Below are 60,948 nucleotides of genomic sequence, written 5' to 3'. Positions count from 1 at the left end.
AACCCGGAGAACCCTGCTCAGATACAGTAAGAACACGTGAAACCCCACACAACCAGTGACCTTGCACCATAATTGCACCAGTTCTGTAAAGATACTGATATGTTAAATAAAGTTGTTATGAACAATTAATAAGTTATGATTCATTACCGAGTGTTCCCCGAAGTCAGTTACATGGTAAGAATGATCTGAATCCACTCTGTTGTCTGAATCCACGGTCTGTTCTTAATTTCTTGAGTGGGCAGTTCAGGAACTGAACTGACTCATCAATAATGAACACAAAACATAAAAAAAAAAAAGTCACTGATCATCCAGGTAACAACATAGTATTAAGAATCAAGTGTACGTAAACTTTTGAACTGGTTCATTTGTGTAAATTCAGTACTAAATAAAAAAATAAAATGTCATTTAGATGATAACTCTTTTTTTTAATTATTAAAATTTTGCAGATTCTGCAAGGCGTATGTCATCTTGTGACCTCAACCGTGCATGCACACTACCTCAGTGATAAGCTACAGAACTTTTTTTTGAGGGTCGGTTTTTCGGTGATTTCATGAACCTCTTTGATTTTTGAGACATTCATAGTCATATAACGATCTGTCAACCCTGCTGAAAAATCCAGCTATTATTCTGACTAGCTATGAGCTGCCTCGACTTGGTCAGATTGGTAGAGCATCTTTGCCAGCTGGTAGATGGAAACAGTTTCTGAATTACTCCTACTAATACTACATGTAGACCCTGCGGTCACCAACCCTGTTTCTGGAGATCTACCTTCCTGAAAACTTTAGCTCCAACCATAATCGTGCCCACCTGACCATCTAATCACTGCTTTAAGACTTTGGGGGTTGGGGGTTCAAATCCTGCCTCCACCCTGCATGAATGGAGCTTTCATGTCCCCACCCCCAATCCCTACCCGTGCCTTGGGTGCGCTCTCTGGGTTTCCTCCTCCAGTCCAAAGGCACATAATGTGTGATGTAGGTTGATTGGCATTTCCAAATTGTCTATGGTGTGTGAATGTGTTTGCCCTGAAATGGATGGTACCCTGTCCAGGGTGCCCCGAGTTCCTTGAGATAGGCCCCAGGCTCCCTGCGACCCTGTGTAGGATAAGCTGTAAATATATCCATCCATCCATTTTCCATACTTATCCCTGTCATCCTACACAGGTTCACAGGGAGCCTGGAGCCTAACCCCGGGAACTCAGAGCACAGAGCGGGGGACACCCTGGATGGGGTGCCAACCCATCACAGGGCACAATCGCACACCCGTTTACACACTTACAGACAATACAGAGATGCCGATCAACCTACAGCACGTGATTGGACTGGAGGACGTAACACCTAGAGGAAACCCCTGAAGCACAGGGAGAACATACAAATTCCTCGCATACAGCGCAGAAGCGCGAATCGAACCCCCAACCCCGAAGGCGTGAGGCAAACATCCTAGCCACCAAGCCCTCTGGATAGATATATATATATTGTTGTATTTTAGTGTGCTGAGATAAGCAAAAATCAAACTGCTGCAGAACGCCTTATCGGTTTCGATCAAAGAAGGTGATACGCATACTTCGTTTTTGCATTTCTGATTTTCAGCTTTCAGACTTTGCTCTTTTTTTTTCGGCAAATCAAGAAATCCCATTTCAGTTCACAGAGCAGTTCGAGATGATTCAAAACCGTTCCATCTCAGATTTCTATTCACAGTTCTCACGGCACACGTTACACAAACTACCAGTTTGACCATCAAGAGGCCTGTGTTTTGGGAGCTGGACAAACTGGATTGTTCAGCAGGGTCTGCTAGAAAAACAGCATGTAGTATCTGTCTACACGCTCTGTATGACTGATCTATCCCTAACCAAATCAGATATGGAAAGATTACATTAATGCAGGTTCAGCTGAGATTCCTCCCCTCCCTTTGCTGCTTTGAATCCGCCCATATTATTTGGGTGTCAGCCTTGTTCTGGTTGGAGGGAGGGGGACTGGTCATAGAGGTCCGATGCGTCACGTTTATTCGGGCCTTGTGGAGCCCCGCCGGCTGCGCGTCGTCCGACTGTGTTTGTTTTGGTTTTGGGTGTTTGTTGTTTTTTTTTTTTTTTTTTTTTCCAGAACCGGAACCTCTTTTGTTTTATTCTCTCGTGCATTGTGGATCCAGCCGGAAAATAAACAAGGTATCGAATCGGTGCGCGAGGACAACGACGTGTATATACGGCAGCATGCCTGGTGTCGGTTTTCCCCTTAGCCGAGTAGCAGCCGCGGTGTAGCCACCGTACTGAAGTGCACTGAGCTAGGGATGGGTCTGAGCATTATGCTGCTTGGATGCCATTGTGCAGAGTGGTTTTTTTCCCCCTCCCTCCCTTCCTTCGAGCTTCGAGTTTCCTCTAAGCTTTTTTTTTTTTCTTCTCCTCCGCTTCACGCATTCCTGATTTCGTGCTTTTTTTTCTCTTTTTTTTTTTTTTTTTTTTTTTTGTGTGTGTGTGCATGCATTAATACATGCATGCATGCATGCACTGTTTACTGTTCTGTTTGTTAGCCGTGCCAGACGGTTAGAGCAAGGACATTAGCCAAGTTGGTTTATAAAAACGAGCTGCTTCTGCTGCTCCTGGTGTCTAATGCTATCAGGAGCTAGCTAAAGTTGCTATATATATATATATAAATATATATATATATAAATATCCTAAAACGCTTCTTTGCATGGAATGCAATATGAACTGTACATGTGACTGTTGCTTGCATGGCTTTTCCTTTTGTGCAGGAGATGTAGATGTGAAACACATTTCGGTTTCTTCTTGCATTATAGCCAGGCTAGCTTAAAATGATATGCCATTCAGGGCAACGTTTGACCCTGCTTTGACTGAAATTTATAGTGTTTATTTGATTTGGGATGTTTTTTTTTGGACGTGCATTTTGGAAAGAAAAAAAAGAGCAGATTCAGGATGGTGTGATTGATGTTTTCATTTTTTTTTTTTAATACAAATGTAAATCTTGGCATCTGCTGGAGAAATGTTAGATAAAGGGACTTTATCTCGAAATGCCTCCTTAAAGCACTTTCAAGTAAGCTGATGTTGTCTCTGTCTTGCAGGTACACTGCTTGGTGAAGGTTTTTTTTTTGTGCATATAATGTAACAAGAACTTGCGTTCGTCAACGACCCGACGTATTGGGACATTTTGAAATTAACCGAGGTCCTGTGAGAGCTGAAGTCATACATGTACAGCGGAAGGATGACCGAGGCATGGCAGCAGCAGCATGCAGTCGCCCCTCCTCCTGTTGCTCATCCTCTTCTTCAAGGGGCCGAAAATCCTCTCGGTAGCGCCGTGTATGGGATCGTCCTTCCGGCAGACCCTGCTTTACAGCAATCGCAGCACGGTCAGCACAGCCAGCAGCACCCCGTGCCTGCTCAACAGCCATCCCTGCAAGTTGGGAGCGAGGGCGGGCACAAATGTGGAGCGTGCGGCCATGATATATCTCACCTGGCGAACCCACATGAGCACCAGTGCATGGTGAGCCAGGACCGCTCTTTTCAGTGCACCCAGTGCATGAAGATCTTCAGTCAGGCCACTGATTTGCTGGAGCATCAGTGTGTCCAGGTAGAGCAGAAACCGTTTGTCTGCGGCGTGTGCAAAATGGGATTCTCCCTTCTCACTTCTTTGGCGCAACATCACAACGAGCATTCGAATGGCAACAACCCTATGAAATGCTCCATTTGTGAGAAAACCTACAGGCCAGATTCCTCCTCCTCAAACCCTCAGCAGCCGTCAACAGGCGAGACCTCCAGCAGTGGAGCAGCAATGGGCTCCTCTTCGTCCACTGATTTTCAAAACTCCGACAGGCCCTACAAGTGTTCGGTGTGCTCGAAGGCTTTCCGACACCTATCTGAGCTCTCTCGGCATGAGCGAGTGCACACGGGCGAGAAGCCTTACAAATGCAACACCTGTGAGAAGAGCTTCAGCCAGGCGTCTCACCTGGCGCACCACCAGCGTACCCATAGTGCTGACCGGCCTTACAAATGTGCAGTCTGTGATAAGACCTTCAAGCACCGGCAGCACCTCGTGCGCCACATGTACGCCCACTCCGGCGAGCACCTGTTCAAGTGCAACTTGTGTGAACTGCACTTCAAGGAGTCGTCTGAGCTGCTGCATCACCAGTGCCAACCCGCAGGCGAACGACCCTTCCGTTGCACGACGTGCGGGAAGACCTTCAAACGGCCGTCGGACCTCCGGCAACACGAGCGCACCCACTCCGAAGAAAGACCATTCCAATGTGAAGAGTGCCAGATGAGTTTCAAGCAGCAGTACGCCCTTGTGCGCCATCGCCGCACTCACAAAAACCCTGCCGAACGTCCTTTCAAGTGCAACCAGTGTGACAAGGGCTTCCTCCAACCATCCCACCTTCTGTACCACCAGCATGTCCATGGAATTGAGAACCTGTTCAAGTGCGCCGCTTGCCAGAGGGGCTTCAGACAGTCTGGGGAGCTGCTTAGGCACAAGTGTGGAGAATCCGGCTCAGGCGCCAACGCACCCGAGAAACCGTACAAGTGCGACGTGTGCGGCAAGGGCTACAAAAAGTCGTCCACCCTTCAGCGACACCAGAACTCCCATTGCACCGAGAAGCCGCTCAAATGCTCCTTGTGTGGTCGGCGCTTTCAGTCATCGTCCGATTTCGTCCAGCATCACTGTGATCCTGCCCGCGAGAAACCAATGAAGTGCTCGGACTGCGAGAGGCGCTTTAAATACTCCTCGGAGCTCCAGAGACATCGCCGCGTCCATACGGGGGAGAAACCTTTCAAGTGCCCAACCTGTGACAAGGGATTCAAGCAGCGAGAGCACCTGGCCAAACATGGCATTGTTCATTCACGGGAAGCTCAGTTTAAGTGCGTGTGGTGTGGGGAGTGCTTTGGGGAGCTAGGGGCTCTTCAGGAGCACACAGTCCAACACACTGCAGAAGGAGGGGGCTATCCAGTGGCCCCGTGCATACAGTAGTGGTGCTCCAGCAACCTTAGCCTCCCATCTTGTTTAACGAAGCCACGAATATATAGTGCTTATATGAGAAACTTGCAGGTATTCTAAATGTGCTATAATTTATTGAGGTTCATTTCAAGACTCACAGCCTGTGATGTAGTTTTCAAACTCTCAGTACCAGTATTTTCCAGCCAGGCCTTAAAAATAAAAAAAATTAAAAAAATTTTAAAAAAAAATTTAAAAAAAAAGCTTAGGTGCAAAATACAGTAAAATGTCCAAAACGTATTTAAAAGTTTATAGGATATACATTCAAGGACGACTATTCTAGATTTTTTTTTAGCACTTCTTTCTCAAATATTTGAAATCTGAAATTCAAATACAGTGCTGTTGTAAGTGCTTGTGACCGATTGCATTTTCACTGTTTTAATACTAACAGACTTAGTTCAGTTGTTTTGCTAGGAGCGGTTCCTAACATGAGAAATTGGATTTCACTGGCTGGAATTATTAATGAGGCATGTGACGGACAGTGTTACTTTTTTCCCATCTTGTACAGTATATGTACAACCTCATGCTTTTTACCTGCCATAGTACTTGTGTATATATATATATATATTAAGGCAAACTGCTCCGTATAGTAACTACCGTATAAACTCCAATGCCCAACCCATTATGTAATAGGGTATGTGTATGCATGAATAATCTAAAATCGCTATGTTAGTATTTTATGTTGTAAACTGTAACTGGTGCTTATTTGTATGTTGTCTTATAGGCAAAAGAACCACGTTAGTTACTTTGAAGTGATGCAGTTGTATGTGACGAGTGTAAGTGGTTAATTCATCCCTGCAGTTGTCATGGCTATTTATACATTTATCAGTAACATTAATACATTTATACAGTTTAAAGTTTGGACTTATATTTCAGCTGCCCAGTAACAGCACGTCTGTAACAGCAATATAAAACACACACACACACACAAAAAACACGCACACACAAGCAGGTGTTACTACGATGCTCTATCATCTTCAGTACTATTCAGAAATTGATGTTTTGTAATGATTTTAGTACAATAATACAATTTAGTGTCTGTATCTCCACCATACTGTAAACTATATGTCCATGATCATTCCTCTCTAAGGACAGGTATTACTTTCTTAAAGTGGATGTAGTAGGATTATTTTACCTTTGAGACATTTTGTTTTATGTTTTTTGTTTTTTTAAAAAAATCCCATTTATACATGCCTCTGAAAAGTGTTGGTGATGTCCCTTAAACATTAGGTTTGTATCCTAATATTAAAAAAAAAAGTCTAGGAATCAAAAGCACCTTGGTTGTATTAAGCAATGCTACAAAGTTTGTTAGTTCTAGTTAGACAGAACTACACCTTAATCAACCTTAATCAGCATATCAATCACTGCTGATCATGATTATTTGGATGATGCCATGACAGTCATGACAGGCAAGCATCCTGTAGAGGCGTAATAGGAAATAATATATTAAACGTTTGCTAATTCTAACAAAGTAGTCATTTGTACTTTTCAGGAGCAACCCTATTAAAAAAAAAATTCTTCACAATGTCCATTTGTCGTTACATTTAGAATAGGTAACTAACTGAGGTAATTAATAAGATATAGGGATGTAGCCTGCTCTCCTCAAGTCTAGTACCTATAAACCATTCTCTAGTTTTTTGCTCACTTTAACCTTTTAACATTTTTAAGTGTTTTTAAAGATTGTGGGGCGACCGAAATATGTATATATCTCTATATGTAATAATTTGTCCTATCTTTGCACTTGTATGTATTGTGACCTTAGGCTACATGGCATTAACCAATAAATGTTTGCAATTATATTTCTGTCAGTTTTCTGTCAGTCATGTAATAATTGGTGTCGCCACAAGAGTGTAGACATTTTTGCACACCTTCAGAGATTTCAAATCGTTTAATCAGGCTTTTTTTTATTTTTAAATAAATAAATAAATAGCTAGATAAATAAATAAATAAATAAAAATACACCGTCGCCTGGAAGCTTATTGAGCGCTTCCGGTTCTCCAGTCAAAACAGCAGCAGCTTTGGTTAAATACCCAATGGCGCACTATTTCCTACAGAAGTGCACTAAATATGGTGAAGAAGCTGGGATTGTGCGCCCTACGCAGTGCACTATATATCCGATTGGAAGTGGTTTGGGATACGGTGTTTGATTCTGCGGTTTGAAACAGAAGGGGTGTGAGTGAGTGAGTGAGCGAGCGAGTAAGTGAGCTAGCTAAGCAGTGCAGGGGATCTCTCCACCCCCTCGGCGGAACATTTGGAAAAATATCAAGATTGTATTCTTCTTATTATTATTTGGGAAAATGTCCTAATAGTCGTGTATTCAGTGCGTAGCTGGCAACCGGTGTCCAAAAATTGGGCATTTTGGATATAACCGGTTTGGACTGACTTTCGAAGAGTCGCGAGACGTCGCTGACGAACCGAGCTAGCTTGTTAGCTAGCTATCCGTGTATATACATATATGTGTGTTAGTGAATTCTCAAACGTTAGCTTAGCTTGTGACCGTTACCATGATTATAATAATGTGGATTAAAAATATATATCTACGCGCTGTTATTTAAAGCAATATCCGACCAAACTGGTCTCTGTAGTACATTATTTATGTTTTGTTTTTGTTTTAATTAATTGATTAATTCGTCCTAGCTAGCAATAATAGCTAATAAAGTGGTAGCCAGAATTAACGTTAATGTTCGTAACTCTAACAAGTCGCATTCATTTTCAGTTGATTCAGCATCATAGCTGGATGAGATATATAAGCTATAACCCTTTGGTTGTAATGGTTTGCAGGCAAGACTAGCTAGTAATTACATGCGTAGCAGGCTGTGCGCTAAACTGACTAGCACGCTTGACAGGTGAGATGTTCATGCATATGCGTGTCGCTTAGCGATCCAGCTATTAATCACACGCCAGTAAATCGCAGATCTACGCAGCCAGCTATGCGGTCTTGGTGAAATTTCTCCTAACCAGCGTTATTAAGCTGGCGCTGTGTCAGAAAGCGTGCAGGCTGCTTTCCGGCACATTCGGACACTCCTTATCGGGTTTGAACAGGAGGTCATGGTCCCAGCTGCATTGCGGGCCTGTTTCACCGGAGAGATCAGTCGCACATTGCTACAGTGAACCAGGCTGTTACCAGAGGTGCGAGAAGACAAGGCCGGCTTTGCGGTGTCGTGTTGGGAGTGCTGTGGTCGGTGGGGAAAAGGCAGATCCATCCTCGCCCATGCCCGCCATGCCTGGTCCGGCGACCAGCAAAGCGCGGGTGTACGCTGATGTGAACACTCTGAAGAGCAAAGATTACTGGGACTATGAAGCACACGTGCCTAGCTGGAGGTACAAACCTTCCCGTTGTATTTATTTGCTATAAAGGTTCCCCTCTGTGGTCATTTAAACCAACCCCCCCCCCCCCCCCCCCCGCAAATATTAATGTGTTCCCTGCTCCCAATACACCTGATTCAGCAAATCAGCTCATTGACAGCCCTTCCTGAGCCGAAGGGAAAATGTACATGACACAGGGTTCTCCAAGCGGGGTCCGGGATTCCCTAGGGATCTGTCAAGTAGTGATGGGAAGTTCGGGTCATTTTAATCTTGAATCGTATCTTTTGAATCTCGTTCGGCAAACTGAACGGATCTCTTTTTTTTTTTTCCAAGTCATTTCAGCAGAATATAATTAAAATGTTAGATGTCGAATTCCCCGACACGTCTTAAGACGTACGCAAACGTTGATCACATTTGGAATGAAAAATAAACTATGGGTTAATGCAGCCAAGGCGGAGTTATGCGAAACGGAAATGATTGATTAATCTCTTAGCTGGGTCTTCAGGCTACGCGGTGTGTTCGTTCACCTCGCCTCGTCTCACCTCCCGATCCGAGTCGTTTTTTCTTTTGTCACGTCTGTTCCCCGGAAACAGAGATGATTAGTTCGGCTCTCGAGTTGTCGGGTTCGAGTCGTTCGTTCATCCCGTGACCGCCTCGTGGGGTGAATGCAGTGGGGCTGTGACGTGATGAACGAACGACTTGAACCCGAATACTCGAGAGGGGAACTAATGTCCGTTTCCTGTACAGAACCTATGGTCATGTTGCAGTGCATGCGCGGTCAACACAAAATGAACGAATCACTATCTGAGACAACGACACATCACTACTGTCAAGCCCACAAGGGAACACAGTGGTTTAGTAGTTAACGCTCTTGCCTCACACGTCCGGGGGTTGGGGGTTTGATTCCCGATTCCACCCTGTGTGCGCGGAGTTTGCATGTTCTCCTCGTGCTTCGGGGGTTTCCTCCAGGTACTCTGGTTCCCTCCCCCAGTCCAAAGATCCGCTTTATAGGCTGATTGGCATTTCCAAATTGTCCGTGGTGTGAATGTGTGTGCAATTGTGCCCTGCAGTGGCTTGACACACCATCCAGGGTGCCCCCTGAGATAGCTGCCAGACTCCCCATGACTGGCTCCTGCTTGGTTGGAATGAAAACCTGCACCCCCACCAGCCCTTTGCGGATAAGATTGGACGCCCCTGGTGTAGGATAAGCGGTATGGAAGGTGGATGGATGGTTGGTTGGAAAGTTCAAAAATAAACTATATCTGGCTTCGATCAGTAAAAAGCCACATTTTTTAAAAAATAGTTTGTAAAATAAATCTGTACTTTCACACTTCGAGGCCTCTGACTGTATAAAGTATAAATCCAGTTTATATTTATGTTCTTGTATCTCATTTCTCACCTTCTCTCAGCAACCAAGATGATTACCAGTTGGTCCGGAAGCTTGGAAGAGGCAAATATAGCGAAGTGTTTGAAGCCATCAACATCAACAGCAATGACCGAGTGGTGGTGAAAATACTCAAGGTGAGACGTAGAGCTGTGATTACTAAAAGGAGCTTGAGATTTTCTTTACTCATGTGATGAGATTTCCATCAACTCTTATCAACTGCTGTGTAAGGAATTAAACACTTGGGTAGGGTGCTGATGTTGGAAAAGTAGTCCACAACAGGGTGGTGAGATGCAGCCTGACACAAAGCGGTGTTACTGTAACCACCCTGAAGTTGATTATTTACCTATAACAACATACCCTGAAGTGTCTTATTCCTCATATTCCACAATGGTTCGCCAATACAGTTTTTCATTTATTAAGGAACAGCACATTCTGATCGTTGTGGTATGTTTGTGAGAGGTTAGCAGTTTTTATGTACATCATCCACCAAGCAAGTCCCTCTGAATGAGTTGTTACTATAGAAATGCTAATGTGTTAGAATGAGTGTATTAGTACGAACTTGTGTTTTGACTCGCGGCCAGCGTTATTCTCAGTCACTAACCAATCAGAATCGAGAATTTAACACAGCTGTGGTTTAATCACTGTTGTTATATAGTTATTACAGAAAATCTCAGCCCCCCCCCCCCCCCTCAGAAAATAGCAACTACTATTAATGGTTATTATGTAGTTATTAAAGCTCTAATAATTTCTGGTCACATTAATGTTTCTTACAGGAAGTTGTTCATCTCCTAATCTAAAGCCCAGCAATGTAAATCATTGTAAGGCACAAAGAATATCAGGTTGCTGTACAAATACAATTCTGAAAAAGTTGGGACGGTATGGAAAATGCTAATAAAAACCAAAGAGGAGTGATTTGTGAATTTACTTTGACTTGTATTTAATCAACAAACATATAAAGACACGGTATTTGGTGTTTTACCTGATCAACTGCATCGTTTTTTTGAAGATAAAGGTTTATTTTCAATTTGATGCATGCAACACGTTCCAAAACAGTTGGGACAGGGGCAGTTTAGGACTAATAGCGATGCGACAAGTTGAAATAAGAAGGTGTTGTGAAACAGGTGAGGCAATCGTCTAATCATAGTATATAAGGAGCCTCCAAAAAAGTCCTTCAAGGGCAAGGATGGGTCGAGGCTGCCAACAGATGCATCAGCTAATAATCCAACACTTTGAGAACGACATTCCCCAACGACAAATCGGTAGGATTTTGGGCATGTCAACTTCTACAGTGCACAATATAATTAAAAGGTTCAAGGAACCCGGTCAAATCTGGGTGCGTAAAGGGCGAGGACGAAAACCACTTCTGAATGCGCATAATCTCCGATCCCTCAGACATCACCGTCTTAAAAACCGTCGTGAAAACCGTCATGAGTCTGTAATGGAGATCCTGACATGGGCTCGGGAATACTTTGGTAAACCTTTGTCAGTCAACACCATCCACAGATGCAAGTTAAGGCTTTACTATGCAAAGCAGAAGCGTTACATCAACACTGTTCAGAAGCGCTGCCGACTTCTCTAGGCTCGGTCTCATCTGAGATGGACAGTAGCACAGTGGAATCGTGTTTTGTGGTTTTATGAGTCAACATTTCAAATGTTTTGTTTTTGGACAAAACAGCCGTCGTGTTCTCCGGGCCAAAGAGGGAAAGGACCAGCCAAGCTGGTATCAGCATCAAGTCCAAAAGCCAGCGTCTGTCATGGTATGGGGGCATGTCACTGCCCATGACATGGGTGACTTGTACTCAAGGTGAGGGCAGCATTAATGCAGAAAGATTTATATATGCACATTTTGGAGCAACATATGCTGCCATCCAGAGCAGGACAACGCCAAACCACATTCTGCCCGGATTACAAGCGCATGGTTGCGTAAGCAGAGAGTGCGGGTGCGAGCATGGCCTGCTGCAGTCCTGACCTGTCTCCGATTGAGAATGTGTGGCGCATTTTAAAGTTACGCAGCTGAAGAAATGCATAATGGACGAATGGGGGAAAATTCCACTTGCTTAACTTAACCAACTGGCGTCTTCACTCAGCGCCCAAACGCGTAATAATTTTTAGTAAAAGAAAAGGTGATGTTACACAGTGGTAAACAGTCAACTGTCCCAACTTTTTTGGAGTGTATTGCAGTCATCAGATTTGAAATGAGTGTATATTTTCAAAAATAAATTAAATTCACAAAGTAAAACATCAAATAATGTGTTTTCAATATAGTACATGGTGAATTGAATTTTCAAACGACTCTTTTTGTTTGTTTGTTTCATTTTCCGTACTGTCCCAACTTTTTCGGAATTGGGGTTGTAATTGCAGTTTTAATTCCAGTTTATGTGCCGCAAAACACTTCAAATCCACATTCAATAATGTTCAGGAATAAATATTTGAACAGTTGTACATTTCTAAGACTCGTCAAGGGGTGCTCTGCTGAAAGTGAAACTTTCCTGAAGTTCCGGTCTGCAGCAACATCCGCAAGGGATTTCACTCATGGCTTCTTTCTCACTCTCATGCTATCACTTTTGCAGCCTGTCAAGAAGAAGAAGATCAAGCGTGAGATCAAAATCCTGGAAAACTTAAGAGGAGGAACCAACATAATTCGCCTTGTGGACACAGTCAAGGATCCCGTGGTAGGTTTCTGTCACAACATCTCTCCATCTGTCTGCCAAGCCTGAGCGTGGGCCATTCTCAGTTTAGATAAATCAAGATGAATAATTGATGGACTAATCTTATCTGTTCTTATTTCAGTCCAGAACACCAGCTCTTGTCTTTGAGTGCATCAATAACACAGATTTCAAGGTACCATTTTATTTGTACTTTAATGTATTTATGAAATGATATTTGAGCTGTATAAATGGAGAACTGCATAAAGACAGTTTGTATAATGGAATTTATTGTTTGGTAGACTTGTGTTTCTGATCTTACATGTTTAATTCTTATTAATAGGATCTCTACCAGAGATTAACAGATTTTGATATTCGTTTCTACTTGTATGAACTTCTAAAGGTAAGGGTATTATAATACGTTTTAAATTGCCTTATTGCCAGCCCTATTGAGACCCTTGCTCAATGTTGTTTTTGGTTCATGTGCAGGCTCTGGATTACTCTCACAGCATGGGAATCATGCATCGGGATGTAAAGCCACATAACGTGATGATAGATCACCAAATGAGAAAGGTAATTTGTGCAGTGTATTGCCAAACTTTAAACTAACTGGCAGTAAGAATGTAGAAACTTGGATACAGGATGGCTAGTTTACTAGCCAGCAATCATGAGTCCTCTAGCTAAAATAACTTCAGGATAAATTGTCTGTCTGCCATGTAGCGTTCACTAGCTTTCCACCAAATCACAGACTTACCTGTTCAACTAGAGAAAAAGCTAACACTCCATCAGTCCTGAATGCTTTTTCTCTTATAATATAGTATCGATCTCTTTCACCCCATCACTCATCTGTCTCCCTTGATTGGCTGCTAGCTCTTTTCCGTCACCGTGCAATCTGACTTCTTTCATGCCTAAAGGTGTGGAGTGAGGATATTAGATGTGTTTGAGCCTGACTCAGCTTTGTCTATTACAGACTTGTCAGGGTGATTCACAGCAGCTCAGGAACACCAGATTATACGTCAGAGTATTTTATCATCCCCTGGCCCAAGAATCGTGTTTTTTTTTTTTTTTTTAGTTTCATTTTTAGAAGATAACTCCTACACACTGTAGCTTTAAATATTGCCATATGTCTGCATGTGTGCGTTTCAGTTGCGCCTGATAGACTGGGGTCTTGCCGAGTTCTATCATCCTGCACAAGAATATAATGTCCGGGTGGCATCGAGATCCTACAAGGGGCCAGAGCTGCTGGTTGATTATCAGGTATAGCGTCTATAGACATTGCAGAATTTATTTTGTTGTATTTCCCTAATATCCTAAACACACTTGGTTATTTCCTGCTTTGCAGATGTATGATTACAGTTTAGACATGTGGAGCCTGGGCTGCATGCTCGCCAGTATGATTTTTCAGAAAGAGCCCTTTTTCCATGGCCAGGACAATTATGACCAGGTATAAGGCAATGTTTACACATCATAGAATTTAAATATGCTCCCAATGAAAAATAAGGCATTATCATTAAAGACCAAAATGTTTTTTTTTTTTCCTCCACAGCTTGTTCGTATTGCTAAGGTCCTCGGGACCGAAGAACTTTACAGCTACCTTAATAAGTATCACATTGAACTGGACACACGTTTCAAAGACCTGCTCGGACAGTGAGTGCAAGTCCAATTCTTTAATGCGGTGGTGTAGGTTAATTTGTAATTTGTATGGAAGTGGTGGTGTCATAATACCAGAATTTTGACCTTAACACTAATAGTAGATGATTTCACAGTACAAAAAAAAATGTATACATTTGGTCAAAAATAAACAAAGGGGGAAAATGCACAAAGTATTTGAACAAATTCAGATTGTTAATGCTGAATTACGATTTCCTTCATGTTATGAATTCAGATTTCATATATATAGGAAAAATGAGATGCTTGCAAATAAATAAATTTAATATCATGAGTCACACAATAGTGTTTTCTTAATTACAAAATTTCCCATCATGGCGGTCTTATCCCAATGTGCAGTCAGGTAAGCGTTGTAGTGCAGCTCTATGTAGAAGGTGTATAACATCCATAAAATTTCACTATTGAGTAATAGTTTCAGTATTGAGTAGAAACTCAATGTTTGCTGGATTTAAATTGGCCAAGACTAATCAGACCGTACATTGCAATAAGATGAAAGTTCCTTAATTATTTAACTATTTAACTGTTTTTAAATATAGGGATATAACACACATCTTTTCCTGTGTAGTGATTGGTTTGCATAATTAGAGATTTTCTCCATCATCACAGTCTTTTCCTTTTTTTTTTAATGTAGCATCTAGTGGTAATGAAAATTGTACAACCAAATAATTTACCATGTTGTAGTATTGAAAATGTACCTTGTGTAAATCTATATGGAAGGTAGGTTTGCACCGATACCTATATTGGTAATCAGGGATTCATTTAATACCATGGTTATTTGTACATTCTCATGCTAATGACTGTATTCCAAGATTAATGATGGCAATCAGAGCAGACTGTAAACTGCTCTGTTAAAATAACAAGAGGAGGATCTACAGCATCTCCCTACAATAGAAGTAACCTAAATCTTATAAAATATGAAAATCAGCTCAAAGAGTTCATTGCTAGCTGCAGCAAACACTAGCTGGGTGAGAAAAAAAATGTCTACAGGCCATGCTATTTGAGTGAAAATTAGCAGCTCTTACACCAGTATATTGTTCTTGACGGTTAGCCATGATCCTCCGTCGACAATGACTGATTTCAACGCAATAAACACAAAGAACACGTACTTTACTAATGGCTATAGAGAAGCGCTTTTTGGAAGTGAAATAATACCTGCTTTCCATTTTAACCCTACTCGATCCAAGGAAACTAATGTAGCTAGCTAAAACACGTTATAAAGAACAAACTTAAGTGCATGAATACACATGTGGCCTTCTCATGGCCAAATGGAGCTAAATAACATGTTCGGTACTATATATATGCATTTTATATATATATATATATATAATATATATATATATATATATATATATATATATATATATATATATATATATATATATATATATATATAGAGGTTACTCACTTTGCTATCAGTATCAATGAGCACCAATAGCATGTACTCGTACTTGGTCTGGAAAAATAGCTTTTGATGCAGCCCTACCGGGAAGTGTCTTTAATTTCCATAAAATCTCCCCAAGGATAACAACACCGTTTCTGGACGTGCACTGCATATTGTTACCGATACAGTGCTCATTTTTCATTTGAACAACCCTCCAGGCAAACACGAAAGCGCTGGGAGCACTTTGTTCAGCCGGAGAATCAGCACTTGGTGAGTCCCGAAGCTCTGGATTTGCTGGATAAGCTGCTGCGTTATGACCATCAACAGAGACTGACTGCCCAGGAGGCCATGGAGCACCCCTACTTCTGTGAGTCCGAGACTGCGCTTTGCTATTTTCTGCTTAACTACGAGCTTTTTATTCTTTATTTATTTTTAAGCATCAGCGCATTCACACCAATGTGCGTCTTTTCCCTCACACCTTACTAAATGGTGTTCTTTCTTTGCAAGTCCGTGTCTCAGAGGGGTGTCATATTTCTGTGTGCAGATCCTGTGCTGAAAGGACAGTCTCTCTCAAACTCAGATGGCACTCTGGCAATAAGCAGTTCAACTGCAACATGATGAGCTAAAAGTAAAAGGTACGAATATTTCCAGCCAACGGTTTAAATCTGAATACATGTATAAATAAATAAATCGATCTCTGTAGGATTTTTTAATACTATTTTTGTTTGTTGTTGTGTTTTTTTTTTCTTCTTCTTCTCCAGGAAAACCTTTTTACCTCAGTGTTTGGCAGAGACCCTGCGTTTCAGGTGTAAAGCTTCACTCTAATGAAGCAAGAAGTAATTTAGTATCACAAGACATGTACAGAAAACCGAAACACACCGGGCCGGCCGACTCCCTCTCCTTTATTCACTTTGTATTAGTGCTGCTTGCCACAGTTACTTAGATACCAAAAAAGTGGTATTCTGTATGTCCCCTTCTTTCCTGTTTTAAGTTAAACATCTCTCTCTCTCTCTATATATATATATATAAAAAAAGCAAAAACAAACAAAAAAAAAATTACAGAATTATAAGTGATTATATATTGTGGTTGGGAAAGAATGCCTGCTCTTTCCCTGTGACTCTCAGGCTCTACATGACTGCTGTGGGCTCAGGATCCAGGTTGCATTATATGCTGGAAAGATTGTCATGGTCAGTTGATTTGCCCTGCTGAAATAAGTGCAAATTCTAAATTATAGTATGATTATTATTATTATTATTATTATTATTATTGGGTATGGAGGCTTTTCTGCGATCTGTTGAAAATATGTTCTATTAAATAAGAGATACTTTTTAACCAGTCTGACACGTGGGTGTGTATTTTTAACGTGGGGTGAATAACGACAGCTGTGCTACTATTGAGAGACTGGATCGCTTATGGGACCTAATTTAAGTCTAGTCATGCAGCTGATGTAGGCCAGAGATCTAAATTAAGCCCAGTTGATCCAAACATGGTACGTACACTTAAGATCGTGCCGTTATTGAAAAGTAATCAACGGTGGGGTGATGGGATTCTGAGAGAAATTTTAGCCAGATGTTCAACAACTGTAGACATTCTCTTTACGTCTAAAGTACATTTCAGATCTCCTAATAGAAATGAGTGCAAAAGTTTGCATCCCTCTAGACGACAACGAAGAGCAGAAAGAAATCAATTTATAGATAGAACAGAATGGATTTCACGTACTCTATATTCCTACACCGACTATTAATGTTTCCTGTCATTCTATTTGTCATTGATGAATTATACAATTATTTGCCGTTCAGTGTACATTATACGTTTTAAATGCCTTTTATTAAATGCACCACGGCAAATCTTCCTCACACAGGTCTGGTCAGGCAGAAACCGTTTTTTTTTTTTGGTTGTTGTAGCATTTAACTATTAAATTAAATTGTCAATAACAATATATATATTTCTTGAGGCTACTCATGACAAAACCATATTGTGACTGGCTTTAAATACCAATTTGCACACAATTTTTAGTAAGGTAAGCAAAGTAAAAAGTATAATGGTTTTCTTCATTTTTCACTGCATTTCACTGCATTTCAATTTTCTCTTCGTAAAAATGGATTCCTCTATGTACATTCCGTAATGTAGAACTGTCTAACTACTGTCAAGTGCTAAAGGTTTGCACCCCATTGGACAAAATTAAGACGAATTTGATTACCAGCAACTGTACAGTGTGTTAGGCTTCAATGATGGTTTTTCATTTGAGACCAATTTTATATTATACAGTGCTGTGAAAAAGTATTTGCTGTTTCTTCTGTTTTTGCATATATCTCATACTAAATTGTTACAGAAATGAAAACGAAATCAAAGATAAAACAACCTGAGTAAACACAAAATACAGTTTTTAAATGATGGTTATTTATTGAAGCAAAAAACGTTATCCAATACCAACTGGGCCTGTGTGAAAATGTATTTGCCCCCGTAGTTACTAATTCCCCGAATTTATGAAACTGCATTCATAATTGGGTTCAGCTGGACTAGACACAACCAGGCCTGATTACAATACTTTAAATAGAACTTTTCCAACAACATGAAGGTGGTTAAAAGGTCTTAATCAGTAACACACTATGCCAAAGTTGAAAGAAATTCCAGAAATGATGAGGAAGATTGAAAGGTGATTGAAATGCATGAGTCTGGAAAGGGTTACAGAGCTATTTCAAAGGCTCTGGGCCTCCAAAGAACCACAGCGAGAGCCGTTATCTCCAAATGGAAAAACTCGGCACGGTAGTGAATCTTCCCAGAAGTGGCAGACCATTCAAACTTCCTCCAAGAGCAACGACTCATCCAGGAAGTCACAAAAGAGCCAAAGACATCAAAGGAACTACAGGCCTCTCTTGCATCAATAAAGTTCACTGTTCATGATTCCACTATCAGAAAGACACTGGGCAAAAATGGCATCCATGGAAGAGTGGTGAGGTGAAAACCACTGCTAACCCAGAAGAACATTAAGGCTCGTCTGAATTTCACCAAAACACACCTTGATGAGCTTAAAACCTTTTGAGAGAATGTTCTGTGGACTGATGAGTAGATAGTGGAACTGTTTGGAAGACAGGGGTCCCGTTACATCTGGCATAAACCAAACACATAATTCCACAAAAAGAACATCATACCTACGGTCAAGCATGGTGGTGGAAGTGTGATGGTGTGGGGATGCTTTGCTGCATCAGGGCCTGGGCAACTTGCAATAATTGAGGGAAACATGAATTCTGCTTTCTACCAGAAAATCTTAAAGGAGAATGTCCAGTTTTCAGTCCATAAGTTGAAACTCAAGTGCAACTGGATTGTGCAGCAAGACAATGATCTAAAGCATAAGAGTCCTAGTACTAGAAGTAAGTGAAAGACTGATCTCCAGTTGTTGGAAGCATTTGGTTGCAGTTATTGCTGCGAAAAGTGGCACAACCAGATTTGAATTTTAAAGGGGCAATTAGTTTTTCAAATTGGTGATGGGTGTTGCATAACTTTTTTTTTGCTTCAATAAAAAAAATTTAAATAAACAAAAACTGTATTGTGTGTTTACTCAGGTTGCCTTTGTTTTGTTGTATTTTATTTGAAGATCTAAAACTATTTAGTATGAGATGTACAAAAAAAAAGTAAGTTATTTTCTAATGATTCTAAATCACGCTGTCTTTATAATTCCCTCCAAACTAATATCCTAATTTTCAGTCCTGCAATAATCACTCACATTATTCCTAATATACAGTGTCCTCTAGAACTATTGGCACCCATCCTACAAACTAATACAAATTATCCTATAAAATATACATGACCCAAGATTATTTAAAAAGTAGGAGAATATTTATTTGTTCTAATCATAATCTTTTTTTTGTTGTTGTTTAATAATGGAATTTTCTCTTAGAAAATATGTCATTTAAATAAATACAGATAAAATAAATATATTCCATTTGTTCTCAGTCCACTGGGCCATGTCCTGTTTCCCTGGTGTATTACTTTGAGGCTGCACAGATGTAAAAATCCCTTTGTAAATCGCTTTTATATCAATCAGGTAATGGATAAACAAATTAAAATCATGTCATATAAACAAATTTAGGTATGGAGACTTTAATGAAAATTAAGCATGCAATTGTTTCAGCATATTTTAATGTGGATTTAGTCTTATGTTTTGGATAGTTATGTTGTTGCGGGATGCACACGCAAAGTTTTGGAAATCATTTATTATTTAGATAACCTCTAAAGTAGGGCCCCCCCCCAACCTGCAATTCAAAGAAGCCATAAGTGATGCAAACTTTTGCACTCAACTATAAAATGCAGTAAGCCTGAAGATTTGTTGTTTCTTAAAGTATTCCATCTTTCCCATAAAACAGAAAGAGCCACGATTTCAGTGTAGCGTTTTAATAAATAATCTGAAAAATCGCAGATTATTTAAAGATCATGAAATGTGCAATATTCATGCAATACAGAAGATGATGAGTACTACAGAGTCTGAACATGTGATTTCAAGCTTTTTACAAACAGATGACCAGTACAGATGAGTTCTGAACCCATCGAAGGCACATCCACATCACTTTGTTGCATCTCATCCCGAGTCCATCACATGCCTTGTGTGAACGTACGACAGTGAAGGAGCTGCAGGTAGCCCAACTTTTGAACAGGATTAAGACGCAGAGGCTGCAGTGGTAACATCCTACACGTGCACACGTCACATTTGACAAATACAGCCTGACTGTATTTTCCATATTTAACCATAATTAATGCCAGTTTCCTGTCTTGATATAAAATACTAGTCGAGTCAATTGCACTTTTTTAATGCATGTGGTCATTCAATGTCATTTGATGCGTTCTAGTGATCATTGATAGCTCCTTGGAAATACTAAGACGTATGATAACTAGGGATGCATCGATACTGATGATAAATCAAGTATTGGTCAATACTGTGCTGGTACTCAAAAAAAAAAGAAAGAAAAAAGCCAATATCCAATACTACATGATACAACGTGATGTAAAGCCTAGTGTACGTTTGTCATGCTAAGGAACAGATCCCACAAAATGACAGCGATCTAGATGTAGCTCATGATTAACGATGGCAATCATAGAAAAGCAAACTGCTCTGTGAAAATATCAAGAGGAGGAACTGTAGCATCCTCTTGCAATGCAAGCAACCTGATAAAACATCTTGTGGCACATAAATAGTATCTTAATGTAGAATGAGAGTGTGGCTGACCTGAGCGGACAGAGCAGTATTAGCGAGCGTGGTCATTAAAATGAGGGCAAGAAGCCATGAATTATTCACACGCAAAGGTTTTTGCGAGCGTGGAGCAGCGAAGCAAGTGTGCAGAAAAACTGTCGCACGTGAGAGCACTTCAGTTCTGCGAGCACTGATATGATGATGTGAGATACGCACACTTCCTTCACCAAGGTCGGCACGTTGCTTGAGAGTATAGGCGCAATTCAAGCTACCTTGAAAACATTTTTAATTACCAGGTTCGCTGATACTGCTGTCCACGCTCAGGTCGGCAGCCCATGCGCTCTCTGTTAAAAATACTATTTATACACCAAAACATCAAACAAACCGGCACATGGTAGCACCCAATTTAAACAGAGCTATGGTTCATGATGCCCCTAATTGCGTAATACTAAGTAGGTTACTCATTTTGGTATCAGTATTGGCGAGTCGAAGTAAAAAAAAAACAAAAAAACATTTTTTCAATACACAAATAGTATCAATGCATCCCTAATGATTACTAATGGAGTTATTTAGCTAAAATCACAAACATTCAGTTTTCATTATGAATACATGAGGTAAAAAAAAAAAAAAAGAATAAATACTTGCATAAATACTGACAGTGGTTTAAAAAGCTCTAGCAGTGACTAAAACATCATCACAGGAACAACACTAAAATGCAGTGCTTATAATAGAACACGAGGTAAAAGAAGTGTGTACAGAAATCAGCGAATCGCTACTTGAGTGCTTGAGTACATCGTTTCATTGAAATAACATGGCAACTTAATTATAAAAAGTAATGAAGATACCCTTGATCTTCCATTGACCTCCGATAATTAGGCTACAATACTTATATAATATATCAGAGGATCCAAATGTTTGATATATTATTGGTTCAGAGAAATTGGTGATGATCTCTGTAACTGTAAACTCACGTACGAGTTGTGTGGCACTTTAAAGAAAATGAAAAAAAAAAAATAAAACAGTTAGCACGGAAACAATATGAATCTGATTAAGTGATATGTAAATCACTTGAGTAAAACTGATTTTATCACTGTGAATTTTCACAGATGCTGCATTAAAACAAATAATCCGTCTTTTTTGTACTGAGTCGCAGCTGGGAATGACCAAATGGCCGAACTTAACTTGGGTGCAGAAAAAAAGTTCATGTATAACCAAACCCTCATCCTCATGGAATGAGCTCTTGTAGCTCAGTATCGTTCAGTTCGTTAGTCACGATGATGTGGTCCAGCTGCCGCAGGTAACGTTCTTGGTCTTGCATGAAGTGAGGAATCCTGGTTCTCCGCAGGACCGCAAGATGACGTAGCCGTTCCACATCTTCATAGGACACCTACAGGCGAGAATTTTGTGTGTGTGTGTGTTAGTGATATGTATGTCAACGTACAGATGATTTACTGAATTCAGATAAAGAGAATTGACCTTGCCCAGTGAGGTTAACATCTTGAAATCGATGTTTCTCCTATGGCGTAAAATCCTTAGGATCCCATCCAGGTAGACTTGATCTTTACTGAAACAGCCTGTAGAACAGCAGTACATTACAACACGACAGAGCTGTTTCAATGATATGTGGACTTTTCTAGAAATGTTCACATTAAATGTCCAGTTATAATATCAGTATCACATTGAGCTGGACAAAATTGCAAAGATGGGATTGTACAGTGGCTTAGAGGTTAGCACGTTTGCCTAGCACCTTTGGGGCTGAGGGTTCCTTGAGCGTGTGGAGTTTGCATGTTGTCCCCATGCTTCGGGGGTTTCCTCGCCCAGTCCAAAAACATGCATTGTAGGCTGATTGGTGTTTTCAATTTGTACATAGTGTGTGAATGTTTGTGCGATTGTGCCCAGAGTCCCCTGGGATAGGCGCCAGGCTTCCCATCCAACCCTGTGTAAGATAAGCGGTACAGAAAATGGATGGACTGTACAGTGAGTTGTAGCCAAATGATGGTTTTAAATTTGGTGTCGAAATGTTTGAATACAATGAATAATTCTTGAGAGGACAACAGTGATCTGACCACGTAGCGAAAGAACTTACCACTTATTGGAGTTGCTCAACACCCCACCCTTCTTGCACTCAAAATGTGAACACCCTTTCAACACCACCTTCTACACTGTACACTCGCATTGTATGTACACTGCACTGCTTGATGTAAAACATGGCTTACCTTAGCCAATCAGAGTCTGAGGATTCAATTCTCAATTCAATTTATTTATAATGCACTTTCAACAATGGACGTTGTCACAAAGCAGAAATATCCATCCATTTTCCGTACCTGGTTGGAGCCTATCTCAGGGAACCTAAGCACAAGGTTGGGGACACCCTGGACAGGGTGCCAACCCCTCGATGAGCACAATCACACACCCATTCACATACTACGGACAATCTGGAAATGGCAATCTGTCTACACCACGGCTGCGTCCGAAACTGAATACTTACCCACTATATAGCATGTGAAATACATGTATTTCGGCTACTATATAGTAGGTAAATATACGGTTTCGGACGCAGCCCACGTGTCTTTGGACTGGGGGAGGAAACCGGAGTACCTGGAGGAAACCCCTGAAGCACAGGGAGAACATGCAAACTCCGTGCACACAGGGCGGCGGCGGGATTCGAACCCCCAATCCCAGAGGTGCAAGTCAAACGTGCTAACCACTAAGCCTCCGTGCCCTCCTACAGAAATATCCAGATATAAAATTTTAAACTTAAATTTATCCCTAATGAGCAAATCCATGAAGCTCCTGAAAACTCCCTGAGGCAACAAGAGGACTAAATCTCGAGAGGACTCAAAAGGGAACCCATCCTCATCTGGGTGAGACTGGATAGTATGATTATAAATCATTTTACTTCTATAACTGTTAAAGGATGGGCTCCTGTTAAGGAGTTAGCCATGACGGGATGTGCTGTACGCTCCACGTAAACGGGTTTATGTTTTCCGTGAGATGTTTATTTAACATTTAAACAAGGAGTCTCCAGTGTATCAGCGGTAAAGCTAAAACCTTTTTTGTCTCATTAACTCCAAAGAGAGAGAAAAAGAACCGAGGCTGGTGAGGGAATCACTGTTTTTAGCTGCTATAACATAAGTGCTAACTGGAAGTCACTTGTTTGTGGACATTCCACAACATTAAATGTTTCCATTTAATGTTGTGGAATGTCCACAAACAAGTGACTTCCCTTTTGAGTGGGTTCCCTTTTGAGTCCTCTCAAGATTTATTCCTCTTGTTGCCTCAGGGAGTTTTCAGGAGCTTCATGGACATGAAGAGTTTTTTAATAACTAAAAATTGCTGTTGTATAAGAGGAACAAAACAGTCCAGAGTGTGCTGTTACTGTAAAATAGTCAACTTTACCCCGTATTAAAAAGCTAGATGAGTGGCAGTGTAGTCTGTATTAGTGGTGTTTGAATTACTGCTTCACTGGATTTTGAATAGAACTGGACATGCCTCTTAATCTGATTAATACTGATTTTAACTTATAATTTGAATTTATTTTTCAATTAGAAAAACCCTTCAGGAAAGTGCTTGGAGCATTTCGTTGGAATCCGTTCAGCCGGAAGAACCATTTCCGTGGTATGTTACATTAAATAAGCAGCAGTCTTTGATACTCTACCTGGTTTTGAGGTGTCCGTCTGTCCCCGTTTGGCACGGAGGCAGTACTCCCAGCGTACGGCGGGGTCCTGGACGAAGCGAGCGATATAGCTGAACAGTTGGCTGAAGCTCATGTTGGCTGCATGGTACACGGTGTAGTAGAGGAGAGCAGCTCGCCACAAGAAGGGCTGCTTCCGCAACAACACGCTGTGAATGCTGGCCAGTCCCTCCTCTGTAGGATTGGCTGGCTTCAGTCCAAACTGCTTCCTTCCGACGGCAGTGGCCCATGGCTGCATGCTGTTATTCACGCCGCGTAAGTAATGTGTACCTGAGAGTGAGAATTATAGCAGATCAGCAAGAACATTTTTGCTCCACCTGCCTTTAAGTATAGGAAGATTAAAACTTCCACTAAGAGCGTATATATTAAGTTGAAAATAATCAGGTTTGTTCGATATATGATGCTGAAAAGCTCAGTGCTTAAAAGGAAATGAGCTACAGTGGCCAGTTAATACGGGACTTAATATTTAGGTGCAATATAAAGTCTTAATTACATGTGAGAGCTTTTGAAATAATTTCAAGCCCTGAGTTTTATCATACCGATCTCATGTCTTAGCATCCCTTCCAGCCAGTGCTGCCGTGCTCCAGACAGGTTTATGGTTAAGGTCGGCCTGCAGCTCTCCACCATCATAACAGCCTGGGACAGGAGGTCATCAGACAGAGACACAACCACCTGCAAATATCACACACGATGACTAAAACTGTGCTGTGGATGTAAGAAGTCGTGCCGGTATGCACAGTAAACGTGGACAACACAAACACGCACCTCACCCACACAGCCCTCTTTCTGTAAGTACTTGCGCACCATCGCCCACACTCGACTCTTGGGCAACACACTTCCTCCGGTGACTTCTTCAAAGTTCTCGTAGGTGCCGAACTTCCTCAGGACGCACTCCATGATATTAACTGCCTGGGAAAAGATGTGAGTGGGATTCAGGGGTGGAATGGTTTCTCTTTTTGGTATGTCAAGGTATCTGGGTAAAAGTATAAAAGTGTTTAAAAGGGTATGATGTGTCCTGATCTTTCTCACGGATACTGCCTTGCATAAGTATTCACCCCCTTGAACTTTTCCACACTTTTGTGGTGTTACAACCTAAAACTTCAGGTTCAGGGGGGAATAGAATGGGGAATTCAATGGAAAATCTATTTCATAGATATTCCATTGGTTATACTAAATATTTCACAAACTATGCATGTTGAGAAAGAACCTTACACATGTTGCCTATCGGTGATGCATCACCATCGATGACACCGATAGGCAACATGGTTTTTGAGAGTTGATCGATTTAATTCAGCCGGACTACCACATCCCATCAAGAACGGATTCTGAAATGGATCAGCGTGTCATCTGACGGGTACGTTTAGCTTCTGAACACGTAGTATATAAATCATGAAATGTTATCCATGTGAGTAAGTCTCAACTTCAAGCAGGACCACTGAAGTGATAACTAAATGGTGTAGGCCTGTAACACGTTATGGACCTTCACGAGTTTTCTCAGAATTTTCCGTAATATGCGCAATATCCTATGCACATTGGGAAGAAAATAACACGCTTATAATGATAATAATTAATAATAAACGGACGCACGCAATATGAATAGGCTCACATGCACTCTGTCGCCAAAGTGCACATCTGAGACGGCGTTAGTGGCACGTTGTATATTATAGTCATTATATTTGATTATTAAATAAGTCATTTTATAAAATCATCATAATCGCATCCATTCATTTTACAGTCCTACTAGCCTATTATTTAGAGTAACAGAAAAACTTTTCATTTGGGTGAGGAAGCTGGCGTCTTGAGTGGGATTTTCACAAACTGTCGCGCCACTGCAGTACACGCATCTTGTGGTTTTAAGGTTAACGATTAATCGATTAATTGATCATTAAGTTAAATGACGATCGATCATGGGAATTTGTGTAAATTGACATTGACATTTTGTAGCCAGGGTTCCCTTCAGTATAGATTATTTCGTGGAAATGATTGTGTGTACAATAATATATTGTCTATTTATTACAGCAATGAGGCTTTCAATTCCAGAACCTTTAGGTCACATTCAACAGAACACATTAGGTCCAAGTCGACATTATTCATGTATGCTCATCTATATTCTAAATCTATGTAATTCATTCTTTTGAAAATTGGGAATACTTTTTCTGAGGGAAGAGCTCAAAGTAAACATGTACATAACACCTTTGGTAAGACTTTTGCTTTTTGTATCAGTAAAGGAAAATGTTGTAATTCTTGCCCATAACTGCACACATACTACAGATGTAGTAGACTGAGAGTCGGTTTGAAAACTCCTTTAAGACGATTGCTCTTCACTTGTATATTGAAACAATGTGGAATGTACTGTTTTGCCTGATTTTCACGTATGGTTACATTTACAGAATTTGGCATATGCCCTCGTACACCCTTATATTTTCTTTTTTGTTGTTGTTGTTGCTCAGTATTATTATTTTTATTTTATTTGCTGACCCTGTTTAAAAAAATCTTGCTGCATTTTTCAATGGACTGCATAGAACTAGAAATAATTTTGTGATATTATATACACCACCTTTATTTCACGGTTAATTACATAGCATTACATTACATAGTAATACTGTCATACTGCTATACCATCGTAGAATTTCTATCTTGACATACCTGGGAAAGAAAGAGCCCAGATCCTTCTTTATACTTCTCCAGGACACTAACAGGCTCAGGTGACGTGTACTCAAACTGGGGCTCGTACTTATAGTCCGACTGGAAAAAGGTCTGACGCTCCTGTTCGAGATTTATGGGCCTCAGAGCCACGAGTAAACAGGGCCCGCGTGGTGCAGAAGGTGTGGGCACTGGTGCAGCCACAAGCCCCCGGGCAATGTGCGGCAGGGATGTAGCTGGCCGCATTCGCCCTCTGCTGGCTCTAGGTTGCGCCGTGGAGTTTACAGTACAAGTACTTTCACTACGTCGCATCCAGCCTCCGGGTCCCAAACTGGGGCTTGTAAGGCTTCGCGTGGGGGGAGAAGGTGCACCGTAACGCCATGGAGGCTGCACCACTTTGCTTTCACACTGATTATTCGCCTTAACACGCTGCGGTTTGATCTCCAGACTGAGTGGCCTTCGAAGTTCCGCCTTCTTCATGGGCAAGTCCAATTTCTCAGTTTTTCCACTATTTCCTCCTTCCGCTCCCTGCACCCTCTGCTCCATTGGGGTGCTACAGGGCCCGTTGTGGTGCAGCTTGTCCCTCTGGGTGATTTTGCTGATTCTTGCTTGGACCGGGACAGGTTTGGGATTCTCTTTAATGGGTTCTGGTTGTTGAAAATCTTCCCGAGTGGCCTCCATGTTCTCCCCATCAGCCCTCTCCACACAGTTCTCACTCAGATCCAGCACCATCGCAGCAAGCACGCCCCACTCAGGACACGCTGCACACCTGAACACAAAAGGATACACACTTATCAACTTTTCAAAATTGTTGCAAGCCATTAAAAAGAAAGTGAAGAGGCCTATAAAAGCCATACTATATGTTTTATTGAACTTGGATCATATTTGGAAAATATGGTGATTTCAGGTGGCACTGGAATTAATTGTGTGTGTGTGTGTGTGTGTGTGTGTGTATATATATATATATATATATATAATTAGGTCCATATATATTTGGACACTTGAATATGTTTACCAAAACATATTCAAGTTACAGTTAAATAATGAATATGGGCTTAAACTGCAGTCTCTCATCTGTAATTTAAATGCATTCACAACCACACTGGAGGAAGGGTTTAGGAATTACAGCTCTTTAATATGTACCCCGTCTTTTTCAAGGGACCAAAAGTAATTGGACACTTGACTCAAAAACTGTTTCATGGACAGGTGTGGGCTATTTCTTCATTATTTCTTCATCAATTAAGCAGGTAAAAGGTCTGGAGTTGATTCCAGGTGTGGCATTCACATTTGGAAGCTGTTGCTGCGTGAACCCACAGCATGTGTTCAAAGGAGCTCTCAATGCAAGTGTAACAGGCCATCCTTAGGCTGCAAAAAAATAAAAATCCATCAGAGAGATAGCAGGAACATTAGGAGTGGCCAGATAAACAGTTTGGTACATTCTGAGGAAAAAGGAACACACTGGTTAGCTCTGCAACACAAAAAGACCTGGACATCCACAGAAGACAACAGTGGTGGATGATCATAGGATCCTTTCCATGGTAAAGAAAAAGCCCTTCACAACATCCAGCCAAGTGAAGAACACTCTCCAGGAGGTAGGCATATCATTATCCAAGTCTACCATAAAGAGAAAACTTCACAAGAGCAAATACAGTGGGTTCACCACAAGGTGCAAACCATTGATAAGCCTCAAGAATAGAAAGGCCAGATTAAACTTTGCCAAAAAACATCTTTTTAAAAAAAAAAAATAAATAAAAAGCCAGCCCAGTTCTGGAAAAGCATTCTTTGGACAGATGAAACTAAGATCAACCTTTACAAGAATGCTGGGAAGAAAAAATTATGGCGAAGGCTTGGTACGGCTCATGATCCAAAGCATACCACGTCATCTGTAAAACATGGTGGAGGAAATGTGATGGCATGGGCATGCATGGCTTCCAATGGCACTGGGTCACTGTTTATTGATGATGTGACAGTAGATAGAAGCAGCCGGATGAATTCTGAAGTGTTTTCTGAGTTTTTTAAAGCAAAGAAGTGGAATTTTCTGCAATGGCCAAGTCAATCGCCTGATCTCAACCCGATCGAACATGCATTTCACATGCAACAACTGAAGACAGCTGCAGTAAAGGCCTGGCAAAGCATCACAAAGGAGGAAACCCAGCATTTGGTGATGTCCATGAGTTCCAGATATCAAGCAGTCATTGCCTGCAAAGGATTCTCAACAACGTGTGTGTGTGTGTGTGTGTATGTATATGTGTGTGTGTGTATATATATATATATATATATATATATATATATATATATATATATATATATATATATATATATACACACACACACACACACACACACACACACACACACACACACACATAGCCTTTAAGAATGCTCTTGACAAAAGGAGGACGTATTGAAATCATTCTCATTGCTGGACCAGGAAGCTGCCGCAAGGTTGCAATGGACTTTAACAGGAAACGCATCACACATGACACTATTGCCAAACAAACAACAGAGTCGAAGACTGACAAAGGCACAACCGATGTGGTGCTGGCAAATATAGTTCCCTATGTATGGAGACTTTTGGGACACCCTCTATAATAAGTCAATAGTAAATCGAATAACTTTGAAAATGGTGGGTTGTTATTTTCACCACTGTACTGTAACCATGTTAAAAAATTGTGGACCACCTGGCTAGGCTTTATGGACCCCTGGTGGTCGCTGGACCCCATTTTTAGAACCAGGGCTCTAGTACACAACTACCCTCCATGTGAAAGAGTGCCAACATGATTTAATGCTAAGGACTAATTAACATGCATGAGTTCAGCTTACAGTTTCACATGTTCTCCCAGGGTTCACCGGTTTCTACCCAAAACATGCCACATGGCTTGGCTATGCTAAATTACCCCATAGGTTTTAATACAGTATGTGTGTGCATGATGTGTTGAGATATACTGGGTGCCCATTGAGAGTGTATTCCCACTTCATATGAAATAACCTCTGGATCCACCGTGACCCCGCCCACTATATAATACACTAATTGAAGATGAATGAATTTTTCAACAGACAATTCTTTTGCACATTAATGAATAACTTAAAGACAAATAATAGACAGCGTTGGTGTTTTTCATTCTGATTCACAGATACGCAAATCAAGTTGTCACAGGAGAAACTGACACAACTGTAATCTTGATCACATGCAATACATTTGCTTTTATTTCCCAAGAAACGTTGAGATTGATACATCATGAAATCGATTTGGTCGAATGTTGACAGTCCTGGGATTTGAACTCACAAACTTCTGGTCACGAGGACAGAACCTTGAACACTAAGCTGCCACTCCTTCATCACCAGTTTATTGTGCTTTCCACAAAACTATTCCATTCAGACAGAACTTGCTCATCACTGTAGCAGAGCTAAATAATGTGAAATTATGCGCTGTACGTTAATGCAACCATCCAGGAATGTCAGGATGACATCCGATCTTGTCGGATGATCATCTTTATTAGAGTTCAGCGCTACGGCTGATAACTTAAATCATAAGGTTGTCTGTCTCACAGGAAGTGATGGAATGGATTCAAAAGGACACATGATGGATGGAGACACACAAATGTTCTCAGTACTGCTGTACAAGAGGCATGCTTTGTCACTAAATACTCATGGCAGCACACACAAAAAATAGAAAATTGGGAAATTAGAGAATAGAAAATTAAGAGTGGAGTATTGAATTTGATCCAGAACTGAAATAATTGTAAAATTTCATTTAAAACTCAAAAAAAAAAAAAAAAAAGCCCAACAGTGGGACAGACATGTGGGATAATATCTACAAGTAGATTTGCACTTCTTTTGGATTAGATCAAAAGAAACAGCCTGCCATTTTTAATTATAGACCCTTGAATAAAGACATAGCTAAGGCAAAATCCATCAAATCTCTCCTAAATGATCTCGGATTTAAACCATGCATGACATTCTCGGAATATGAAGAATAACACAGGAAAATAATCTATACACACGCGTTATTGTGTTATATGTGACATACCGCGCAGCGTTTTCTTGATACGGCCAATGAATAAAGCTCGGTTAATTCATGGTTCCTGGCCATGAATAGGTATCAACAGCGGCGGCATCAACTTCCGGTATGGAGGAAGGAATAACGGGACGGACAGCAGCGCGAGCTGCGCTTTAGCGGATGGCTGTGATTGCGTTGGAACAAATGACGCGCTGTTGGCGCAGCTCGGGCACGCGCACGGCGTTAAGGCGTAATGACGTAACTCTACGTACCTTCGTAAAGCCCCCCCTTCTCTGTTCCCATATACACCTAATGGCGGCGAGATTTGAAGGAAATTACTTGCATTAATTATTTATTCCTTTATTTATTAGATAGATAGATAGATAGATATTATTATTATTATTATTTTGAGATTTAAGGAATGGCTAATAGAAAACGTGTTTATTGGTATATTTTTATTTGATGATAGAGTATTTTGTGCCTAAAAATGATTTTATTTTTTTTTAATTAACGACTTAATATAGTATATACACAAATTTGGATATTTTAAAAGATCCTCCATTATTCATACTGTAAAAACAAAAGATTTTTAGACAAACTGCTAAAATTGCAAAGTAATAAAGCTTTGTAGCTATTTAATATATTTATAAATTATATTTTGTGGAGAAAAAAAATAGGACAGTTTCATATTATTGTAGGCTATTATTAATTTATTACTGGTTAATTTTCCTTGTTTTTCAGGTACAGTATGCCATTGTATTATGCTGTTCATGATGCCGTTTATGCAATACTTAAAAAAGTATTCAATAAAATAAATGCATTTTTAAACGTATGAATTAAGTAAAGCGCACCTATTATGGTTTTGAAATGTGCCTAATTTTGTTTTAAAGATCTCATACAATAGATTTATATGCATCCAAGGTCAGAAACGCTTTAATGTGCTCATAATTTAAACTGCAGCATTACCTTTCCCCCCCAAGTGTCACAAGCGACTTGTTAAATGATTCGTTCTAAATGATTCACTATAAACTCCTCCTTTCAGAGAGCATACTCTGCTCTGATTGGTCAGATGTCCCAGGCTGTTGTGATTGGTCTATAGGTTAGTACAGGAAGTAAAGTCTAGAATCACTAACGACTCGTTTCAGCTGTTCAGAATCGGTTCCTTCTTTTGGGAGTCAATAACTCCGTTTGTCGTGCGCTTTGATTTTTGAAACTTTGCAGACGTTTTTACATTCACAAACAGCCCTAACACACTACATGAAAGATAATATCTGAAAAACCATAATAGGTGCACTTTAACTAACTACTTAAGGAGGGGAATATAAAAACAGAGCTAAAAGACTAAAGCCTTGCCGCTAGGGGGCGCGCGAGAGCCATAAAAATATATGAATAGGACTAAATGAAGCCAATGTACAATTAGACTTAATAAAATATTTCTGAAAAATAAAAGGTCTTTTTTTTTAATTCAGAACTTTAGATGTGGAATGAATTCACTAAACTGGTATGAATTTCAGCATTTGATAAATACACAATACATTAATTCAGTAAAATGAATACATTTGATAAATATATAAAATCAGTTTATTTATATCTATTTATATATTAAGCAGGTGGTGTTATGAAGAAGCTTTACAAACTTTAATGACTGAAATAATAATAATAAAAAAATGACTACAGTGTATTTTTGAAGTTATTTATTTACTTTTTAAAGTAAGCTACAATTAAACATTCAGTTTGGTCAAAAGTTTACTGCCTAACTGATTAATGGTGTAGAGAAGTCACACGGGAACATGCATACAAGAACATGTATACAGGTTAACCCAATGTAAAACATACAGTACATAGTTCAATGTTACAGTAGGATTTTTTTTATATTATTTTTAGAAATCTGTGTCCATATATTTGCTTTAGACAAATAAGGTTAAACTTAAATCAGAATCAAATAAGTTTCCAAATGAAATCTTCACATTTCAGGTTAACTGTGTGCATCCTTTATGATTTACGATTCAAGTAGAAACTTGTATCTTCAGGGGTTTGTTTAAATCAGACGGCTCGGATGGCTCCTTATTCAGCCTTGGTCTGGTTGTTTGGAGGAAGAGGTTTTCCCAGGTGATGTGCTGTGGTCAGCCCATATGGTTTAGAAGCAAACTCCTCCTTTACATCTGCCCGGAGTCTGAACCCTGCCTGGAAGTTGAGCTCAAAGAGCTCAGTGGGGGCGAAGGACAGCGGTTTTTCATTCAGCAGTCCTTGCAGCCTGGTCTTCCACGCCTCCAACAAAGCCACTCTCGCATCGGCAGGAGTGTGTGCAGGACTCCAGAAGATCTGCGGGGCCAGAACCTGAAAACCACAGAAGCGCAGAACTCCATTCTGCACAAAACAAATATCGTTATTTAGTTCTGTTACAAGAAAGTCTGAATTTATGTCTAGTCTAATATCAACACCAAAACATTTCACCTGTAAAGGCCACAGTGCAACATTTATGTCTCCATTGAGGCCGTCTGGCAGGTACATGGACTCCATTCCTCCAGTAGTGAATGACAACATGGCCTTTTTATTCTATAATATAAAATAAACATGATTAAATGTGATTTTGAGCTGAATATGCTCCAAATAATTACCCTCCATGCTAGTTATTTATCTGTAGGTTTGAGATATCATATTTTTATATATTATATTATATATATATATATATATATATAAATTATATAATAATTATGAGCAAAAACTAAAACAAAAAGGTAAAAAAAGAAAAACCAAAATGAAAAATAAAAAGAACAAAAAAGTACAAGTATATATAAAAGTACAAGTATATAGAACAAAACTAATTGTATATAAAAAAAAAAGTAACAAATACAAAAATAGAAACAAAAAATGCTAACTAATTTAAAATAAAAAATATAGATAAAAACAAACAAAAAAAAAATCAAAGAAATCTCAACTAAATAAAAATGAGAAAACTGGTGGAAATTGATTGAGTTTTAAAATAAAGCACATACTTATAATCATTAGTGATATTTAAAAAAAATGTTTGAAACATGTTTTTCTCAGTCCAAAGATGTTATACTGTGTTTATTAATTTCTCTTAAAGGATCAGACACAAGATTTAGGACAGTCTGTCCCTAAAACTAAAAAACTGTTATTTTTAGTTTGTAAAAGTCAAACTTTTCAAAAAAAAAAAAAAAAAAGGACAATAAAAACCATCGGAACTGATGTTTGAGTGTGTGCGTTTCAGACCTTGAACATGCCGTTGTCGTAAAGGTTCTGTAGAGAGTAGGCGAATCCCTGAGTCATCACTCGGTCTATCCAGCCTTTCATTATAGCAGGGACGCTGAACCAGTAAAGTGGAAACTGCAAGAACAATTCAAAAACAATGCTTCATTTGTTTCTCTCACACTAGAAATATAAGTAATGTGAGAATGCAGAGAAGAGGACAAAACTGGGAGAGGTAAAAAAAAAAATTTAAAAAGATGAGACGTATGAAGAGACCTGGAAGATGATGAGGTCAGCCTGCTCCACTTTACGGTGCTCTTCTTTAATGTCGTCACTCAGTCTGCCCTCCTTACAAGCGAGCCCGGTCTCCTCGTTGTACAGGAAGTGTTCAGGGTTCTTCAGTTTACCTGCAACCAGGACAAACCAAGTGGATACAAAGCAGGCTGTGGAACTGTGGAAGTTCTCCTCTAAGAGCACTTAAATGTAGATGTAGATTGATGCCACCTGCAGTACCTCATCTCTGATGTATATCTGTCTAGGACATAAATGACCTCAATTTTTCAATCAATTATAAATAACATTAAACAAGTTCTGTGTTAGGCTGCATTCACGTGGTATTTCTCAAACTTCAGGGAAGTGATCACAAAATGGCTGCTTCCAAAGGTGAAAAACGTTGTTTTGGTTTTTTCCAGGAAAACAAACAGCTATGTAAGTGGTGTTGCATCCTGTCTCAATTGTAAGTTTCAACCAAAGCATCAAACAAATGAGGTAAATGTAAATTTACAAAACGTATAAATGTAAACCTCAGCCGCTTTTTATCTCTTGACCAATCAGGTTACACGTTGAGAACTAAGTGAGAAAAAAAACAAAACACGGAGGGCAAAGTGAAGGCGTTGAATTTTTAACAGCAGCCGCTCTACACAACATTAAATGTAACAATAAGCACACAAAAAGTATGTTTCATTCTTTAACTAATAAAATTGAATTCATTAAGGTCATTATTAAAACAGTAAAACGTAAACATGGAGGGGAGTGCCGATGTAAATTGGATCTCGTTAGCGGGTGAATATAAAGAGATTTATGACATGTTGAATCCAAAATATTTAATTGCCAATATTCCAATGTTGAATTCTAACTGAAAAATAACAACTTGCCTATTTTTCGGACTTCGTTTCCATTGCTAATAATACTGAGGGTATGTCTCCATCCGCTCCCTGGTTCAGTAGTCAGGGCACTGATCAGGGAGTCGGCCATTTTAAGGGCAATTGCAAAATCCTTTCAGTGCACTGGAACGTTCGCTCACAAAACCCACAAAAACCAGGGAGCATCCATGCTCACTATGTTCCCTTACAGGAAGGCCGAGTATATTCCTATAGCTTTTTTACATGACCAGACCTCATGATGTTATCATAATATCTAAACTATATCATTGGTGAAATGTAATTACCATATTATTTATTTAAGCACAAGAGAGTTTAGTCATTTCTACAGTATTACACAGTTAAGAACAGCATCAGCCCCTGATTTTACAAACACTACGGAACCTTTATTAAAGTGGATTGTTTGCTGACCTTTGACATCATCCGCTGTTGCTACAGCTCGGAATTTCATGGCATAGAGATCCGACACGAGGACCTTACAGCCCTGATCGGTGAGAGTCTTCACGGCCGCATCCTTCGCCGCACAGTTAAAAGACTTCGGACTCTGATGTGCATAAACAATCAGCACCGTCTTGTCTGCTGAAACACAAAGAACACAGAGAGAGACATTTAAAAAAAAAACAAAAAAACACACGAATCAGGTTTTCAGAGGCTCTGCGTGTTTGGATCTTTACATGAAAGAGAAAAAAAAAGCCAGCACATTAATTCTGCTTAAAAGAATCTATGTAAATTCGTTACTTTTCCAAGTTCCCAAGGACAAAGGTTTTTAAACTTTTTGTACCCCCATGATCTCAATGTAGATTCACCTGAACAACTTCTAACTCTTAAATAATAGGCACATTAGGGAACTACAGAATGTCTACCATCATATTTAGTTATTGGATTAAATCATTTTGATTCAAGGGATTTACAGTCAATTAGTTCTAATTAATGAATTAGTTAAACAATAATTATAACCCTGAGGTTAGTTGAAAGTTAGTGGTGTAACGATACACAAAATTCAAATTCGACATGATACGGTGGTGTCTCGATATGATACAGTAAAAATAAGCATTGCTGGAACGAGCCATAGGTTTGTATTTTTAACTGATTAAAACATTCAACATCATAAAAGTACAACAACTATAACGTAATAATGAGGAAGTGTTCCATGGAATGTAATCTGTGCATTTGACTAAGTAAACATTAACTCTCAGGCCAAGCCTCCACTGGTGTGACTCAAGGGAGCGTGTCTGAAGCACGGGGCTTTTCATTTTGCATTCTGCTCTTAGCAAGCTGTTGTTCTCTGTGGATGTTTTTGAATCCAGCTTTCTCCACCATTGGGTGTCACTCGTCTGCGTCATTCAGTGCAAATGTGTGGACGTGTCTGTGATAAACGTTGGAACTCACCTGGAAGCCAAAGAGCTCCCATATACCAGGGCTTAACGATCTGGGGGAATCTATCAGTTCTGGCTTGCTGCGGATACGTTAATATGCTAGCTCGAGAGAAAAAAAGAAAACGCATGCTTATTAGTGATTTTTTAAAAATCCCTGTAGCCTCTTCTTCTGATTCTACTTCTTCAGAAGAGGGAGTGTGGGCTTGATTAAGTTGTATTTTGTAACTTTATTACACCACACACACAATATAAGTGCTATTTTACCATACAGCCTGTTTAACGTCTTAGAGGTCGACCGATATTGGATTTGATACTAATAACTAAGTCGGGCGGTACCTGCCAATAAACGATTTAAATAGTTTTTTTTAAAATTGATAGTGAATGAAAATATAACGCTGAACTTTACTATAAAAATAAACAGTACTGTACCATGAAAATGTATTGTACTTTTTTTTTTAAACGAAATAAATATATAAATATTAATATATATTAACTATTAATAAATATTAAAGTAAATAAATTATACATGTCCAAACTGAACCAAAAAATAAGACTCAAAATAACAAATAAAAATACAGACATCTTAAATGAATTTAAAAAAATAAAAATAAAAAACACTTCAAATAGCACAACAAATTTGTCAGTGATAGTTTTTATTTTGCCTTTAGAGGCTGCTCTCATACTGTATAATGACAGTAACCGGTTGGTGTGGATTTTTGTGAATCTCTATACTGTATAGTTTGATATGCAGACGTATCAAATTGACCACCGCATATTGAACAATACCATACTTAACATTACCTCTAATATAATAATAAAATTGTGGACCCTTTGGCTATACATCACAGGCCTCACTTTAATTGTCTCCTTGCATTTGACTGAAATACTTGTCTTTTAGATTTACTGAAAAATACAGAAGTAGGCAGAAAGATGCGTTGGAAGATTTGTATTTTTTTTTTCGAGAAACAATAAAATTCAATTAATGTTTATTCAATTAATGCTGCCCCTGTTCTTCTAAATAGTGTATCCTGTGTAGTTATCTATTTTTCATACCACAGCACTGTACTCAATTCTCAAATTTGATTGGTCAGAATGTGGTGATCTATTTTCTATAACTCCATAGCTAAACACAACATTAAATGCAACAGTGAAAACATACAAATGTCATTATTTAATTAATAAATAATAATAATTGCTCGTAATTTGCTGTGGTAGAAGAACAACGAAACACATCGGGACATGTATAGTAACTCCGCTTCACATCAGGCCACATCACACCACTCAGTCATTCATTATTTTCCTTTAACCACACACTGGTCATGTCACTATTCTGTGCCTGTTTTAATATGGAATTATATATTTGTGCTCATCCGATACGGTTTTATTAGGTTTTAAAGGGGGGAAAAAAGCATGTTGAAAAGGACTCTACAAAGCTCATGAAGGAATTAGTGTTAGTTCCTTAAGTTGTTTTAATCAAGGGTTTTGGCACACTGGGTAAAATCTGTGTTAAGCCAGTTGTCTTCAAACTCATCCAAAAGGTATCTGCATTATTTATTGAATTATTGAATATATGAAGTAGCTTACACATCAGGAACCCACCTATTCGTTGTAATTTAAATGTACAAAAACAGTGCATCACCATGGGTCTCAGGCTGGAGGCTTTCCAAGTACAATGCCGTATTAAAAGGACAGACTTTTCCACGATAAACCGAGCAAAGGACCGGCCCTCATTTGCAGAGGAAAATCTAATGGAGTCTGAATGAGTTTCTTAGACACTGACCACAACCTGGTTTACATTTAATCAAATCTGCACTGCACTGGCCAACATCTGCATGCAAGTGTGCTTTGAAATAAGATTAGATCTTATGTGTTTATCAATGCTATAGGCATTATAGTTAACAAACGTCACCTACAAAGGCTGGGAATGATGAAGACACTCATTCAGTTGAATCATGAGCATTACTTCAACTCGTGAGCCCGCTCATGAGCCTCCTGGACAGCTGATTTGTGTAGCATGATCCTCCAAATCATGCGTTTTCGGACCTTTTAACTAGCAAACACATCCGAGCAGAAATTGTGGCACCGTTTTGGGCGTCTGTGGTTCAGGTGGTAGAGCGGGTTGTCCACTAATCGTAGGGATGGTGGTTCGATTCCCGGCCCACGTGACTCCACATGCCGAAGTGTCCTTGGGCAAGACACTGAACCCAATTTCAGGGTTCAACCCAATTAAATAAAAGCTCCAGTTCCAAGGTAAATCACAGGTTTATGTTAATGCACTTTATCTTATACGTTATCGTTTCTATAACAACAACCTACACAGAGACTTGTATGGTGGATGATACATATACGTAACTGATTAATCGTGTAATTGGTGATAAGGTGAAGTTTTCTGTAAGGAGACCATTAAGTAGCCGTTATAGAAGGAGTCTCCGGCGTCAGCACTTCAGACGTCAGTAACAGTCAGCTGTAACATGAAGATTTCATCACAGGGAAACTGCACTTTTCAGTTTCTCAGAATCATGGCAAGTCTGCTGAAGAAATGACTGTTTGTCACTGCTTTAAAGTGAGTAATAACAAGAACTAACTATTTTGTGGATGTTCCACAACATTAAACAAATATAAATGAGCAAAATGTACAACATTTCGTTCTTTAATAATAATAAAAAAAATTAAGTGTTGGTAAATTGCTGTGGTTTAAGAGGAATAAAACACTTCTATGCATGCTGTAATAGGAAAACTATTACTAACTATCACTAAAACTATACTGTATACAACTTCAGTAACAGTGGGAAGAGTAGCTCTGCTTTGCATCGGGCCACTTGACACCATCCCCATGATTAGTCTCCTATAATAACATGCCTATGGAGTATTTTATTCCTTACAAACTGAATGACCTGGTAGTGTGTAGGTGACGTATAAAGTGTCCTCATAAAAAAAAAAAGTTACATTAAAGAAAAACAGTAGAAAGAAATTTACAAGTTCGTATTTGTTTGCATATCCTCTACATACAATTCCTACAACTGCAAAGTGTAGCCTAGATCAGGGGTTCCCAAACTTTTCCAGGGCAAGGCCCCCCAAATGGCATTAACATTTGACCGAGGCCGTCCTTTTGCAAGATGTCTTTAAAACACATTAGAAATACAGACTTCTGAATATATCCCCCCTTTTTTTTTTATTATTAATAATTACATCTTACAACTTTACATTACATTAGGAATTATATAAAGTGTGTGTATATATGTATGTATATTATATATATATATATATATATATATAAAAAAATCATGTATTTATTTTTCACATCAAATTGTTGAGGCCCCCGGGCGCCCCCTGGCGGCCCCCACTTTGAAAACCACTGGCCTAGATCAGTGGTTTCCAAAGAGGGGGCCGCCAGGGGGGCCTCAACAATTTGATGTGAAAAATAAATATATACATGATTTTCTTTTTCTCATTCTCAGACAACCATACACACACACACACACACACACACACACACACACACACACACTCAATCAATCAATCCCTAATGTAATGTAAAGATGTAAGATGTAATTATTAATTTAAAAAATATAAATATTCTCAAGTCTGTATTTTTAATGCGTTTTAAAGACATCTTGCAAAAGGTGGGCCTCAGTCAAATGTGAAGGCCTAGATGATACACAAAAATATGTACATGACAAACAATCTAAATTATTTTGAATAAATGAATGAGCATGAATGTTTTCTAATACAATGGCAAAAAAAAAGCACTGCCACATTTAAAAACAAAACAAAAACAACAACAAAAAAAAACCCCCTGAGTTTCGTGATGGATTTAAATCAACATTTACAGAAACATCTATTCAAGACAGCTATTTATTACCAAGTGCTTATAATATGCATGTTTTAGACAGTGTGTAATTTATCCTGGGTTAAATAACATCATATATCAACCATCATTAATGTTGTTTTTGGAGTCGTCCAAGGCAACCTCCTTGGATGCAACTGGAAAACTATTTAGGTGTACAGGAATACACCTGGGGTGTGGGGTTACCCTGGTGCATTTCTCTCTCTCTCTCTCTCTCTCTCTCACACACACACACACACACACACTACATGCAAAGTTTGATTGCGATTAACAATATCCAAAATACTTTTTTAAAGGCTTTGCATACTAGCAAAGTTAAATGTCCATAGACACCACAATGCAGAACACATTCTGAATGAGAAAACCAAATCAAACCAAACCAATTTTTTTTTTAAATCACTGCAATGTAAAGTAGTTGGTAACATATCTCACCCATTGTTGCTGTTCCTGGTTGAGAGGTAAGTAGTCCTGTGAGGTTGGAGAACTGCACTGATATGGGAGGATTATCTGGGAGCTTGATCTTGAGCAGGACTCGCGTGAGAAGTGCTGCTGAGATATGACGTACAAAAACAATGGAGAGGCGGATCCCTTGCTTTGTAGGACATCACGTGTTACTAGACGTCACGTGTTAATAGGGTATTAAAACGTGTGAATAGTTCACAGCTGGATCACTTCACACGAAGTGCGGCGGAACCACGCACAGCACTATTATACCCCTGTGCGTCGTAGTCACATCAACAACTGCGGAAGTGGTCACGCGTAATTGCGCAGTTAATGTCACCAAGCAACTACGTGGATATAACATAATATAATATAATTTAAAGATAAAAAAAAAAAAAAAAAAAACCTTCTACGAAGCCTTCTTTTAAGCAGTGACTCTCTAGAGTCCTGAAGGCAAAATGTGATTGGACCGTGATTAGTCAGATGATGACCATGTGATATCAGATCATCCTGCTTGTGTGTTAAAGTAAACTTTCTGCAAATGGACTCACTGCTTTTGGTGTTAAGAGTGCACTCAAAATGGAGCTCAGGTCTCAGCTTTCTCTCTGGAAAGTTCATGAACCCACCTGTTGTACACACTAGTGTACAACTCAAAACTCAGCTGACATAAACAATGTCGTTCAAAATGGTTTATTTTTGCATGCTGTCAAGCTCTCTGGAGATGGAAAATACTATCAAGAGAGCAACAGCTGGAAAAGATGAGATGTGGCTGGAAAAACAAGAAGAAGAACGCAAAGACGAGAGGGAATTTTGTGCAGAGATATCAAATCCAATTCATGTTTTATAGCATTCTTGCTGGGGGACACACACACACAAGAAACCATCACAGAAATTCTAATGGTTTCCACTATAAATACTATTACAAACCATCAGTTGTTAAATATTAAAACCATTATTGGTCCTTAATGGTATCCATTAGACACAACATGCCACCAACAGAGGGCAACAAATTACTAGAGATCCACAGGGACCATTTCAGTTTTCATTCAAACCAATCCAATTCCCATTAAAACCAGTACAAAGTATATGAGTTTCTATTGCGTTTTTTTTTTTTTTTTCCAGCAGGGATATGCCTACTTGTGACTCATGTAAGTGGCTGTCAAAGACCGAATAGTCTATGAAGGTGCAATGCAATGACTCTAAACTATATGGCCAAAAGTATATGGACACCTGACCAACACACCCATATGTGGGTCTTCCACAAACTGTTGCCACAAAGTTGGAAGAACTGGATTGGCCTCAAGAACAGAGCCCTGGCCTCAACCCCACTGAACACCTTTGGGATGAAGTGGAATGCTGACTGCTAGCCAGACCTTCTCGTCCAACATCGCTGTCTGACCTCGCTAGTGCTCATAGGGCTGAATGGATAAATCCCTACAGCTATGTGCAAAAATCTAGTGGAAAGCCTTTTAAGAAGAGTCTCCGGTTATTATAACACCAAAGGGACTAAATCTAAATAAATTTTGGCCATATAGTGTATCTGTTTAATGCTCCAAATATCCGTAACTGTATTCCGAGTGCATTTGCTATGTTGACACAGCATGAAATATGCGGTCACTGAATTGACCAGTTGGAATACACCCTGAAAACACTCTGAAAGGAAGACAGTGTTAAAGGTGTGTATACATATCATAATCTCATAAGACTTTGAACAAAGATAGACCAATACACAGCTGGCATGCACCATGAAAAGCAAATACTAGTAAGCGTACTACGTAATTAACTCATAGCAACAAACAGTTTGTGTTTCTCTGCAATAAAATATGCCTCATTTCTAATTTATTTTCTCTTTTCAATCCTGAAGCTTCTATCACTGTATGTTTGTGTGTGTGTGTGTGTGTGTGTGTGTGTTCAGTAGAAGTTGCTGCACTTACTGTTGTGTGGCTCAGAGAGACAAGCATCTAATGCTGAAGTTAGAAGTTAGAGCAGTCACACACACACACACAAACACACACACACACACACACACACACACGAGTGCAATATACTACACAACCTGTCCTGTGTATATAGTATATGTATATTGACTTTTTTTAAAGACAGAAAATTTAGTGGTCATATTGACTAGTAACACATTTGTTAATAGCCATTTATTAATAGCTAGATCAGGGGTTCTGAAAATTTTTTGACCATATAAATGGACGATATCTGTGACCCCCAAGCCTTGTATGTGTTAAATAAGCGGCAACCACAAACCTAACGCAGAAACTCTTAACAATACCTGAACTCTTCCTAAACATACACCATACAAAAAAAACCCCTGAATTCTAGAGTTTTCAAAATTCTTCAAATGATTCCTTCCTTAACTGTGTGTCAGTTGCATGAAAAAAACCCAAACAAACAAACAAAAAAAAACAATCAGTTTAGTAGACAAGCTACACATTAGCAAAAAATGATCCGCCTCAGTTGAGTGCATAAGTTTTTTATGTGCTTTTTTTTTTTTTTTTCAAGATTTTATTCACATATGGTGTTTCTATCCAGCGTTTTTTAAAAAAATGCAATATCCCAAAATTCGTATAAAAATGCGTGGATGGAAACATAGCCAGTGGCACATTTAGCTGAGTTTACAGTAGCTTTAAAAAAAAAAGAAAAAAGGTCAGATAATATGTCTAGATCAAGCACATGTTGGGGAACCTTGCATACTCACTCTTTATTCCCATCTGCAGTCTGAAATCACACCCATTAGACATGACAGCTAGCTCATGGGGATTTGTTTGTGTTTTTTGAGAAACAGCTTCAGAATTTCAACATGCCTCTTGTCCAATATACAATATATAGTGCATTCTATAACGCATGATCTACCGACTTTTACCGCCTATAAACTCCAGCATTGGATGTGTGAGCGTGAGAACTGTGCTTGATAGCATCAGAAGTCGATCATATCGAACGTTCGTGCCAAATGTTCGAATGCAAATCGCAGCACAGAAAAAATGTCCTGAGCAAAGCATAGCATGTTGTTGTTTCTTGAATGAATGTTCAGTATTAGGCTCGAAGTACTCTCCGCAATGGGAGTGTAATGTGAGACGATCTATCCGCATGTTTAAAATTTTCTACGGTACAGTTAATGTTCCCATAACTGTAATACTGGTTTGGTGACACTGTTGGCTCCATACACAGATTTATGATCCGCTAAAAAAAGCAACAACAAAAGAATATGAAAACACACTTTCCAATGACGACTTACTACTCTTATATCAGTATGAGGAAACACGAGGAATTTGGGCTCTATTAGGTTTTGTTTAAAAGCAATTAAAAGTTAAAAGCCAAATTATCCCACAAGGTCACAACTGTCAGACATTCCTATTATTTGGTCCCGCCCTCCATACTCCTCAATGCTCTAATACTCAATGACCTTTTTAATGGCATTCTCAATTAAGAGCTTGACCCAGTGATCTTCAGTGTGATATATGTAAATAAGAACGATCAAATGACCACCTGTGACGGTATCAACTTCCCATATAACACACCTGTAATATGTACAGACCTGCAATGGGTAGTGAAATAATAGATCAATAACTAGCTAACTATTAAGCAAAACATAACCCCTAGCATCTATGTATGAATTATTTTATGTTCTAATACATAGCTGCATAAAAAATAGTCAGTGTACCTTTGAAAGGAATGCATTCTGAAGGATACACTCATTCTAGGTCAGAGGTGTCCAATCTTATGCAGAAAGGACCGGTATGGGTGCAGGTTTTCATTCCAGTCAAGCAGGAGTCCACAAATGTTCAATGAGTTGATCTTGGCCTTCAATAGACCATCAATATGTGGCTTGTTTGTGGTTGGAATGAAAACCTGCATTCACACCAGCCCTGTCCGGATAAGATTGACGAAGGTGTCTTTAGGTGGACGCACAGATGCACAAGTATCAGGTGATCACTGAAAGGTAAGGGCTACAGTGGCTGACCACACTGCGACCTGGACCTGGCTCTGCTCTACTAACACTATCTACTTCATAATAGTCTCTGGTGGAAATACTGAGTGATAAAATACCTGCCTTCTTCTGTAAAAATAGCAACATTGCTGTAGACTGTGTAATATTAATACTGGGTGGGACCTCCCTTTGCTCTCAAAACAGCCTCAGTTCTTCAGTTGCGAATCTCCCATTCTACCACATCCCAAAGGTGTTCTATTGGATTAAGGTCCAGTGACTTGGAAGGCCATTGAAGAACACTGAACTGATTATTATATTCATGAAACTAGTTTGAGACGACTTTTGCTTTGTGAAATGGTGCATTATCATGCTGGAACTAGCCATTAGAAGATTAAATTAAATTATGGCCACGAAGGGATGCACATGGTCAGCAACAATACTCAAATAGACTGTGGCATTCAAGCAATGATTGATTGTTATTACCAGGCCCAAAGTGTGCCATGAAAACATTCCCCACACCATTACACCACCTCCACCAGCCTGGACTGTTAACACAAGGTCGGCTGGGTTCATAGATTCATGCTGTTAGTGCCAAATTCTGGCCCTACCCTCTGCGTGCCTCCGCAGAAATTCATCAGATTCATCAGACCAGGCTACATTTTTTCAATCTTCAGCTGTCCAGTTTTGGTGAGCCTGTGCCCAATGCAGCCTCAGCTTTCGATCAGCGACTGGCTGATTAGTAAGTATAAATGAGTAAGTATACTGGTATTCCAGTAGTCACAAAATGTTTACAGTTAGATTGTTATTATTGTCAATATGCTAGGCCTGTTTTTCCTTGGTAAAATATCAATGGTAAATATCTATGCCAAATATGGTCTATGGTAAAATATCTGAAAAGAAGAAAAGAAGGAAAAGAAACACAAGTTGCTTTTCAATTTTGTATCTACAATTTCTGGAGAAAAAAAAAACAAACAAATGAAAAAACAAGACAAGACATGGCTTGTTTTCATTTGTCCTGCCTGGACATCGAAACCACTATTAAACAACCATTTATGTTTTATTTTTTATTTTAATTTCTGTTACTGACACGGAAATAGAATGACCAACATACACACAGCTACTGTCTGCAGCACAGGATGTTTAAATTTAAAACATTTGGCAGAGGCCTTTATACAGAGTGACATGCACTTATCTCATTTATACCTTCATGAGGGTTAAGGGCCTTTCTCAAGGGCCCAGCAGAAGCAGGTGGGTAGTGCTGGGATCTGAACTCACAACCTTCCGATCAGTAGTCCAATGTCTTGACCCCTGCCCCTGTCTCCAAGAATTCGTATTCTGCATGACTGAGAGAGACTGACAAGTAGGCTGACTGGCCGGTTTTGGCAGATCAGTAGGCATTAAGCCGTTGGACCTGATGTTATATGGCCCTAAAATGTCATGGAAACACAACATAAACACACAGTTATTCACTATCTACTATCTAGACCAGGAGTGGGCAATCTTATCCGGAAAAGGCTGGTGTGGGTGCAGGTTTTCATTCCAACCAAGCAGGAGGCACACCTGATTCCACCTGTTTAATCAGTTGATCCTGGCTTTCAATAGATTCAGGTGTGGCTTCTGCTTGGTTGGAATGAAAATCTGCACCCACACCGACACTTTCGGGATAAGACTGCCCACCCCTGATCTAGATTCTACTGTGCTGTGCTTACTGGTTGTATAGGCTATGGTATAGGGTTCTGTATAGTCTATTGTATATAGTTTATTGTCTGACTGTTTGTACAGTTGTCTACTGCGTTTCATGTTAATTGTTAAATGTTAATTGTGGCAACGTGTACTATGAAAACTAGATTTCTCTCCTCATGCATGTTAATAAAGGGGTTTTTGACTCATCTTGTGTTGAAATACTGTGTACATATGCAAAAGCTCCTTTATCTGATCTCTGAAACTGAGATTCCATCAGTGTTGGATCAAGTAAAGTTTTAGGTTTGATTATTTAAACAATGACATTTAAACAATTTCTCTGTGCTCATTAAACAGAGGTTGCGAAGAGCAACAAAGCATGTAGTGAGTACACACTGCTAGTAATCCCCAAGTAAACACTACGGGAAATCACTAACCTCAATACAGTATTTATAATTGATTACTTCTGAAAATAGCAACATTTCCTCTCTATAATGGCATGCGAAAGTCCTGAGACTGATTTGCACCATATCTCAAGAATTACCAATTGTTATATACACACACACACACACACGCACACACACACACACACACACACACACACTCACACACATATATATATATATATATATATATATATATATATATATATATATATATATATATATATATATATATATATATATATATATATATATATGTGTGTGTGTGTGTGTGTGTGTGTGTGTGTGTGTGTTTGGTGTAAGAGCTCGAGGACGCACGTTTTCTGCGTTCTGAAAAGTGTCTAACAGTATCTAAATGGCACGCCCCTATAAATTATGTGCAGGTAATAAACAGGTTTCAGGAAGAGTGACTGGTTTAACCGCAGTTAATATTTCTGCAGTCACCTCTGAGGGTTACATGTTTGGCTCCCTTAAATAGCACGAAACTCCAGATGCTCTTCAGCAAAAAAGTGTACAGCATTCATTTTTTTCATTACTCCTCATTCAAATTTTGTCCAATTCTTAATAAAATTGGTTCAGATGACTAGTGGACAGAGCCTGACACAACTGACTTAACATCCATCCATCCATACATCTTCTATATCGCTTATTCTCTTCAGGGTCACGGGGGAAACTGACTTAACAGAATTTTGATATTCATATTTGTTTAAAAGTTATGATCCAGTAAAATATTTCAAATGCTTAGAATTGTTGAACACTTTGTCCTAGAGAAAAGAAATTTAGTTCATCAGATTACTCTCCTCATGGTGATCACAATCCATATCTTACATTAAGACTCCAATCATTACAGTAGTCACCATTTTGAAATGTACAGTATTCAGTTTGTTCACTACTCGTTCAAATTTTGTCCAATTCTTACCAAAATTTTCTCAGAAGATCGGTGGACCGAGCCGCACAAAAGTGAACCGAATTTTGATATTCATATTTGGTCAAAAGTTATGATCCAGTATCTATTATCATTCTAACTAATGCGTTTGTGTGCTCATTCTCATCTTGGAAATTCTCTTCAGCAGCAACACAAATATGCGTTCTCTGTGTGGCACACTGTGATAAACAAGCAACTTCAATCCTAAAGGGCCTGGGTTTGATTCCCAAGCTCTTCAAAGTGTCTGTAATGTTGTGTTAAGAGTCAGTTCCTTTCTTTTTGGCTCAGTATTGCACTCAACATTTCCACCTCTTGGCATGCAAATAAACGTCGCTGTTCTGTTCATTTGCTGTTCAATGTTATTCTCAGCTGTGCTTCTGAACCTATCTTTTATTCATTAATGTACATTCTATTTCTCCTCTTCGTGTTCTTCAGGCTATGTATTGCATTGCGCTTGCTGTGCCTTTGGTGCTTGGCCCCTTTAAACGCTGCCTGCAGCTATAATCTGATATTTGGTTCTTAATTGAATATGAAAGAACGAATGATACACGGATTACCACAGAAACAGCTTTTCAAGGCAGAAACTTGAATGATTTGGAGTACAGGTGTCGTTTTGAGGAACACTTCCAGACTAATTATTCCATATTTTTGTTATATTTATTTATTCATTATTTCCCTTTTCTGTGATTCATATATGATTTATCTAATGTAGATAAATTCTCATCAGATATTCAGAAATTGCATCACAAAACACATTACATTCAGTACTGTATGTCAGCACTCAAGTCTACAATAAGCTCTGGCCAAGGAACCTTTTGCCAAAACCTCTGGTTTGCATTTATTTGGTTTCTCCACCATGAAGGTTTTTTTTTTTTTTTTTTTTTTTTTTTTTTTTGCACATGCAGGTGCTCATGCAAACTAAACACAAGATAAAATTTACATGTCTATGTCCAAGCATCAGTTTGCTCACACACACTTAATATCATAAGTATGAGGTAAAAAAAAAAAAAAATAGCACATTTTGTTTGTAGATGTTACAAACACAAAGTACAAAAACACAACAAAAGTCTGGCTGCAAACACATCCAGTCAGCTTTAAAAGTCTGCTCTGGGTGTTGTCCCATTTCCTTACTTCCTCTTCTCTTAGTACTATAAAATGGCTATTTATTCCGCATAATGAGGTAAGAAGCTTAGCAACAAGAAAAATATATATAAAAAAAAAGTCTTGAGAAATACAAAAAAAAATATTTATGAACACATAAACTAGTGCTAAGTGTCACTCTAACCATAACAAAGTAAACTCCAGCAGCATAGTCTACTATTTCATCTCAACCCCGCCCCCCAACACCAGCACCCCGCCTCCTCAAAGCAGACTGGCTTAAATTGAGACTATTAAAGTATATGTGTTTAACCACATCACTATCTAGGCACCATCAAGAGCAGGAAGAAGTAAGATCAACATGAGAGATTTAACTGATTATACAGAGATTTAAATGGTGAATTAATTTAAATGGTGAATAAATTAATTAAATATTTATCTTCTGATAACAAACATTAACGTTGAACAACTTTCTTTGAAACGTTACCGCTGCTCCATGTAGGCCAAAGGGCATAACCATGAAATGATATAATCCACTGGGCACTCTGAAAGCGTTTAGCTCCTTAGCACTCTCCGTCATGGGGATCTGCCAATAACCCTTACACAGATCCAACGTGCTTAAATATTTGGCTTTCTCTAAACGCTCAATAAGTTAATCTACCCTTGGCATTGGGTCAGGATCAAAGGCAGAAATGGCATTAAGCTTAGCAAAGTCAACACGATCTTAATTCAACACGATCTTAATTCTGGCTCAACTACCCTTTTCCTTGACGACCGGTCGTAGAAGAGTAGCTAGTTGAGGCCTGTGGTACCTCACGTTAAGCAAACGTAAGGTACGGCAGCCACTGTTCTCAGTCCGAACCGGTCTCTGCCACAAATTTGCAAAGCATCATCTTTCAACCATACCATCGGACTGAGGGTGGTACAGAGTGGTCTTAATGTCCCATATGCCTAAGAGTGTATGCACCTGTCTGATCTGTTTGGATGTAAAATTTGTACTCTGATCAGTGAGTATCTCCTTAGGTATGCTTACCCTTGAGAAGAGATGGACAAGAGCGTTGACTATTTGCCTAGTCTTTTTTTCTTTAGTAAGTAAATAAGCAAGTAAATTTTATTTATATCGCACATTTAAACACAGCAAAGCAGTAGTCTGCAGAAGGATACTCTTTCTCATCCCCGTGAATACAGCGTACCCTTAACTTGTTCTGGCTGACAACCACATGTTCCCCTAGACATTGACTCCTTACAAGCGTCTGATTAGAACCCGAATCAACCAAGGCCTTAAAGTATCTTCTTCAAACAAAATAATTATACAGAGATTTAAACGGTAATTGACTTGGATAAATATATACCTTCTGATAACAAACATGTCTCTGAGTGATTAACACAGGATTGAATGCTAATATCTGACCGAGTGTGAAGTAGCCAGTTTTGATATCTGTGGATATGTGCACCTATCCATGAATATACCCAAACACAGCTAAATCTGTGGTCCTGTGCTGAATTTAGCATAACTACCGTTTCGAAGGAAACATGAACCTAGGTGTGCAAAGGGGTTTGAGGAAATACATAAACAGGAACTAAAATCTAAAATAAAAAAGCATGAACATAAACAGTCCACATAGTGCGTTCAGAGTAGCGCGGCTGTGATGATGTCACCACAGAGACCGTCATCATTCCTGCTGTCACACCTCAATAAAATATTTGCCGAAGCTGGTTAAAGATTTTCATTTAGGTGCACGCCCGGTAAAAACATTTCAAAAATGTTTATATTTCTCAGTAATGTAGTTGGTTAATAAATAAATACAATGAAATAAAGCAGCTTATTTCTTATTTCACACAGTCACAAAATTCCGCCAGGGTTCCCAACATTAACCTGTCAAGAGAGCCAACATTTCTTCTGGTGCTGATTTGATGTCTTTGGAATGAAATAAAATGTTCAATGTAGCAAGTAAATTTTTATACAAAATATAAATTTATACTGGACAATTTGCATATGTAAAATCCTGAGCTTTTTTATTGCTTCATGGTAATCTTTAACAGTACTCACAAAGTCTTTAATAAAAAAAAAATCAAAAATCAAAAACTACCATGACACGTGGCAAATTAAGTTAAAGGACAAAACAGCAGCTCTGTTGTGGTGTGAGGGGCATTTATTTATTTCCCAGGTGTGAGTTCATTTGAGTCCATTCATCCACTTATTCTCACTGCAGGTCGATACAAAGTTCTTCTGACATTTCACCTTTATCCTATGATGAAACATTTATATCCTGATGGTCTCTCCCAGGATAACTCACATGCTATACTACGATATGCCGTGGCCTTCACACTCACCTAATCGAACTTAATTGTACACTATGGGAGATTTTGGAGCAACGTATTAGACGGCGCTCTCTACGACCACCATCGAAACACCAACTGATCAGACATCTCTCGGAGCGGCACCAGTCAAAATAAAGAATGCATTCTGTATATTAGATCAAAGGTTCACATATAAAAAAATATTAATACACCTTCTCAAGTGTCCTGAAGTATACTCAAATAATGGCTGTATTCCAATTTTACACCTTCACGTATTTCCTTTCTTACACAAACCCTAAAAATATGTTGCTTCTATATACTTTCATAAGGTCACTATTCCTCACACTTTCATCTTCATATAGCACATCTCAATTTGTCCATACAGACTTTCTAAAACATTTTATATACTCATCCAAGGTTAACAAGGAGGTTCTGGTCTCTTAAGGTCTTTCCAAGCGTTAACTTGATCCTGTAGGCTATGTGTTGTTGTAGCAATGAGTTTTGAGTAGCGACAGCGGTTGTAAGGAACAGGGAAGACATTGAAGAGGCTCTGGTCAGCTTGAACGGTGTAAGGTATTCCCACATACCGCATGCACATTCCTAAAAATACGTCTTCAATGTAGACGGCTTTGACATGTTTCGACCCTTCAATGAGCTTGTCCGGAAGGTCCAAGGAGAACACGTAACCCAAGCCCAGAGCGTAAGGTGGATAAAAGTCTTCAGGAAACACATCTTTTGGCAGATACCATTTGGATCTAGGGTCTCTGAGAACGATAGCTCCACTGGCCACAAGTCCCGTCATATAGTTCTCCCTGGGCGCCTGGAGAAGCATATTCACTAAAGCGTTCACATTTAGGAACATATCGGCGTCGATCTTCATGGCATAGGCAGCATTTTGGCAGTAGGCTGTCAGCCATTCCATAAGCACGATAGTTTTGATGGTGAGATTTTTATAGCTGTCCAGGAAATCACTCTGAATGATGTCATGGTGTTCCTCGCTCTCCTGCAAGATCTTCTGCTGGAGCTCCTCTCTACCTTCATGTCCAGGCTGACCAAGCAGAAAGAAAAGGCTCACATTTTTATCCATAACCATCTTCTCAGACCCCCAGGTGGTGCGGATGGCATCCCGAGCTGCCCGGTTGTTCGGTGCCACAGGTACCATCAAGACCAAGAAGGGCTTGACATTCTGACACCTCTCTGATTCATTTAGAATGTAATGATATTTACAGGGATATGCCACGAGGTATGAAGTTTCAGGTGTACACTGTTCACCTGGTAATGCAGAAGGCGAGACCATTGTTGTCCATTGTTGAGCAGATGTATTGGTGGTAACATTTGAAACTGCTTTTGCAGTGTTGTATTTACTGTTGTATATCTTCTGAACTGTCTCAGACCAAACTTTAGACACTTTAGGTATGTTCATGTTGTAGAAGAGTAATACAGCTGAGACAACAAGTATAAGGAAGCCAGCTCGGAGACGAGAACACCGACATTCGGATGTTACTTCCAGGAGATCTGGGCTGAAAATTGAAATAGTTTACAATGATGGTTTTATTACACTTCATGTTTATTAGTTGGTGACTTTGTTAATCAATTAAACAATTAAAGAGATTTCTTAATCAGTGTTTCACTCCATTTCATTAGCAGTACTATTAGCTATATATCAAACACTGCATGCTGTTCTTTTCAACTGTGCATACACAGGTGTGCATACAAATGATCACATCCATCATAATTCAAGCCTAACAGAGTAAGGATAGAGTAAGGATAAATTCTGTACCTTTTTTCTCCACTTTTACTGGTGCCATTCTCCATTTTTCCCTCGTTGCTACAGTGCCGGTTTATTTCCTGTCATCTGGCCCGTTTTGCGCCCTCATGCAAGTGAAAGCTTTTGCGCTACCACAGAAAGAAACGGCCGTAAAACACTGAAAAGTTACCTGCGTCCCTCATTTGGCCACACCCCCGGTCCATGTGTTCCTAGTTTCACAGCTCAGGCATAGGTGGTAGGGAGGATTATAATGAAATCCCTTAATTCCAAAGCAAAGAACTTCCAAAGAAAACTTCTCATGCCTCGCAAAAGGCAGTTCGTCTAAAGCGCTCAGGTGTCAGATGTGGGAGGTGCTGTTTCCAAGGTGTAATTTGTACTCTGTAATTATAGTGATATCTCAAGTAGTTTCCAAAGGGCATAGCCATGGCTTAGCAGAGAAGGAGTCTTCATAATCTCTGAGTCTTCATGAAACTTGAAACCGCTAACTGAAAAAGGTAAACAAAGGATGGAATATCTGAGAGGTGTGACATGTGGCAGCCCACTTACCTGAAACACTGGAAATACATGGTTTTGACTTGCCCACCCTGCGGCTGAACAAGGAAATTTTATTTGCTAAGGTTGCTAACGGTGCTGTATTAACAGATTAGAATGAGAGTTATAAATGATGAGCCTGGGAGAATATAAAAAAATACTCCAACATTTTTTTACTCCAAATGTAAAGGTGTAATGGAAGTACTTTAATAATTCCAAGAACAAAACTGTGTGTGTGTGTGTGTAGTTTATGACAGTACAAAGTACAAAACATACAAGCAGATAGCACAAAGGATCTATGTTCTTCCATGAAACCGATGTCACAGTTTATTGTTTTTAAATATACTTCATTGAGGCTTCATCTCAGATTACTTCATTTTGAAATAATATCTGATAGTGTAGTATGACAAAAACCGCATGAAACTGAAATCTCTCTTCTTTTGTCTTTTATTGATTTTTTGTTTTCCTTTTATTTCTGCTGTTAAATCAATGCATCAAACCTGGAACTCACTGTTCATTAAATAAAACTGGAATGTGGTGGATGAGCATTAAAGTAAAACATAAGCAGAATAAGAGTCCCTTTTATTTGCCAGTACTTATCAAGCGCAGGAATTAACTTACGCATTAAGGCAACTCCTCAAGAGAGTATTGTGCAAAAGCATTACTTACGTAATTAGATAGCTATACAATGCCCAGTGGAAGAATAACATCAAGGGATCATATAATCATAACAGTTACGATAATAATTTGTGACAATAATCTTATCTAGAAGACATCTGTAGATGAATCGTAGTAGATTTAAATTAAAAGGCAGGGTATATTTAGAAATGAATGGGAATCATTTGCAAAATATGTGATTTTTTTTTTTTATCCTCCCTGAAAGCCAGACAGCAATGATGCTTTGTGACAGATGTTGTAGAAAATTAAACCTATACATGCCCAAGGTACAATTCAGGTTAATTCAGTTCAAGAAGATTATGTCTGTGATAAACCAAAAGCAGAATGCATGGTCTAATCCTAAATCGCAGTTGTTGTGTTACTCTTACCAGTCTACCAATATTCAATGACATTGTTGCAGTAGTTCTTTCTGAAACGTGCAGTCAGAATATTTTAGACATATAAGGAGATAAGCATTACATTACATAACATTAAGAAGTCATGATATGCAAATGAGGCCAAGAACAAACAAAAAACAGACATGTTTAAAGCCAAAACTCCTCCCCTGAGGCTCCTGTTTTTGGTGCGCAAATATTCACTCACCAGGAACACCATAACAAGTGCTAGTGCTAACCCCATTCTCACTAGTTTCAGCATTTATGGTCCGAGCAAGTCCGAGCACGCTGTGGGTAATAAAACAGGTTTTTTAGACCTATCCACATTCTCACCCTCATGGAGTTTGTTGGGATATTCACGCATCCAACAGTACGAGTTCCTCTCTGATTCTATCCAGACGTCCTCCGTGGCCAATAAGGCCACTCTTTCATCTTTGCGTATCATTTCATTTTCCTGTCTCAGCTCACGGTAGGAGCGTGAGAACACGTGGAAAATCGATGTAGCTGGGAAGGCCATGATGAGGATGCCGCTCAGGATGCCGCTGAAGGCCACCACCTGGCCAGGGATGGTACGTGGGACCATGTCACCGTAACCCACCGTGGTCATAGAGATGATGGCCCACCAATAGCAGGCAGGGACGCTGCTGAAGCCGTGGCGCTCGCTCTCAGCCAAGTGTATGATAGGCGAGAACAATGTGACAGCCACGCACACAAAAAGTAGAAGAAGACCGAAATCATGCATGCTCCTCTGCACCGTCAGACCGAGAGTCTGCAAACCCAGCGAGTGCCTCGCCAGCCGCATGACGTACAGGATGCGCAGGGCACGCATGAGCCTCAGAATCAGACCCAGCTTATCCAAATACCCTCCACCAACATTTGTATGATCTCTCAGCCTCAGATCTCTCTCATCCACCAGCAGGGAAATGTAGTACGGCAGAATGGCCATGGCATCAATGATGTTGAGTGGCCCACGTGCAAATTCTAGCTTGTTACGGGCCTGCAGGAAGCGTAGCGCGAGCTCGAGGGTAAACCAGACCACGCACACGGTCTCCACGATGAATATCTCTTGACAACTCTGCGAACATTCACCCTGTTTGTGAAGAAGGTTAAGCCTTCATTTAGCACACCTGTATCACTCACAGATACTGCAAAACGTTTCCTAAAAGCATTCAACAACTAGAATAACTTTTACATTCGTGCTTTGGTTAGAGCAGTTTTGATCAGCCTTTCTCTCATCTCTCTGTCAGTCCGACATTTTTTATTATTTAAGTTGAAATGTAATAGTTTTAAATACATGTTATGTATTCACATATTTTAAATGCTTATTGTTGGAACTCCTGCTCTTAGACATCTTACATCGCTGAGGTTACTGTCAGCAGGATTTTTTGTTGCATTCTTTGTACAAGGAAACATGTCAGTTCTCGTCTGGGGAAATCACACACACACACACACATGCACGCACACACATGCACATGCACATGCACACACACGCACACAACAGATGCAGTAGAAAAAGATTAAACCTACAATTGTCTACAAGTAAATGTAGGTTCATGTCATTACATTTGGCAAGAAACCAAATGCTACCTTGCGTAGTGAAAAAAAACAACCCTTGCTTTTTACTCCTTACAAGCAGGGCTGTACGGGGGGCTCTGGGGGCTCGAGCCCCTGCTCTTTTTCTACGTTATTTAAAAGTGCCCCTCTCAACATTAATTAATAAACAATTATATTATGTATTTGGTGAATTCAAATTAACTCGAGAGCATGCACAAAACAGGAGCAAATTAATCGCAAGAAAGTCTGAGAATGTTCTTATTTATTTTATCCGACTCCAGTCTGCAGTCAGATAGTCTCGTTGTCATGATGTAATCGCGATGCGTCTTGCTTCAACAGGCAGACAGGTATGCTGAGACCACTACATATGGAAGTATAATAGTGCCAAATGTCTCCAAGGCAAAATGGTATGTTGAATTACATAAATCGAATGAAAACATATCGCAATAACAATACCTGCATTTTTCTGCCCAGCAATTTGACACAAATTGAAAAACAAAACAAAACACAGCAATAACAGTGCTTGAATTAGTTTCCTCTGCAATTCACTGGGTTTGTATATTTTGACTGAAAATAAAATTCCAGCATTCAAAATTCAATGCACACGTATTCACCTTCCTAAAATACAGTTCCAAAATATTCAATTGTTCAAATACCATCTTCATTCTTCGTCAGGTAATATTTCAACACGTTATTTATGTGTTGAAATTTATGAACCTAGCGGACTGGCATGAAGTTGGCTTAAGGGACCGTCTCTAAAGTTACATACGACATTGGTATACACGTTTCTAACTTCAATAGCATTTGAAGGGAATGACTTGGTCATAAAACCAACTGTAAAGTGTTCATCTAGGTGTCAGCTATAACGCTCACCTTTTAGATTTTTGATATTTAATTAAATAAACTGTCAAATCATATCTAAATATTGCATTGTTTTTATACCGTATGGACATATACACAATATATATATATATATATATATATATATATATATATATATATATATATATATATATATATATATATATATATATATATAGTTTAAAGCTCAATAGCATTTGAAGAGAATGACTTACAGTCACAAAACCGTCACACTGGAAAGTGTTCCTGTATGTGTCAGGTATGATGCACACCTTTTAAAGTTTTTGATAGGTGTGCGTTATAGCTGACACCTAGATGAACACTTTCCAGTTGGTTTTATGACCAAGTCATTCCCTTCAAATGCTATTGAAGTTAGAAACGTGTTTAACAATGTCATATGTAACTTTAGAGACGGTCCCTTAATTTGCGCATATCTGTGAATATCGAACGTCCAACGTCAGCCAACTTTATGCCAGTCCGCAAGGTTCAGTCCGCTCATCTTCTCTTGAGGTTTGTCTGCACAATCCCACCACTACTCACACAACCACCAGAGTTTGTGGCCGGCCCAGAGTAACGTTACAAATGTATCTGCAACCCATTGTACTTCCTGTGAGACCCGGATTTTAAGACCTGAATTTTTGCAGTCCGAATTCATGAGGTTGAAAAATAATGTGTTAAAATATTACCTGACGAATAATGAAGGTGGTATTTTAACAACTGAATATTTTGGAACTGTATTTTAGGAAGGTGAATATGTGTGCTTTGAATTTTGAATGCTGGAATTTTGTTTTCAATCAAAATATACAAACCCAATGAACTGCAGAGGAAACTAATTCAAGTACTGTTATTACTGTGGTTTTTTTTTTTTTCTCTATCCAATTTGTGTCAAATTGCTGGGCAGAAAAATTCAAGTATTGTTATTGCAATATATCTTTATTCAATTTATGCAATTCAACATGCCATTTTGCCTTGAGGACATTTGGCAGTATTATACTTCCATGCACCAACTTGCTCGTCTGCTAACCTTTTCGTAATATTAGCAGCATTTTATATGCTTATCGCCGGTAGTTTTCAAACTGATTGAGAGTGGATTGTAAAGCTGCTTTAAGACAATGTCCATTGTTAAAAGTGCTATACAAATAAAATTGAATTGAATTTAATGTATTGGTAAGTACTAGCTACTCAAGTTTCTTATATTTCCAGACATGCAAGTAACCTTGTTAGATTATATGTATGTTATATAGTCAGTAAAGGCACGATGCCAAACAGACAGAGACAGCAGAAAAACTGAAGATGCCAGTGAGGCGGTGCCGCAGGGGGAGGGGCAAGGGTAATCTGTGTATAGCCGAACAGAACACCGTGTAACACCGACTATCACTCGCTGTAAACATATGATGCCTTTTTTACAACTATCTTTGCAACTATGTGTCTCATATCAGCTCACCTTTTTTCACCCATGTTGATAAGGAAGCTGTCCCTTTTGCTGCCTCCTTCTTCAGTTGTTCTTTAATTTTCTGCTGTCTCTGTCTCTTTGGCATCGTGCCTTTACTGACTATATAACTTACATATAATCTAACAAGGTTACTTGCATGTCTGGAAATATAACGAACTTGAGTAGCTAGTACTTACCAATACATTCCCTCTCAATCAATTTGAAAACTACCGGCGACAAGCATATAAAACGCTGCTAATATTATGAAAAAGTTAGCAGACGAGCTAGTGATTTCAGCATGCAACGAGACTATCAGACTGCAGACTCGAGTCGGACAAATAAATAGGAAAATTCTCAGACTTTCTTGTGATTATTTTGTTCCTGTTTTGTGCACGCTCTCGTGTTAATTTGAATTCAAATGCCTTTTACATAATATAATTGTTTATTAATTAATGTTGAGAGGGGCACTTTTAATAAACCCCAGAACACCCTCTTCTGCACGTCCCTGCTTACAGTACTCCAAAGTTACCAATCCGTGTCTCATTTGCCTCCCATGTTAAAAAATAAAAATTAAAAATAAATTTAAAAAAAAAAACAGCCTTTAAAATTCACCATCAAATCTAAAGAGGTATGTTAAGTTAACTTTATGTTTGGTAGGTCAGCTAATAGGTTTGTAACTTAGCTAGTTAAATTAGCTTGTTAATTAAATTAGCTAGCTAGATACATTTTGTAAATTAGCTTGTTAAATTAGCTAGATGGTTACATGTCCTGTCCAACAACACCCCCCATCCCATTTTTTCCTAATCTCAAATTTTATTTTGTATTGCCTGCCTGTCTCCGAGGATTTCCGAATCGGACAGTCTGCAAATTAATCCATTCTGCAACTTTTAGAAACATAATACATTTTTTTAAAAAGCTAACTTCCGCTATAATAAGCGTGGGGGTCAGACTTGAGTAGCTAGGGCTTGCTGAACCCTTTACCTGTTGCCAAGCTTGACGAGAGCAAAGTGTCTGTTACTGCAAGGTAACAAGCAAAACCTGGTATATATTTTCAGAGAGGTGGGTGGCTACTCTTACACAATGATTTGGAGATGATTCAAATATTCCGTGACCATCCGTGGGGAAAAAAACTCGCGTCCTGTGGTTATGACACAGCATTCAGATGCTCTGGAGCACACTACCGTATAGACAGAAGATTTACCACTGTGTATTTGAGGTAGGATATCGTAGCTATTTCAGCCCATGAAATTGCTGATTGTTTGCTGGTTTCGATGACAATTTTGCTATCGAAATAATTATGTAACCTATAAAACTGTCAAATATGCTCAAGTTTGCAAGCTAGCGCGCACACCAAAATTGTGTGTATGCGCCATTTCTACGTGACCGTAAACGATTTAATGGTAATGCTAGTCAAAATGTTTACACAGAGTTGAGCATACTACAATATTTTAAGAGGAAGAGGACAGAGGAGGATGAACAGCAGGTCACAGGAGTAGAAACGACTGAGGAGGACGAGCTTGTAAGTTGTGTGGATAGCTACCACTTAGTCAGCTAGTTCACGCCACACCGTGTTGGATGTTTTGGATGGGGCGCCATCATGTGAGGATCGCTCCCACTGTTGGTGAGTTGGAGACTCATGTTTTAATTTTCTGTCATTATTCTGGAAAACATTGCCATGGTAGGGCAGTGCTGCTGCATCAAGAACTGCCATAGTAGGTCACACTGTCATTCAGCAAGAAAACTGGACAATAGAATGTTTTTTCTATAGCAAAATAGCCTCCAACTCATACTCATAGCTTCAACCTACCAACAGAAACAGCAATCCTCACAGGATGGCACCCATGTCTGCACTGTACTGTGTACTGTGGCTAGCTACATTATGGTATGTAGTAGTTTTTGTTCTAGTTATATTACACTCCGTCTTTCTGACTGTGCACCCGAGTCTTTATAATCTCCCCTCCCCAGAGTGAGTATTCTCAACCTTCTGTCACTGCATGGCCCTTCAACCCCGACAGAATTTCAGCCCCCCCAATCAAAATCGCTCCTACACCCCTGGCTAGTTAGTTTTTGTAATTTAGCTTGTGAAATTAGCTAGGTAGTTAGGTTTTGTAAATTAGCTTGTTAAATTTGCTACCTAGAGAGGTTTTGTTTTTGTTGCTTATATGCCTTAACATTCATTTCAAAAGAGTTATTAGACGTTAGCTTAACAGCAAGCCAAATTCTAGATTTGTCTGAGTTAACAGAATATTTTCCTTATGACTGACTTCTTAGCGAACTTTTGATTGGTTAAAAACACTTACTTTTTACTCTTGAACACTTGAGTATGTTTAAATGTAGATATGTTTCTCTGCACTTTTTCCACCCTTGCTGCTATTTACTATTGTAATGGCAATACAATTGTACTTGTTACTACTAAACTTGTGACCTATTG

The 60,948-nt window shown here is 39.3% G+C and overlaps 6 protein-coding genes across 9 annotated transcripts in view; 2 read left to right on the top strand and 4 right to left on the bottom strand.

Moving 5' to 3' along the window:
* Positions 1–1,155: 1,155 nt before the first annotated feature.
* Positions 1,156–6,978, top strand: LOC128613462 (zinc finger protein 319). The gene is made up of 2 exons (XM_053634239.1): positions 1,156–2,158; positions 3,070–6,978. Exon 2 carries the CDS (start codon positions 3,195–3,197, stop codon positions 4,965–4,967), a length of 1,773 nt encoding a protein of 590 aa, XP_053490214.1. The 5' UTR covers positions 1,156–2,158; positions 3,070–3,194; the 3' UTR covers positions 4,968–6,978.
* A 60-nt stretch (positions 6,979–7,038) lies between these two features.
* csnk2a2a (casein kinase 2, alpha prime polypeptide a) lies at positions 7,039–19,304 on the top strand. Its single transcript, XM_053634242.1, has 12 exons — positions 7,039–8,312; positions 9,707–9,818; positions 12,255–12,356; positions 12,475–12,525; positions 12,673–12,732; positions 12,819–12,902; positions 13,476–13,586; positions 13,672–13,773; positions 13,876–13,976; positions 15,597–15,745; positions 15,923–16,013; positions 16,140–19,304. The coding sequence occupies exons 1-11, from the start codon at positions 8,203–8,205 to the stop codon at positions 15,994–15,996; spliced, it is 1,056 nt and encodes a 351-aa protein (XP_053490217.1). The 5' UTR covers positions 7,039–8,202; the 3' UTR covers positions 15,997–16,013; positions 16,140–19,304.
* A 28-nt stretch (positions 19,305–19,332) lies between these two features.
* On the bottom strand, positions 19,333–31,018 carry kiaa0895l. Of its 2 annotated transcripts, XM_053634241.1 has the most exons (7): positions 30,932–31,018; positions 26,905–27,670; positions 25,024–25,167; positions 24,798–24,930; positions 24,223–24,528; positions 22,041–22,138; positions 19,336–21,951 (listed from the first exon to the last, which is right to left on the bottom strand). In XM_053634241.1, the coding sequence occupies exons 2-7, from the start codon at positions 27,631–27,633 to the stop codon at positions 21,790–21,792; spliced, it is 1,572 nt and encodes a 523-aa protein (XP_053490216.1). In that variant the 5' UTR covers positions 27,634–27,670; positions 30,932–31,018; the 3' UTR covers positions 19,336–21,789. The 2 variants fall into 2 exon arrangements, with proteins under 2 accessions (XP_053490215.1, XP_053490216.1); XM_053634240.1 differs by lacking the exon at positions 30,932–31,018 and having other exon boundaries at positions 19,333–21,951; positions 26,905–27,806.
* A 1,510-nt stretch (positions 31,019–32,528) lies between these two features.
* On the bottom strand, positions 32,529–44,104 carry nqo1 (NAD(P)H dehydrogenase, quinone 1). Of its 3 annotated transcripts, none has more exons than XM_053634245.1 (7): positions 43,643–44,104; positions 40,927–41,040; positions 35,683–35,847; positions 34,388–34,518; positions 34,136–34,249; positions 33,356–33,457; positions 32,529–33,268 (listed from the first exon to the last, which is right to left on the bottom strand). In XM_053634245.1, the coding sequence occupies exons 1-7, from the start codon at positions 43,683–43,685 to the stop codon at positions 32,966–32,968; spliced, it is 972 nt and encodes a 323-aa protein (XP_053490220.1). In that variant the 5' UTR covers positions 43,686–44,104; the 3' UTR covers positions 32,529–32,965. The 3 variants fall into 3 exon arrangements, with proteins under 3 accessions (XP_053490220.1, XP_053490219.1, XP_053490221.1); XM_053634244.1 differs by having other exon boundaries at positions 32,530–33,268; positions 35,683–35,850; positions 43,643–44,103; XM_053634246.1 differs by lacking the exon at positions 43,643–44,104 and having other exon boundaries at positions 32,535–33,268; positions 40,927–41,548.
* A 6,909-nt stretch (positions 44,105–51,013) lies between these two features.
* LOC128614043 (beta-1,3-galactosyltransferase 1) lies at positions 51,014–53,278 on the bottom strand. The gene is made up of 2 exons (XM_053635301.1): positions 53,100–53,278; positions 51,014–52,839 (listed from the first exon to the last, which is right to left on the bottom strand). Exons 1-2 carry the CDS (start codon positions 53,132–53,134, stop codon positions 51,738–51,740), a joined length of 1,137 nt encoding a protein of 378 aa, XP_053491276.1. The 5' UTR covers positions 53,135–53,278; the 3' UTR covers positions 51,014–51,737.
* A 1,654-nt stretch (positions 53,279–54,932) lies between these two features.
* kcng4b (potassium voltage-gated channel, subfamily G, member 4b) overlaps positions 54,933–60,948 on the bottom strand; it is a 6,789-nt gene continuing 773 nt past the window's right edge. The window contains exon 2 of the mRNA XM_053633990.1: positions 54,933–55,760. Coding sequence (XP_053489965.1) covers positions 54,933–55,760 — 828 coding nt within the window. The remainder of the gene's footprint in view (positions 55,761–60,948) is intronic.

Source organism: Ictalurus furcatus, chromosome 10, assembly GCF_023375685.1.
Source record: "Ictalurus furcatus strain D&B chromosome 10, Billie_1.0, whole genome shotgun sequence".
NCBI lineage: Eukaryota > Metazoa > Chordata > Actinopteri > Siluriformes > Ictaluridae > Ictalurus > Ictalurus furcatus.
Note: the sequence above shows the minus strand (reverse complement) of the source record. Positions and strands in the feature narration are given on the sequence as shown.

Coding starts and splice junctions, on each gene's coding strand:
- LOC128613462 (XM_053634239.1), top strand. CDS start 3,195: ATGTACAGCGGAAGGATGACCGAGGCATGGCAGCAGCAGCATGCAGTC.
- csnk2a2a (XM_053634242.1), top strand. CDS start 8,203: ATGCCCGCCATGCCTGGTCCGGCGACCAGCAAAGCGCGGGTGTACGCT. Junction 9,819..12,254: donor TGGTGGTGAAAATACTCAAG/GTGAGACGTAGA, acceptor TCACTTTTGCAG/CCTGTCAAGAAGAAGAAGAT. Junction 13,587..13,671: donor AGCTGCTGGTTGATTATCAG/GTATAGCGTCTA, acceptor CCTGCTTTGCAG/ATGTATGATTACAGTTTAGA.
- kiaa0895l (XM_053634240.1), bottom strand. CDS start 27,756: ATGGCTTTTATAGGCCTCTTCACTTTCTTTTTAATGGCTTGCAACAAT. Junction 25,168..26,904: donor CTGGGCTCTTTCTTTCCCAG/GTATGTCAAGAT, acceptor ATCTTTTCCCAG/GCAGTTAATATCATGGAGTG. Junction 24,931..25,023: donor AAGAGGGCTGTGTGGGTGAG/GTGCGTGTTTGT, acceptor TGATATTTGCAG/GTGGTTGTGTCTCTGTCTGA.
- nqo1 (XM_053634244.1), bottom strand. CDS start 43,685: ATGTCTAATGGGTGTGATTTCAGACTGCAGATGGGAATAAAGA. Junction 35,851..40,926: donor ACCAGGAACAGCAACAATGG/GTGAGATATGTT, acceptor TTTGTGTTTCAG/CAGACAAGACGGTGCTGATT. Junction 34,519..35,682: donor AACAGCGGATGATGTCAAAG/GTCAGCAAACAA, acceptor TCCTGGTTGCAG/GTAAACTGAAGAACCCTGAA.
- LOC128614043 (XM_053635301.1), bottom strand. CDS start 53,134: ATGGAGAATGGCACCAGTAAAAGTGGAGAAAAAAG. Junction 52,840..53,099: donor AGTAAAAGTGGAGAAAAAAG/GTACAGAATTTA, acceptor TTCAATTTTCAG/CCCAGATCTCCTGGAAGTAA.